This window comes from Conger conger, chromosome 19 (genome assembly GCF_963514075.1).
Source record: "Conger conger chromosome 19, fConCon1.1, whole genome shotgun sequence".
NCBI classification, from domain to species: Eukaryota; Metazoa; Chordata; class Actinopteri; order Anguilliformes; family Congridae; genus Conger; species Conger conger.
This window is the reverse complement of record NC_083778.1, coordinates 21,851,779-21,914,278: the sequence shown is the minus strand read 5'-3', so window position 1 is coordinate 21,914,278 and position 62,500 is coordinate 21,851,779. Positions and strand designations below refer to the sequence as shown.

Here is a 62,500-nt window from a genome sequence, read left to right as displayed (position 1 = left end):
GTCATGGAGCAGAAAAATACTCATCTTTACTCGTCTTTACCTGATGCAGACGTATGTTGGAAACAGCATTACATTTTAAAATGGAACTTTAAGTTGGGTGTGTTAAAAATGATTCACAATTATGGATAAAAACAGGATATCACCTGTGGCCCAGCGGTATCCTGGCCGGAACATCTGTCCTGCTGCTCCACGCTCTCTCAGTTGTGCCTGCTTTCCCTTGAAGGGATGCACCATGATCACATGAAAGAGGAAAACGCATCAGAAAAAAAAGTATATACAAAGTATGTAAGCTATATCGTGTAAAATCCAGGTAAATCCAATGTTAATAATGCTGATTTACTCATAATAAAAAGATAAACCTGAAGCCACTCGTTCGGTATTGTCGCTAGAATAATACATGAGTCATTTGCTATAGAGGCCAACTTACTGTAAAAATTATATATATATATATATATATATATATATATATATATATATATATATATATATATATATATATGTATATAGAATAGTAATCAAAGTTCTCCGCTCCCGTGGCAATTCAGTTTATAGGCATAACCGCTTAAGAAGTATAAATAGTATAGACTTAAAAATACGATAATTTATTTTTTAAATCAGTTTCCGTTGGAAGTTCACGGTATTGAAGTTTGGTATATCCATCAACGGTAGGAGTTACAACCGAGGTAACAACCACAACAATCATGAAATTAGAATGTAGGCTAAATTATGTTAAGTCTATTATGACAGACTACAAGCTCATAGTGTACTTTACGTTTTACTTTGTTGTTTACCGAGCAAAAGATAGATAAAATATAGCTTGCTACCTCCCTCATACACCACAGCTAGCTAGCGACAGAGGTGATAAATACTTGTAGCCAAATAACCTGTCAACCAATCCATCCCGAATACCACCAACAATATTTGTGAACTATACGTGTACAAGTCTATAGATAAATAGGCAAATTGTGTCAAATAAATGGACACAATATTACCATTTTAGCTGATAAACATTTACCCGTCAGCCTCCAAGCAGCCTGAACAGCTGAACGACAACGCGCACGTGCACCTTGCTTCTGTAACGGTCTCAGAGAAAAAGTTTGACAGGTGAACGATTTATTTTGGGAGACTTTGACCATCAAGGGCAAAACTAACACCGCTCACAGAACGGACATCAAGTTCGTTTTCGTTTCGTTTTTTTGTTGTTCCACAATTTCAATCGCAGAATTGTAACGAGCTGTAAAATTACTTGACAGCTCTTATTTACATTACACGTTTTGATTGATTATTTTCTCTCTTAGGCCACACTATGTCAGTACTATGCTATGCATGTCCTGAAGAACGATATCATGAAAATTAATCTTAAACAAGGTCCAAGTCTTGGCGTTTTCAATGTTCAGTGTCAGTCTAATTATAGACAAAATTATTTCACCAGATCCGCTCTTATAGTAGAAACATCATGCACGTTTGATATCACCTTTACATAACATTACTAGAATTTGGCAGACGCTAAGCAGGAGACAATCCTCCCCTGGAGCAATACAGGGTTAAGGGCCTTGCTCAAGGGCCCAGCGGGAGACAAATTACCGATCACAGTTTTCAATCTAATCTCACTGAAATCATTATTCATGAACGCAATCTAATTTCAATTTCTAATTCGTCTAATCTCACCATAATAGCAGTGTCCTTGTTGAAAAGTAATGTGTCACTTTTGGAACGAGGACAAGGCCACTTTCAAGATGGTTTGAGAGGCAAGATAATAACCTTTCAACATGGACAGTATTGCACCTTAACTCATCTTGAGCCGTATTAAATTATCCACACAATACGAAACGAGCATGTCCGCAATCACTCCATACAGATATCTAGTGCTGCAGAAATCTACATTCAATTGCATGTTTACATATTTTACTGCTTATTTGACCATTTTACTCACCAGCACTGTACCGCGATAATCCAATGCCGCGTTTTCCACTTTTCAATCGTTTTCTCTTTCATACACAACAAGTGGCATTCCAGAGTGTAGCGTTAGCTAGTTTGGACCAGTACTGCGCAAATAAATGGTTGACAAAACATCTAGTTATATTTATGGATCCTATGATCCAGCAGTTCAAACTGAAGCGATGGAAATAGACTACCAAAACTGAAGTAGTCAAAGGGCATGTTTTTGTAATCAATATTCTTTTGGGGGGGAAAGTTACTATAATTATATTCAGATTTAAACATTTTGAATTCAAGCCGTTGAATTCCGGTTTTCATAACTTCATTTTAACCTACTTAAAATGTCAAACGAATACCGTGTTGAACAGGAGAAAGTGTTTACTGTTGGCGCTCAACAGCCAGCGTTGATTGCCGATTCACCGCACCTGGTTTTAGTAATTTGAACCCATTGGTCAATTTCGCTGTCACCTGTAATGGAATATTTTCCCCAGCAGAGGGCAAGGTTCCTCAAACATAAAACGGGACCGATGATATTAGATGACCGAGAGCCATCTAAATATCATGGCTTTCATAAATCTGTTCAGTCAATATTGAATAATGTTTAGCAGCAATGATGATATATCCATTTTCCGAATAAAACATGACGAAACGTGATTTTTGTGGCAAGTTAGCAGTTAATTTTTTATTACATCTGCAAAGTCTTACCAAACAGGTTAATATATCAAACCATTAGATTTTTTTTTTCTTTTCACTTAATACATACATACAAAAAACACTATAAAATGTCACTCTTGGCTGCAGTACGATTTCAACTTCCATTTTAACATTCATGTAGCAAACCATTGGTACATCTGTCTGTCTTTCACCGTACAAAACCTTGTCACCAATCACATTCTTTTTGATTTTGGATCATGACACCGCACAGGCACTCTCCCATAATGCAGTTTGTTGGCTTGCCTTCTCAAACAGACACATTTTCTTTCATAAAGAAAATCTCTAAATAAATAAATTCTCCTAACAGTACTGTAGTTGCTGATGGTTTCCTGTGCTTGTACAAAACATGGCACTTTGTGCTTTTGTGTCCTTGGCTGAAAGAAGCTGGTGCGTTTAGCTCATTAAAACATAAAAACTGATGAGATTTGGCCAATTCAAGTTGAAAAGAAAGAACCTGTTTCCAAATTCTACATTCACACTCATCAGGAAACTGTTATTATTAATATTTCCATCAAAGGGAAATGAAACCTGGTTTGTGATGATTGGCATGGAACATGGCTGCGATGATGTCACAAAGGGCATGCTCAAAGGTTAATAAAGATTTGGCACTTTGAATGCTTGAATAGGAAAGTCTTTGCATTTTTTAGTGCGTTTCAGGGATAGGTCCATTGGAGTCGGGGGAGGGGGGAGGGGGGGAGTGGGGGGGGTTCTAGGGCACGGAGACGCGGAAGGGACTCCCGGGGATGTTCTCGTCTCCCCACTTGACGATGACGATGTATTCGCCCTTCTCGCGCACGGTGTACGTCACGTTGTAGACCCTGTTGCCCGTGTGTTTGACGTACACCTCCTCGCAGGGAGTCTTGGGTCCGTGGATGCCCACCATCAGCATGTTCGTCCCTGCAAGAGCACGAGAGACGCCGTCACTCTTCTGTTACTGTTCTCGATGTTTGGATTTAGAGACCACATCTTCCAGAATGCATTGCAATGAAAATTGCTGAATTCCTCAACTGCAGAGCATCGTTGCGTGAAAGAATACCAAGCAAAGCTGAGAACTCGTGTGTGTGTTTGTGCATGTGTGTGTGTGTGTGTGTGCATGTGCGTGTGTGTGTGTGTGTGCGTGTGCATGTGCGTGTGTGCATGTGTGTGTGTGTGTGTGTGCTTGTGTGTGTGTGTGTGCATGTGTGTGTGAGTGTGTGTGCATGTGCGTGTGTGTGTGTGCGTGTGTGTGTGTGTGCGTGTGCATGTGTGTGTGTGTGTGAGTATGTGTGCATGTGCGCGTGTGTGTGTGTGTGCGTGTGTGTGTGTGTGCGCATGTGCGTGTGTGTCTGTTCTCTCTCACCTGCTTTACTGCAGTCCACAGTGAAGAGGTTCTTCTGCCCCATGAAGGACTTGGTGAGACCGGGCCCGCGGGACACCACCTTGCTGGCGTCTGAGGTGAATTTGGGCATGGAGCCGTAGGCTCCGCCCACGGTGGACGTCTTGGTGACGGTTTCCACGAGAACGGATGAGGTTTCATGCAGGCTGTGTCCTCCTGAGAGACGGGTGCCTGGTGGGCGAGAGAGAGAGGGAGAGAGAGAGTGTTACAAAATGGCTGTGAACTTCATCCTGGCTTCAGGAAGTTCCTGTTTCTCTGAGTAAGTTCCGGTTTAAGTTCCTGGCCTTAGTAGCTTAGTCTCACCTGTGACTTTGGCTTTGAAGGGGCTGCCTACGATGTGCTGGGGCCCTCCGTACTTGATGGAGATGAGATAGTTTCCGGGGGCCATGGGGGTGTAGGTGACCTTGTATCCTTCAGGGCACTCGCTGCAGTCCATCTTCACCTTGGAGGGCCCGTCGATGTTGACGGACAGGGCCCCGGGGCCCGCGTTACACGTGTTCACGATGAACTCAGAGGGCACACCTGCAGGGGGCGGCAGAGAGCACAGGGAACAACACAGTCTGCCGTCAGCTCAACAGGGCATACAAGCTCAACTCAAGATACTCAAACAATAAATGGTAAATGGTAAATGGTTGGCATTTATATAGCGCCTTTATCCAAAGCGCTGTACAATTGATGCTTCTCATTCACCCATTCATACACACACTCACACACCAACGGCGATTGGCTGCCATGCAAGGCACCAACCAGCGCGTCAGGAGCATTTGGGGGTTAGGTGTCTTGCTCAGGGACACTTCGACACAGCCCGGGCAGGGGATCGAACCAGCAACCCTCCGACTGCCAGACGACTGCTCTTACGGCCTGAGCCATGTCACCCCCCAATATAAATACAGTACATAGGTCCACAGTTTGATAAACTTCAAGTCAAATAAACACAATTCAATTGATGTGCAAGTGATGTTTTTAATAGTAACAGTAACGGTCCTCCAGGCCAGCAGGTGGCGCCGGAGCGCTGGGGCCGCGGTCCTACCTGTGGTGCCTCCCTCCAGTCCGGGGCCGAAGGCGGACACCATGCCCGGGTCCCCGGCCTGCCCCGGCTCGCCCACGCGGATCTTGAAGGGGCTGCCGGGGATGTGGGCGCCACTGAAACGCACGTCGATGGAGTGAACGCCGTTCTCCCGCGGGATGAAGCGGATCGCGTGCTTGTCTGCGGACGGGAAGGGGAGGAGTTACAGGTTATGTAATTTCCTCTCTTCCGGACAGGAAGGGGAGGAGTTACAGGTTCTGTCAGACAGGAAATGCACCACATGCCTGCATTTGCACGCATTTTGAATACATTCTCTGCAGGCATATGCTTTGTGGTTATGGAAGCTGTGCTACTGCACTAATTAGGGCAAACAAAGTGCTGTTCTACAGGATCTCAATTCTATTAACCAGCACAAATGCCAGATGATAAATGAATGCCTCGTCATTATTGCTGTTGTAGTTTTTGGCTAGGACACACAGTATAAACTGAGCTGTGTATCTGTGGCTTATGCTGGTGTAGTTTATGGCTAGGACACACACAGTATAAACTCAGCTGTGTATCTGTGGCTTATGCTGGTGTAGTTTATGGCTAGGACACACACAGTATAAACTGAGCTGTGGCTGTGGCTTATGCTGGCTAGGACACACACAGTATAAGCTGAGCTCTGGCCGTGGCTAATGCTGGCTAGGACACACACAGTGTGTGGCTGGGCTCACCGCTGTCCAGCTCGGTGATGTAGCACTCCTCCGTCACGCCGGAGGGCGTGTGCACCTTGGCGTCGATCACGCCCCGCGCTCCATTCAGCTGCACCGCAAACGAGGCCTCCTGATTCACCTGCAACCCTGTCTCCTGAGAGAGAGAGAGAGAGGGAGAGAGGGGGAGAGGGGGAGAGAGGGAGGGAGAGAGAGAGGGAGAGAGAGAGGGGGAGAGAGAGGGGGAGAGGGGGAGAGAGAGAGAGGGAGGGGGGAGAGAGAGGGAGGGAGAGGGAGGGGGAGAGAGAGAGGGAGGGAGAGAGGGAGAGAGAGAGAGAGGGAGAGAGAGAGGGGGAGAGAGAGGGGGAGAGAGAGGGGGAGAGAGAGGGGGAGAGAGAGAGAGAGAGAGGGGGAGAGAGAGAGAGGGGGAGAGAGGGGGAGAGAGAGAGAGGGAGGGAGAGAGGGGGAGAGGGGGAGAGAGAGAGGGAGGGAGAGAGATTATCCACTTTGAAAACAAAATGTTAATAAGATACAATACAGTCAGCATTAACAAACATTAATGATATAATTTTTGTAAATTAACCCCACCATTATTACTCTCTGAAGGTCTGTGTGTTTCTACGTGTGTGTATTTTCTGTGTGTGTGTGTGTGCATCTGTCTGTCTGTGTGTGTGTGTGTGTGTGTGTCTGTCTGTCTTTTATTACCACAGGTCAGACCCAAAGAGCAGATTGATCAGGTGTAGAGTAACAGCGCTCATATGAGCTCGGAGACACAGCTAATCCCTGCGATCATCATCACCACCGGCTGCCAGGCCAAGGCACAGATCCAGCTCTGGATATAACGTTTCTCAGAGCAAACAGCGCTATTAATCAGGGGGTGTCCATTCGGCAGACGGGCCCCCTGGGCGTGGCACTGCCCTGGGGTACACTGACGAGGGCCACACTGCACGCTGGATTCCCCAATTACCCTGCCACTGCACACCACTACACACCAGTGTAACTAGCCAGCAGTGCTTCATTAAACCGCCAGCAATGTGGGTGGTATGAAAGCTAAGCTAATGAACACTATGAATGCAAACAAACAGAAACAATTACAGTTACAATAATAATTTGTTATTTAGCTGATGCTTTTATCCAAAGCGACTTACAGTTGATTAGACTAAGCAGTGGACAATCCCCATGGAGTAATGTGGCATTAAGGGCCTTGTGTTAGTGTGGCCCCCCAGGTCCCAGTCAGGTACCTAAGCCAGGAGGCTGCAGGACAAATGAAGAGATGCAGAGGAGCGTGTGCACAGGTGCAGGTGTCAGCGGGCGTACCTGGAGGCTGGTGACGGTCAGTCGTCGGGCGTCGTCCGATACCGTGGCAACGGGCACAACGAACGGGCTGTCTGGGATGTGCTCGTCGTTAAACTTGATTGACACCTCATAATCACCTGCGGGAAGACCAGGGGAAGATCTAACGTCAGATCTCAGATACCTAATACCAGATCACCAGGTGTGTCCAAGCAGAGTTATGTAGGTGTTCAGAGCAGAGTGCTGTAGGTGTTCAGGTTCTGTAGGTTTACCTGGCTCCTGGACCATGTAGGACACCCCACAGGACCCGTCCTTCCTGTCCTCAAAGGAGATCTCAGCCTTGCTGGGGCCCTCCACAGCGATGGACAAACCCCCAGCACCTGCCTCCCGAGTCCAGATACTGAACTCCCCTGTGAGAGAGGGAGGGAGAGAGAGAGAGAGGGAGAGAGAGAGAGAGAGGGGGAGGGAAAAAGGAAAAGAGAGTAACCACACAAGAACGATGGAGCTACTAGATACTGTATTGTACTATCTGTCTTTCATACCAATAATCCTTAAAATTTGAAAAGAGCTAGAGGGAGGCAGGCCCCTCCCCTGTCACTGCACACATTGACACTCAATGGGACAGAACACCCCGTTACCCAAACGCACCTTGGACTCCTGCTACGCCCCTCTCCAGCCCGGTGCCCCCGGCCCGGACCTTGTGGGCCCCTCCCTCCCCCAGGGGCCCCACGGTGAACTGGAAGGGGCTCCCGGGCACGTGCTGGCCCCGGTACTTGACGTTGACGGTGTGGGGCCCCATCTCCAGCGGGACGAAGCGGATGCTGTAGGTGCTGTCCTCGCCCTCGATGATGTCAGCGTCCGCCATCTTGCCCCCGGGGCTGGTCACCTGCGCAGTCATCTCCTGGGTACCTGTCTCACCTGAGGGCAGGGCAGGGGATCACCGTGTCAGAGAGACCCTCCATGGCAGAGTTCACAACTGCAGCCCAAACTAAATGTATACTTCCAAAAATACAGTATACCTCATTAAATAAAGGGTGAGACACACCATATGCCCTTTACCAGAGGTATAAAGAAAGCATTGAAGTACTGTACTGCTTTCTAATAGTCTTATAAGCACACAAATGACAAAGCTACTACCTTCATACAGTGTTATAAGCACTAAAATGAACTAAAATGTATGATGCACGGCTGCACTGTAGGTTATTCACACTCCGGCCAATAGGGGGCACTCTCTGACGCACCCTCTTGTCTCTGCGGGATCCCGCCGAAGCTGGTGAGGCTCTCGCGGCCCAGGAAGTCGCCGAACACGTTGCGGAAGGGGTCTGCGGCGCCCCCGTGCTGCGTGCTCTCCTCCACGCGCACCTCGCGCTTGGTCTCCCCGCCGCGCGTCTTGCTGATCTCCGTGCGCTCCGTGCGCGTGTACGTGTGGCTGCTGCGCGTGAACGTGCGCGTCAGGCGCTCCTGAGCCGACACCATCTGGAACCAGCTCCCTGAGGAGGAGGAGGAGGAGGAGAGGGAGGACAGGGAGGAGGAGGAGGAGGAGAGGGAGGAGGAGGAGGAAGAGGAGGGGAGAGGAGGAGGAACAGAATAAATTATGAAACAGGAAGCTCTGGATGGAGGACACAGGAAGTGGACTGAGACTTGAGCCAAGCCTGATTTTGTGGCCTGATTTGTTTCCGGCTATGAAATGTGCTACAAAAGTTACCAGGAGACTTGCAGGTACATAATCTATTCAGGGGGCATTAAGGGGATTCAACTTTGATTTAATGTCATAAATTATTCAATCAAATTCATTTTAAACTTAACTACTTAAGAACTAAGAAGACTTTACTGGTCGAGCTCTGTCAACATCGCTGAAATCCGTGCGGCATTCCTTTAATGTGGTTTTCAAAAGATGGTGGTGTCTTTTTGACCATGTGGACCGTGTTCTGACTCTCACCTGGGATTCCGAGTGTATGGACCGGGTCGTGACTCACCTGGGATTTTGAGGTTGAGGTCGCAGGTGCTGCCCACGCTGGCGATGGAGGAGGCCTGCCTCTTCCTGGTGATGCTCTCCTTCATCCTCCCTTCTCCCGTCACCTTCACTGTGAACGGACTTCCTGCGGAGCGAACACCGGGCGTCAGGGAGAGCCCCCCACTCAACACCCGCCCTCCCGAAGCCCTCGGGCTGCTAGCCTGTTTCCACAAGGCCTGGCCCCGATTATACTGAGTCCACTTATTCACTGACGTCAGGAGACAGCACGCTCTACACTTAAAGTTCAGTGACTCTCTGTGAGAGGGCTGCGATACCACCCCGTGCCAGTGGGGGCGCTGCGCTCACCTGGCACGTGCTTGTCGGCGAACTTGATGTTGATGACGTAGGTGCCCGGTTCAGTGGGGCAGTAGGTCACCTTGCACGTCCCGTCCTCCACATCTCCACAGTTTATGTCCACTTTACTCGGACCCTCGATGGACAACCCCAGACCTCCGTAACCTGGGGAAACAGCGGGGACAGGGTGTGAGGGTCTCTGAGCCTGAGAGCCTGCACTGGAGTCTAAACGCCCTGGTGTCACCGTGCAAACCTCGTCTAAAAACAGTGAACTCCTGCTTTAAACCTGTACAGTCACGTTTCCAAGGTTACCTGACCTTATTTTTCAGTGTTATGATGAATTTCAATCTGAATATGACTGAGCTCTGGGTTGAATTGCTGAATAGTTTACTATCTTTGAAAAGTACTTCAAGGGGAAAATGCTGGAAGAAGCATCTGCACTACACCTTTATGGTACAACATATCCGATTATTGTTTCATACTGTGTTAATATGTCTCTCTAAAAACAAGGCAACCTAAATAAATACCTAAGCCTGACTCCAGTGTGTGGTAAGTCTGACCCCTGACCCCTGACCCCTCACCTGCGTTCCTGGTGTCCACGATGAACTCGGCCACCTCGAAGGTGTGGCCCTCCACCAGGCCCTTGCCGGAGACCTTGACGCGGCTGGCGTCGCCGATCTCGGACTGGCCCACCATGATCTTAAACGGGCTGTTGGTCACGTGCTTGCCCTGCTTCCTCACGCTCACCACGTGCTCCCCCACCTCCTTCGGCGTGAAGGAGATCCCTGAGGAGATCCCAGAGAGGGGGCGGTTAGACCTCCTCACACGGGCACATACAGGACGGGGTATACACCCCGTAAAGATACAGTATGCTTTATCGAACCCCATGGGGTAATTTTTCCTCTGCACTTGACCCGTCTCAGTTACTGAGGAGCTGTGGGCAGCCATAGTGCAGCGCCTGGGGACCAACTCCAGCTCTGAGGCCAGAGCCTCGGTCAAGGGCAACGGCAGGAGCACACCTAACCTGACATGCATGTCTTTGAGTGAGGGAGGAAACAGGAAGTAAACACACTCTGGATAAATAGACTTTCCTGGTCTTTGAGAGTCATAGATGTGTGTTGGTTTTTGTTGTCACTCAGCACATAATTGCTCAATTAAAGCTTTGTGGCGCCTGGTTTCTTGCTCTGAAATGTCTGTAGATTGTAATGTGAAAACAGAAACCAACAGACCCCATGGCTCTCCAGGACCAGGCTTATGGAGGCTTATGAAGGTCGTGTAGCACACAGCCCATGGTTACAGGACCCCTGACTCCCATTGCTGTGGTTACGGGACCCCTGACTCCTATTGCTGTGGTTACGGGACCCCTGGTTTCCGTTGCCATGGTTACAGGACCCCTGACTCCTGTTGCTATGGTTTCGGGACCCCTGAATCCTGTTTCTGTGGCTACAGGACCCCTGGTTCCCGTTGCTGTGGTTACGGGACCCCTGGATCCCTGGTTCCCGTTGCTGTGGCTACGGGACCCCTGGTTCCCGTTGCTGTGGTTACAGGACGGCGGCTCACCGATGTGGCGGTTGGGCAGCCTCTTCAGCAGACAGGGCTCCTCGTTCCCGGACGGCGCGCGGATGCTGGCGGTCAGAGAGCTCAGGTCCGTCTCCATGATCTTCAGCGACACTTCGGTCGCTGTGCCCACGTTCAGCTGAGACGTCCTCATGGTGTCGTCTCCTGCAGGGCGCAAATTTGGGGCAGTGATGCAGGAGGTCCTACCATGGATTGTCAGGGCTTTTACATTTCAATGACAAACATTCAGTGACTGAATTCAGTACCTGTGATCTTGGCGGTGAAAGGGCTGCCAGGGATGTGCTTGTCGTCGAACTTGACGATGATGTTGTAGTCGCCCGGGGCGGTGGGCAGGTAGGACACGGTGCAGGTGCCGTCTTTGTTGTCCTTGCAGGTGATCTCAGCCTTGGACGGACCCTCGACGGCCAGAGACAGGCCGCCTGGGGGGGGGGGAGGGGGGGGAACTCGGTTACTATGGCGACTGCATAACATTACACAATAGTCCACAACATTACAGCAGCATTACAACATTGCTGTGTTGCAAAAACTATTAAAATCAGTCGATGTACGTATGACGAGACCAGCTCGGGTGTATTGGGCCAGGTGGGACAGTACCTTCCCCGGCGTCCTTGGTGATGATGGTGAAGGTGGTGGGCTTGTTGACCGTGCCGTGGGTCAGCCCGGGGCCGTAGGCCGTCACATGACCACTCAGAATGGCGTCCACGAAGAACTGCAGCGGACTTCCTGTCGGCACCAGGGAAGGGAACGACAAACCCGTCAGAGCCTGGGCGTGTTGTCACGCAGCGTGTGGGGCCCGGTGCATTGTGGGTATGTACCTGGTATGTGGTTGCCCTCGTACTTGATGTCCATCTCGTGCAGTCCCCTCTCAGTGGGGGCGTACTTCACCGTCACCGTGCCGTCCCTGTTGTCCGTGATGTGGGGGCGGCCTTTCTTCCCTGACGGCATGCGCACCTCACCTGTCAATCACACAGCGCATCATCAGCACCGCTTAAACACCAAACTCCAGGTCTGGCACCAGTGCACGGATTGATCGCTGCCTTTATCAGCTCTGGCTCAGAGAAGAGAGGGCGGTGGGGCACAGGCCTCTGCGGGGACACCTGCGGGAGCTCACCTGTGATCTCGCCCTTCTGCACGGTGAAGGGGATGACCAGGTGGAAGGGGCGGAGCGAGGGCTCGCCGGCGCTCACGGGGACGACGGGCTCCTCCGTGGCCTGGAAGCAAACAGAGTGGATCAGTATCCGGCCCCAGGGAGGAGGCAGACCCCAGGGCCCGGGGAGAGGCCCTCGCTCTGGGTGAGGAGGTCAGGCGAGGCCCAGGCTTCGTAGGCCCGACAGGAAGAAGAGCTGGCGGACAAAACAGAGCTGAGCAGAGGAACTCCGTGCACACAAGCGGAGGACTGCGCGTGACACACAGGCGTACTGAGAGTGGCTGAGAGGCAAACCGTGAGCGGAGGAGAGAAGGAGTGAAGAAGGGGTGAAGGAGTAAAGAAGGGGTGGCTGGAGGAATGGAGGGATGAAGCGTGAGGTGAATTGAGACAGATATGCCCCTCAGTGGCGTACGGACACTAAACCAAGTCCTCTCCTTTTTTTAAAAGAAGGGAGAGCTTTTGAAATTTCCACTTGAAGAAAATCCCATCTGCGCAGAGGATACGCGCAGTTAATTTAACTGATCGGTTCACTTATTGGCTCAGGTAATCACTGCGTCTCTCCGTTTGATCACAGATCAGCTGTGAGTCGCTGACTCCTCCTTCACCCTGCCTGGCCGTTTGCCTAGCCACGCCAGAGCGGCAGATTTGTGAAATTAAAGTCATGTTCAGTCATGGAGCCGTCAGCCTCCTGTAACAACACGGCTCTGCTTCAGCGGAGACAGGCTTCAGTGGAGACAGGCTTCAGTGGGAGTAAAACACGAGAGGGCATTTCTGACCGTCGCCGCAGTGAGATAGACAGCAGTGGGATGGTGAGGGAGAGGAAATGATTTCACAAAATGGCAGTGGGTGGGGGGGGGGGGGGGGTAGTGGTTTATACCCAGTGTGGGGGGGGGCCCTGGTAGGGGGAGTAGGGCTGCTGTGCCTGCTGGCTGTCACATGGTTCCTCAGCAACAGGCAGGGATTCACAGGCCTAGTGAGCAAGGTAAGGTCAGGTCAGGTCAGGTCAGGTAAGTCACAAGTCCAGGTAAAAATGTACATGATTGACAGGGATGGTGAGGCTGCGTATCAACCAGAAGTGGGCGGAGCTTCCATATGCTGTCAGAACCAGCGCACTAGTCTACTATTGGGCACAGAAGAGGACTCGCACGCTCAATATTAGACGAGTGCGCTGGTTCGGACGCGGCCCCTCAGTAGTACGGATTACCCACAGTGCCGCGGGGCAGGAGGGACTCACCGCCACGTGGAAGGGGCTCTTGGGAATGTTGACTCCTCCGAAGCGGATGGTGATGACGTACTTCCCGGGCTCCGGGGCGGTGTAGTAGATGTCGAAGGTGCCGTCGTGGTTCTCCACCACGTCCACGTCCAGCTCCGCCCCGTCGGGGGTCGACACCTTGCAGGTGACCTTTCCCTTCCCAGCAGCCTTTGCGTCCACGGTGATGAGTGTCTCCTGTCCGATCTGGATGCTGGGGCCCAGACCAGCGCCTGCGGACAACCAGGTCACATCATGAAACGTCTCCGTGTGAAATGCAAATTAAGCACACTAGTATTGCGTTCTGATACATTTAATCACTGTAACAAAGTAGTGGTTGGCTCACCCAGTCCATGTCCCCCAATAGACACTGTGAATAAAGAAGAATAAATGTTTTGAACGTTTGCAGTGTAATGTGAATGAGAGGGTCGGGCGGTTGGGGCAGGTGAGGTGAGGTGGGGCAGGTGAGTGGGGGGAGGGCAGGTGGGGCAGGTGAGTGGGGGGAGGGCAGGTGGGGCAGGTGAGGTGAGGGGGGCAGGTGGGGCAGGTGAGGTGAGGGGGGGCAGGTGAGTCGGGTGAGGGCAGGTGGGGCAGGTGAGGTGAGGGGGCGGGTGGGGCAGGTGAGGTGAGGGGGGCAGGTGGGGCAGGTGAGGTGAGGGGGGGCAGGTGAGTGGGGGGAGGGCAGGTAGGGCAGGTGAGGTGAGGGGGGCGGGTGGGGCAGGTGAGGTGAGAGGGGGCAGGTGGGGCAGGTGAGTCGGGTGAGGGCAGGTGGGGCAGGTGAGGTGAGGGGGCGGGTGGGGCAAGTGAGGTGAGGGGGGGCAGGTGAGGAGGGGGGCAGGACTCACCTGTGAGCAGGCACTTGCTGGCGTCCCCGGTGGGCAGGGCGTTGATGCGGTAGGGAGAGTAGGGGATCTCGTCTCCGCCGTATTTGATGGTGATGGTGTAGCGGCCGGTCATGTCCGGCACGTAGGACACGGTGTAGGTGCCGTCACCGTTGTCCCTGATGTTCGCCTTCTTGGGCTTCCCCTCCGGGTCCTGAGCAGGGCGGGAGTGACGAATACAGTAACTACTCACATTACTGTAACCAACACTAACTCACGTTACTGTTACTGTACTCTGTGTGTGTGTGTGTGTGCGTGTGTATATGTGTATGTGTGTATGTGTGTGTGAGTGTGTGTACTGCGTGTGTGTGTGTGAGTGTGTGTGTGTGTATGTATGTGTGTGTGAGTGTGTGTGTGTGTGTATGTGTCTGTATACACGTGTGTATGTGTGTGTATGTATGTGTGTGTACGTGTGTGTGTGTGTGTGTGTGTGTGTGTATACGTGTGTGTGTGTGTGTGTACGTGTGTGTGTGTGTGAGTGTGTGTGTGTGCGTGTGTGTGTGTGTGCATGTATGAGTGTGTGTGAGTGTGTGTGTGTGTGTGTGTGTGTGCGTGTGTGTGTGTGTGCATGTATGAGTGTGTGAGTGTGAGTGTGTGTGTGAGTGTGTGTGTGTGTGAGTGTGTGTGTGTGTCTCACCAGGATCTGGACGGTCAGCAGCCCCTCTCCTGCGTCCCGGGCGTCGATGGTGAACTCCACAGGGAGGCTGGCGGGGACCCCGGCGGCGTTGAGCCCCGGCCCGCTGGCCCGCACCTTACTGGCGTCATGAGCCGGCAGAGACCGGATCTTAAACGGGCTGCAGAGGGACACACACCACATTCACATTTTAATGAGACAGATAGAGGGAGAGATAGAGATAGATAGAGTGAGAGATAGAGAGAGAAGGGGAGAGAGTGAGAGGTAGAGAAGGGGAGAGAAGGAGAGAGTGAGAGCGCACAGATGCTCTGGCCTCACCTGCGGGGGACCTCCTGGGCGGCGTATTTCACGGACACGGTGTAGGGACCATCACTGGCCGGGGTGTAGTTCACCGTGTGTGTGCCGTCACTGTTGTCCTTGATGCTGACTGGCTCTGCCGTGCCTGTGCAGAGGAGAAACGGAGCAGCGATCAGCACCTGTCTGTGTGTGTCTGTGTGTGTGTGTGTGTGTCTGTGTGTGTGTGTGTGTCTGTGTGTGTGTGCGTGTGTGTGTGTGTGTGTGTATGTGTGTGTGAGTGTGTGTGTGGTGTGTGTGCGTGTGTGTGTCTGTGTGTGTGTGCGTGTCTCTGTGTGTGTGTGTGGTGTGTGTGTGTGTGTGTGTGTCTGTGTGTGTGTGTGTGTGTCTGTGTGTGTGTGTGTGCGTGTCTCTGTGTGTGTGTGTCTGTGTGTCTCTGTGTGTGTGGTGTGTGTCTGTGTGTGTGTGTGTGTGTGTGTGTGAGTGTGTGTGTGCGTATGTGTGTGAGTGTGTGTGTGTGTGTGTGTGTGTGTGAGTGTGTGTGGTGTGTGCATATGTGTCTGTGTGTGTGTGTGCATGTCTGTGTGTGTGTGTGTGTGTGTGCGTGTCTCTGTGTGTGTGTGTCTGTGTGTCTCTGTGTGTGTTTGTGTGTGTGGTGTGTGTGTGTCTGTGTGTGTGTGTGTGTGTGTGTGTGCGTGTCTGTGTGTGTGTGTGGAGTGTGTGTGTGGTGTCTCCTCACCTGTAGGCCCGAGTATCTGCACCTCCAGAGGGGCGATCCCAGCCTTGCTGGTGTCCACAGTGAAGGTCTGGGGGACGTGGGCCCTGACCCCGCTCCCCAGCCCTGGACCCGAACACTTCACCTTACTGGGGTCCACCACGTCCCGGACAGCCACGCGAAACGGGCTGCCTGCACACACACACACACACACACACACACGATTACTCACACATCCTCTCACATTCATCAGCAATAGGAGAGATACTACATACTATAAACGATATACTATACACTGTATACTGTATACTAAATACTCAGTACTATATACAATATACAGTTGTGGAATCCTAGCTAAACTGTATTTTGTAATGACTATAAATATCCAAAATTCACTGCTCCCCTAGTTTATATTCATAGCTCATTTACTTTAAGTCCTGTATAAGGATTTACAGTATATTAGAGCAGGGCTGCAGAGCTGATGGGTTATTGTCCTTTTGGTCCTTTCCGAAGCAAGAGAGGATTTGTCAGCAGGACCGCAATGCTACCTGGGATAGGGTGTCCTCCGAAGGTGATGTTGACGTCGTAGTCTCCGGGCGTGAAGGGGAGGTACTCCACACTGCAGCTGCCGTCCTTGTTGTCTTTGCAGGACATCTTAGCCTCCGAGCTGCCCTCGATGGCCAGACCCAGGCCCCCGGTGCCAGCGCCCCTGTGGAGGGAGGGAGGAGAGAGGGAGAGGGAGAGAGGGGGAGAGGGAGAGAGGGGGATAGAGAGAGGGAGAGGAGGAGAGAGAGGAGGAGAGAGGGAGAGGGAGAGAGGGGGATAGAGAGATGTTACTGCTGCTGTCACAGTTATGTACAGTGCTCTCTGGTTCATATGTGTCCGCATTACGTTATGGCAAAGCTGTCAATCTCACGAGTTGACCCACAGGATCCTGCCATGTCAATGTTAGTTAGACCTCCAAACAGTAGTTCAGGTGATGAAGAGACCATGTGACAGGGAATGTCTGTGCCCCATTGGAGCTGCTCAGGACATAATCAGTGTGTGTACCTGGTCTCCACGGTGAAGCAGTTGGGCTTGTTGACCAGGCCCCCCTCCAGGCCGGGCCCGTAGGCGCGGACGCGGGTGGGGTCGCACCCCTCCGTCACCGACACCTTGAAGGGGCTCTGAGGGACGGACACCTCGTCGTACAGCACCTCGATCAGGTGCATACCTGAGGAGCAGGACACAGGACTCAACACACCCGCTACATCAACACAGGACAACTCCCTCTCTCATTCTCTTTCCACCTCTCTCTCCCCCTCTCCCTCTCCCCCCCCCTCTCTCTCCCTCTCTCCCTCCCCCCTCTCTCTCTTATGTATTATCATCATCTCACAGGAGGTCTGCATTCTATGGTTTTATAGCTATCGGTTGGTTTTATTGTGGTTTTATTTTGAGGTTCCACTTAAATTATTCTTCTTTTAAAAGATGCTATGAGTTGAAGAGTATTGTTTTTATGTTTCTGTAAATACCTGGCTTTTGCAAAAATAAAACTTTGTTTCAACGAATGGGACTTAATATCTCTCTCTCCCTCTCCCTCCCTCTCTCCTATTTTCTCTCCCTCCCTCTCTCTCCCTCTCCCTCTCTCTCTCTCCCTCTCTCTCCCTCTCCCTCTCTCTCTATCCCTCCCTCTCTCTCTCTCTCCCCCTCCCTCCCTCTCTCTCTTTCTCTCTCCCTCTCCCTCCCTCTCTCTCCCTCTCTCCCTCTCTCTCTCTCTCTCCCTCCCTCCCTCCCTCCCTCTCTCTCTCCCTCCCTCCCTCCCTCTCCCTCTCTCTCTCCCTCCCTCTCTCACCGTCCTCGTAGGCAGTGTACTCCACTCTGTAGGTCCCGTCCCCCTTGTCGGTGATGTAGGCGTCGGTGTTGGCGCTGGAGGGGTTAACGATCCTGATCTTCAGGTGGGCGCCGCCGGTCTTGGTCAGGCCGCGGGCGTCGACGATGAAGTGGGTGGTGACCTCGCGCAGGACTCCTACAGGGACCAACACCAGGGGGCAGCGTTACGGCCTCCGACAAACAGCCGCAAGACAGGAAACCAGAGAACAAGGGCCTCGAAACAGGCACGCGACGATAAGTTCAGCTCATTTAGTGTTATAGAGCTGCTTCCACTGGATCTGAACCAGCTAAGGGTAGTCTTTTTGGATATGAGCCATTCCTACTAAATTATCTATGTGCGAGTTTAGATTTCAACTGCTACACTCAAGCACCAAGTGCCCATTTTGATCTTTCAGAAGCCAGCATTGGCTGTCACAGCGATCGCAGCAGGTCACCAAGCACATTTCCAGAATGTTCTCCATCAGACCCACCTGCACTGCCACCTACTCTGTTTCCTGTTGGCTCTGCTCTCTGAGACTGAAGGGGGTGGGGGGGCACCATTAATAACGGGGGCACCATTAATAACACACCCCCCCCTGCCTGTCAGCAGCCCACCAGGTAACTGTATAACTTTCTGGCAAACTTCTGGAATGTTCCCTAATGATTCACAAGCAGCGGAGCGATGGGGAGACCTGTGGGCTGAGATGCATGACCACTGCTTTCCATGAAGCCCTTATGCAGACCGTTATTCATTTCATATCTATGTGCTGGAAATAGAGCTTCTAACCAATCCTGTTCCCACAGAGGTACCCGTGGGGGTCTATGAGAATAAAACGAATAAATATCCCCTCAGCCACAAAAAACGCTGAGCTGCTCCGGACTGCGGTCGAAAAAGCTGCGCCTTTGGCACAGTTTATTTTCCCTCCGAGACGGAGGAAGGGAATGTGCAATTGGAGAGGAGAGGAGAAGAAGGTGTTCAATCATCGCTGTCGGCCCAAGAGAAGTTTCCTCCTGACAAGATTAATGCTGTATTATCCATGGGAGCACAGCACATTGAATGGCTCAGCTTGGTTTGTTCATTATTTGCCTTAATTATCCTTTGAAAAAGACCAGCTAAGCAGGAAAGCATTTAAAAAAGTACACCCCTTTCTGGCCGAAAACTCACCGACACTCGACACCCTCGAACACCAGACGGAGTACAGCATGTTCACGTGCAGTATCATACACCACATTTATGATCTCTATAAAAACATGTGCACTGCTCTCTACAGCCCTGCATGGAGGGGTGTGTTGCTGCAGAAACAATTCTTCCTTGACCAACACGGAGACTCTACACTCTCCGTACGACACACTCTACTGTACAGAATGAGCTTCTTTAAGGCTGCAGATGTACGCTCTCGCGCCGGTCTCACCTCGAGGCTCCACCCCCGGGCCGTGGACCTTCACGCTGCTGGTGTCCACGGCGGGGTCCACCTGCAGCTTGGCGGGGAACTTGGGCACGGTGTGGCCGCCGTACTTGATGGTGATGGTGTAGGCGCCGGGGAAGGGCGCGGTGTAGGTGATGGCGTAGGTGCCGTCGGCGTTGTTCTGGATGTGCACCTCGGCGGCGGCGCCCGACTCGGACACGATCTCGATGGTGAGCTCCGCCTCGCCGGCCTTGGAGCAGTCGACGGTGAAGCGGCCGGCCTCCCGCGCCGTGCCCCGCTCCAGGCCCGGCCCGCTCGCCGTCACCTTGCTGGGGTCGAAGGCCGGCAGCACGGACGCCTTGTAGGGCGAGCCGGGGATGTGCGCCTCGGCGAACAGGATGTTGATGGAGTACTCGCCCGCCTCCGTGGGCAGGTAGGACACGGAGCACGACCCGTCCCCGTTGTCCTGGCACTCGATCTTGGCCTCGCACGGGCCCTCCACCGTCAGGCCCAGGCCGCCCGTGCCCGCGCCCTTGGTGTCGATGGCGAAGGGCGCCGGCTTCCCCACGATCCCCCCTTTCAGGCCCGGGCCATACGCACGCACCTGCAGCACAGGGGCAGGCCGGGCGGTGAGCTCCAGGACCTTATCGAGGGGAAGTGATCCGGGGCGCGTCTCGATACTCTAAAAAAAATCTATCCTCCACTTCCTCCCCCCTATACCTCCAGATAAGAGAAGAAGAGGAGTTGAGGAAAGGAGTATTGGGACGCACCGCTGATCTTTGTCCTCCATTTTAACCCTGAGCAGAAGTCCTCCCACACTGATGACCTCACTAATGTGTCACTTGTTTTCACTCCAGCTGAAACATTCCTGTAAACCAGGAATCTGAAACTACCCAGTGTGTGCATGTGTGTGCGAGTGAGTGTGAGCCTGAGTATGTCTGTGTCTGTGCTGATGTGCTTTGTCAGTCCCAGGTGTGAGGTCCCCACACTCCGTACCTTAGTGGGGTCGGGGGGCATGACCCCCTCCACAGAGAAGGGGCTCCCAGTGACCGGGTGTCCGTCGTAGGCGATGTCCACCGCATACTGCCCCTCCTCCGGGGGGATGTACTTCACCGAGTGCGTCCCATTGGCTGTGTCCGACTCCACCTTGCACGGGATTGGCCGGCGGGAGGGCGAGGTGATCTTGACGTCCAGCTGACCCTGGCCCCCGGCACCCCGAGTATCGATGGAGAACTCCTGATCCTTCCCCACCTCCACCTCTGCAGGTCACACACACACACACATACACTCTCTCAGAGGGGGCTGCCTTTCAATTTCACAGCATCAATTCAACTCCAACAAGTACATTCGGGTCCAATAGGGAGTTATTTGGCAAAAAAGTCAGCAAGGTTTGTGTATGCTGAAAAAAACCCTGAGTGCTGCTATTGTCCAATTAGTTGGTATAAAAGGCATAATGTCATGCATTTTATTTGATTTGTGTAGTCTGAACTTATTGCTAAAATGACAGATTTCAGTTCACAGGTTTAACTGGAGAAGTGTAGTGGATGTTACCGTACTGTAGGTGACACAGCACTTACTGTTGTTCAGCCCTTGAACTTTGACCTTGTTGAGGTGGAGGGCGGACGCCACGGTGATGTTGAAGGGGCTCTTGGGGATGGGGTCGCCCCCGTGTGTGACCAAGATGGACAGGTTTCCCTGAGAGAGAGAAAGAACGAGAGAAAAGAGAAGAACCTGTTAGCATCTGCAGCCTAAACAGCGCGGCCACTATTCCAGACACACACAGCAGCCACGAACACCTCAGCAGGGCCAACACTGGACAAAAAACATCATGTTTAAAAAAACTTTAAAAAGCTAGTGTCTGGGCTGACATAAAACGCTAAGTTTAGTGCACCTGAGAAGACTAATTAGTGTAAATCAACTCATCTTCTCAAGTTCACTTCACTTACATGTCTAAGGCAGCCCAGACACGAACACTTCTTAAAGTTGAAACAAGAGGTTTCTTTTCAGGGTGCATTCACAGGACGGAGAACAGAAGAGAGGGAGGCCCAGGAGAGGAGAATGAAAGGATCGCCTCTCCTCCTGGTGTTCGTGTCTCCTCCTGGTGTTAGTGTCTCCTCCTGGTGTTAGTGTCTCCTCCTGGTGTTAGTGTCTCCTCCTTGCTTCAGCGCCTCCTCCCGGCTCACCTGCTGCAGGGCGGTGTACTTCACGGTGTAGGAGTAGTCGTGGTTGTCGATGATCTCGAAGTCCCGCACAGCCTCGCCCTTGGCCCCGCCGGTGAACTGCACGCTGGGCTGGGCCTTCCCGGCGCCCTTGGTGTAGATGGTGAAGTGCGTGGGCTTGCCCACCTCCACGCCTGTGACAGGCCACGGGGAACAGCGTTTAACATCGTCTTTAAGGCGTCCGCGTCACGGTGTACAGTACACACACTCCATACGGGAGGTCCGTCAGTGCACACACCTGCACTGTAACCTGCACTGTAACCACCTATAAAACCTGCACTATAACCACCTAACTCTCTTCAATATGTATGCAGTTCATGTTTAGTTCAAGCCTGGAAAACTAAGGTATTGCTACATGGAAAAACAATGTGAAAAAACATAAATACATAACTTTTTTTTTTTTTTCATGCAGACTAATGTGCTATAATGAAAGTATTTTAAATATTACTGGTGCTAATGTTGTCTGGCTAGTCACATGCCTCCATGGGATGGAAACGTGTGTTGCCAGGGTAACGGGGGGTGGGCTGGTGGGCTTACCAGTCTTGTTGAGCCCGGGGCCCTCGGCCCTGACCTTGCCCGCGTCGTGGGAGGGGTCCACTTTGATCTTGAAGGGGCTGGTGGAGATCTCCTGCATTAGCGAGAGAGGCCAGAGAAGGAGTGAGACATGTTTAGATTAAAAAAGCTAAACTGTACAAAATATGGGAGGGAAGACCAGGTTTCTCCAATAGCCTGCATGTGACTGATTAAAGATGGCTGCAGCTGGGGTTTCCCTGAGGGAGTTTGGGCTTCAGCAACCCATGGTCCTCCAGAGACCTGCTGCTTTTCTGCCCTCCCTAGGCATCAGGTGTGAAGCCAGACTGGCCAGTAGCTTTCCCAAACAACAACTCTACTTTCCCATTCCCCAAAAACATGGACTTTAGATGCTAGACCTTAGACTTAGAACTTCACCCAGTGGTTCCTCCCAGCCTGCTGAAAAAAACTGCTCAAGCTAGGTTTTGAAACAGCTGGTAGCTGGTAATATCAAGCTGGTCAGAGGAGTCCCAGGCTCTCACCTTCTCAGCGAACAGCACCATGATGGTGTATCGCCCAGCAGCCGGCGGGGTGTACTTCACGGTGAAGGTGTCGTTGTCGTTCTTGATGATGTCGAAGTCGATGTCCGCTTCCGCCGGGCCCACTACACCGGGAGCGCACTTGATCCCGATGCTGATGTCACCTGTGGGGCGAGGTGTGGTCAGTGAGAGAGAGAGAGAGAGCGGGAGGTGCAAGGCATCATGGGAAGTGTGGGAAAAGGCTGTTCATCGGTCAGGTCGCGCGGCCTCACCCTGCCCGGCCTCACTGCAGTCCACGGTGAAGTAGGTGGGCTCGTTGGCCTTCAGGCCCGTCTTCTCCACCCCTGGGCCGTACACCTTCACCTTCTCCGGGTGACTGCCCTCCCCGATGGCCACCTGTTGGGTTGAGGTCAAAGGTTGAGGTCAAAGGTGACAACTGTTCACTCACAGGGTGGGCCTGTGATGTAAAATACAGAGGGTCATCCAAACCACCCTGAACCATAGAGCTGCCACAGAATCTGTGCTGAAGCCCTCAAAGGTCATCGCCAGGGTGACCAGAACACCGCTAAGGTAAGGAGCTCTCCAATCGCTCACCCTGAAGGGGCTGTTGGGAATGTTGACCTCGCCCCAGGCGATGATGATGGTGTGTTTGATGGGCTTGGTTGGGATGTAGACGCAGATGTAGGTGCCGTCGCCTTTATCCGTGATCTGGATATCGATGGTGATTCCCTCAGCGTCCTGATTCGATGACAAAAAAACAGGTCTGTCAGTCAAACTCACCCTTCACTCAGAAAAGCAGTCCACCAAACTCCGCATTGGGACGTCCCGCCGGGTACCTGAGCGTAGATCTTCAGCTCGCCCTTCCCGGCTCTGCGGGCGTCGATGGTGAATTCGGCGGGTTTGTTCACGATGCAGCCGGTGGGGGCCAGGCCTGGGCCGAAGGCTTTCACCTGCACCAGGTAACACAGAGAGGGTGTGTGTGTTAGCGAGCAGCCAGCGCCAGGTAACACGGAGAGTTTCACGATTTGCCAATGGAATAAGAACATCTCACATCTCAAGCAAAGAGTAACATTTAACTGTTATTACGAGATTAAAACAGTTGTTAAGACGGTCACTGTTTGCAGTGTGGCTTCCCCCATACAGGTGTGGGCGTGGCTCACCTTCTCGGGGAAGCTGTCATTGGCTGCGGGGAGGATGTGGGCGATGAAGGGGCTGTCCTTGATGTCCTGGTCGTCACAGACGACGTGCACGGCGTAGTCGCCGGGCTCCGTGGGCCAGTAGCGCACGTCGCACGAGCCGTCGTCCTTATCGTCACACTCGATCTTCGCCTGGGACGGACCCTCGATGGAGAACCCTGCGGGGCCGAGACACGCCTCGGATCAGAACATGCACTGTGCTGACCGCTAAGCACACTGCATACTGTTTAGTGCATATCTTTTAGAAATGTGATGAGCACTGTCCTCCATACTTCCTACTATCCTCTATATGCACAATATTCAGCAAAACCTGGGAAAAAAAGTATATCCTCCTGGAATTTTAAGTCCACATTAAGATAAAAGTTTTGCCCACTTAACATTGTCACCGAGTGTACTCAACAACCCCACTCAACAGTAGGCAAGCGCACCGAGTCAGCCTTCTACATTCTGGCACATTCCGCTGCCGGCTCTGCATGCTGGGACTAAAGCCAAGAGGGTTTATCCATCACGACCCACAATCCCCCCCCCGGCTCGTGTGACTCACCCAGGGTGCCCACTTCCGTGCCGATGGCCTCCACCACGAAGTCGGCGGACTTCCCCACGCGTCCGGTCACCAGCCCCGGGCCCCAGGCCCGCACCTTCTGCAGCCCCGCCTCGGCGGCCACCTCCACCTCGAACGGGCTGCCGAGCAGCAAGGAGCCGCGTCAGAGAGCATTTCACACGGCCGCGCCACCACCCGCGCGGTGACCCCTCCAACACCCCGGGGGCCAAACCCACCAATAAGAGTCCCCGTGTTAACTGCGAGGTGCGATGTCGGCGTGCGTGCACAGCCTAGGTGTGGAATCTGGAAGCTGTTGTGGTGACCGACCGGTCTGTTGAACCCCCCCCCCCCCCCCCGCGGAATGTGTTGTGAAGTGGTTTGGGCCCATTCTCAGGAGCCCTTGAAATGTGGCAGCACTCATTGTTAGTTTGGAATTTTACCATCCAGTCCATTTTGGAGAATGTTAAAAGGGCAGCTCTTCCTGTGGTTACACCCTGTGGAATGCTGAGGTGGCAGTGGCCATTATATTGAACCCCTGTGGAATGTCGAGGTGGTAGTGGCCATTATATTGAACCCCTGTGGAATGCTGAAGTGGTAGTGGCCATTATATTGAACCCCTGTGGAATGCTGAAGTGGTAGTGGCCATTATATTGAACCCCTGTGGAATGCTGAAGTGGTAGTGGCCATTATATTGAACCCGTGTGTAATGTTGACGTGGTAGTGGCCATTTTACAGAGCCCCAGTGCAGGTGTGATGCCGTCCGTTGGATTCTCACCTGCGTGGAATGGCCTGGCCGCCCCAGGTGATGGAGACGGTGTATTTCCCGGGAGTGACGGGGTAGTAGTCACACTCGAACACGCCGTCTCCCACGTCACGCACCTTCACCGGCTCCTCTCCGCCTTCTGCAGACACAGAGCAGAGACTCTGAGAGAGTGTGTGTGTGTGTGTGTGTGTGTGTGTGAGTGTGTGAGTGTGTGTGTTCAGGTCCAGGTTCGACAGAGTGCTGGAAGCTCTGCAGAAAGTGGATAAACTGTCCAGCCAGCACGGGCTGAAAGACCTGTTATCGCCATCAAGCATTCTTTGGGTCTTATGTTCCACAGCGGTCGGCACCTTCAGTAACAATCACATTCCACGGCAGGGCGGACTCACTTGGGCCTTTCACCGACACTTTGAGCTCCCCGCTGCCCGCCCCCTTGGTGAACACCTTGAAGTCGGCCACCTCCTTCACCCGAACCCCCTTGGGCTGGAGGCCCCGCCCGGTGGCCCTGCAGACACTGGGGTTACAGGCTGGGAGGGAGAGAGAGAGAGAGAGAGAGAGAGGAGGGGGGGTTAGACAGGAGCCCAGCAGTGGAGACAGAAAGCTGGTGGAGCTGGCCGCTAGTCTGGTTGCGCTGCTGAAACCTGCTTCACAAAATAAAATCCTACACCATAAGACTAGAACCAGCCCAAAACATGGAAGGCCTTTCAGCTATGAAACCATCCAGACTGCTCCTACATCACAAACGCGTTACCGTCCAACTGAACAAGTCTGTCTAATACGTGGGTCCATAGATTTATCATCATGCATCTGCAGAATGAAGAATGGACATTGTGCTGGGAGAGAGAGCGGTATACTATATTACACACTGTGATCGCTGTTTGCATCCAACAGAAAACTGAATGATTGGAATCAATCTGTGGAAAGGAGCAGCGAGACCTTGTGAGGGTGAGGACGGGGGTTGGAGGAGCGGGGCTCATGGGTTGGGGTGAGAACGGGGCTCAGAGAGAGGAGTGAGAACGGGGTTCACCTTCTGAGATGTTGACGGTGAAGGGGCTCTTGGGGATCTGCTGGCCGGCGAAGGTGACGTGGATGGTGTGCGCTCCCTCCATCACGGGCCGGTAGGTGCAGCGGAAGGTGCTGTCGCCCTTGTTTTCCAGAACAATCTCCACCGTGTCCCGCTTGCCCTGAGGGTCTACGATGACCACGCTCACGTCCCCTGCTCCAGCACCTGGGAGACACACACGCGTTAGAGACTCACCTACACCCACTACAGAGCAGACCTGCGTCAAATACGTCATTGTTTAGGGATTCAAATACTTTTCTGTGCTCAACTGATCTCGCCTGTTCAATTGAGCCAACCAAGAAGGTGAAAGGATGGGGCTTGCACTCTTTAAGAGTATTTCATAGGTTCCAATAAATCCGACAAGCTCAGGAAGATTTAGAAAAGTATTATTATTTCTTTATTATTTGAATCCAAAACAATTGCGCATTTGACCGAGGTCAGAGGCATGATAGTTAATTGATGTGAGGCACCAGCTTATGGTGGGATGTGCCATACCTGCGGTGTAGATGTCGAAGTAGGTGGGCTTGTTAGCGACGTTGCCGACTGGCTCCAGGCCTGGCCCGCGCGCGGACACCTTGTTGGGGTCTCCCATGGCCTTGGAGATGTTCACCATGAAGGGGCTCTTGTCAATGTCCTGCCCGGCAAAGAGCACCTTCACCTGGGGGAGGAAAGGACATAAGTGTCAAGTCCCACGTCAAAGGTACGAGACAGGATCTGTAAAAAAATCTGTGTTCTTTATTCTGCAGAAGGAGAGTCCGTTCACACAACAAGATGTATGTTGCAAATGTGACTATGGCTATGGAGAGCACTGGGCAGGCATATCCATCCAGGTGTACATTTACATAGCATCCCAGAGTAAGAGTACTGGTCTCGGATCAGCTTTTCTTCTTGGTTATGATGAGAAAGGACAGGATACAGCCTGTAAAGGACAGGGGAATCCTGATCCTAGATCATATCATATATTGGTGTCGCAAAACTACCTTGTGAAGGCCCTCCACTTTGGGCACGTAGGTCACAGAGTAGGTCCGTTTTGGGTCGTTGTTGGGAACAACTTTGGCCTGGAGAGAAAAGAGAACGAAGACAGAGAATTAAATAAAGGTAGAATTCAGAACAGACATATTAAAGGTGCAGGTGTGCCGTAAATATATCTCCTCAGGATCCGAAAGGCCTGGTTCTGGCCTGGTTCTGGTCAGGTTCTGGCCTGGTTCTGACCCGCCTGCACCTTCAACGAGGAACCCACCTCCTCTGTGTGTCCCTCAGGGTCCTCCACATACACGATGACCTCGCCGAGCCCTGCCTCCCACGTCTCCACGGTGAAGTGGGCGGGCTTCAGCACGATGTTGCCATGGGGCTCGATGCCTGTGGGGGTGGGGGGGGGAGGGGCGGGGATAAGCTGCTTTAGTGTCACTGAAGGACGGGACACGCCCACAGGATGTTAGAAAGCACATCACTGCTTTCCACTTGCCAGACAAACCCCTCCGCAGGAGACTTGTAAATGAGACTTCAGTTACTTCAAATATTATTTGGGGTTATGATATTCAATTTGTCACAAGAGACACACATCTGAGGTAGAGTGGTGCATCTTTGACAGGGGTTGACTGACGACTGTGAGCGTATTTTACCTGGTCCGTAAGCTTTGGCCATATTGGGGTGCACTACTTTGGGGCGCAGAGGGGCACCGGGCTTCAGCTTGGCCTTGGGGAACTGGGACAGGTAGGTCATCACAGAGTGGTCGTCCACATTGGGGTCCACAATCTCCTCTGGAGCAATCACCTACAGGAAGTACACAGGCACACCAATGGGAATGCAGGGAGAGACCCAGGTCAAAGGTTACATACAGTAGCACCAATGGGTATGAGGGGAGAGACCAAGGTCAAAGGTTATATAGAGTTGCACCAATGGGAATGCAGGGAGAGGCCAAGGTCAAAGGTTATATACAGTAGCACCAATGGGTTTGCAGGGAGAGACCAAGGTCAAAGGTTATATGTGACCTGCTCACAAATGACTCAGTCCTGGAGGAGGTTAATTATATGAATTATTTACAGGAATAAAATAACTGAAAGCAATTTCCCACCCCCCTGCACAGCTCAATGGGTATTTCTCCTCAAAACCTTTCAAAGCCTTCTCTTCTCCATTAAAACAAATCAAAATGGATGTGTACATAAATACACCAGAACCAAGAGCAGGAAATTAGAGGCAGAACTGTGGGAATGTACAAGGATTTGCAGGGTCTTAACTGAGATCACACTGAGGCGGAGAGAACGCCAAAACAAACCACCGGCCTCAGCCGTGGGACTAACACCTCACACAGGAGAGAGGGAATTATGGAGAGAGGGAGGGATAAACAGACAGATGGAGAGAATTATGAAGGATGAGTGAAAAAGACAGGATGAGGATAAAGAGATAAAATGAAGGGATTCAAAGACAAGAGAGAAGAGAGGGAGGCGGGGCCATGGAGAGAGAGAAGGAGGGAATGAATAAGGAATGGAGAGACTGGAGGAGAGAAGGGAGAAGGGAGAGAGGGAGCGAGAACAGAGAAGGAGAAAAAGAGGGGGGGAGGTAGAGAGACGGAGAGTTGCCACTGCTACAGATTGCTGACAGTAATAAAGAGGAAATAGCTCCCATGATAGCCCATAAATGACAGATGCACTAGCATGTTTCGTGCAGTTAAATCTGTCGGACGTTTGTTCAACTCAACGCAGTCTCTGTAAAACGTGTTCTTGATTAGGCACAGTGTGCCGGGTCCGAACACAAAACCCCGAGCCAACAATGACAGAACCACTGACTCTGATACACGAGCAGCTGCTCCCACTCATAATGAGTCAAATCCTGCGGAATAAATGAAACGAACAAGTGCAAACACACTGCAATTCCAGTCATGAATATGTATATTCAGTGATTTATAACTGTCCTGTTTCTGAGCGTACTTTCCACCTGTCATATGGGATATCTTTCTTAGGGCGCCGGACGCAGTGTTCCGGCACGTTCTGCCAGGCCCAGCGTGGTGCCGCCCGCCTTAACGTCTCTGCCATGTCAGCTCTATACTGAGATAACGCCCCTGCAAACAGCTCACCAATCGGAATCGGCGGGTGAGTCACCCGTCCAATCAGCAGACAGAAGGCCTTTCTCAGTCGGTAAAGGACACACGACGCCCCTCCCAGCAGTGGGTCGCCCCTGGCGACGCACAGTGAGTGAGTGCAGCTGAACGAGGCAGGCGTGACTCTGCGCTCCTGCGATGATGTCATGGCGAACGGAGCCTTGGCTCTATATTTAACCCCCGTGTGGAAGCCGTGAGCTCCGCGCGAAAATAGAGCCCAGGAATTTAACATCTCCACAGGGCGAGCCCCCGGCCCCCAGCACGTCTTTCAGAGGAGACAGGAACATTAAAACCGCCTCATTAGAGAGATTCCTGCGAGAGCTGACTCCAGGCCCTCAGCATGCTGGGAATGTCCCCTCAGCCAAGGAGGACTGGGGGGGGGACTCAACCCTCCAAACATAGGACACCTCACCTGGAATAACAGGCTCTCTGCTCTGCCCTGTCTGATAGCCGCCATTTTGTCTGTCCCCTCGTGCTGAGGTTGTGTTGCAGTACACCATGTGACAGGCTGGACGTCATGTGATCTCAGGCGAGTGGGTGTGGCGCTCAGGCGTGCTTACCTGTGGCACGCCCAGCCAATCGTCGGCTTGCTGCATGGCTTCCCGGGCATTCTCCACGGGCTGGCTGGGGTCCCAGGTCTGCCAGTCAGGGCAGAGACCTGCAGGACAGGGGGAGGGGGGGTTCATTAAAACACACACACACCCAGACACACACTCACACAGCCACCATCACACAACACCGCTGTCACCTGCTCCTCTCTCCGCCCGCCGTCTCAGAGTGCCGCGCTCTCTCTCACACACACGCAGGCGTCCGCGGCTACGGACCGCGCCAGCCCCCAAAGAGGATTAGCACCATGTGACCCCTGCACTGCGTGGGGGGCTAACCCAGCCAGCGCTGGGCCAGACCACAGCCGCAACGCTCGGCTAACGCTCGGCTAACGCTGCGACAGCGCTGAGAGAACGTTCCACACGCCTGTAGAGCGTGGATAGGGGGTTTTTCCGTGTGAGTGACACTTTCTTCACAACGCAACTCTGTCGTAGACCCATATTTTTATTTAAAAACCAGTTGTGTGCACCTTACTCATGGACCAATGCAGGTACGGTCTGCTGACACTGTCTGTTTTTACATATCATATAATACTGTATATATATATATATATATATATACGTGTATAATATATAATATGTGGTATTTAGTATTCAGTTACGATGCGGGAAGCAAAGCAGTCGTCCTCACTCAGTTATACCTGCAGGAACAGCAGATAGGCTAGTCGTGTAATTACAGCTGAAATTAGGTCACTAATCCGCAGGGCAGTCGAGGGTGTGTGTGGAGCGAACGCAGAGGGCCTGGCGTGTGATTGGCCGGGCTCACTCTCACACACAGGGGATTGAGTGTTATCCCCCGTGCTGATCCAGCGGGATGAGTGTGTCTGTGGGCAAGAGCAGCGGTATGGAGCAGGACACAGGAGAGGCTGTGATACCAAAACGTGCCTGAAAAGGTACAAATGCTTGTCACTGGCACATAAAACTGTAGCAACATATAATTAATTTGTACCTTTTTTGCAGGGAAAACTTACTCATTTGTACCCCCAAGAGAACATTACAGTACTTTCGGCGTACATATGGAAAATGTGATTCTTGAAGAAGCAAAAGTGTGCCTCCACCGTCGCTGTATTTCTGAGAGTGTTGAGCCTTCTGTTAGTCCCGTATGTGGCAGGTTTATAGACACATAACTGCCACTCTCTGCACCCACTCCTTGTTGCCCGTTGTACCCAGCTAGCCACAAGTATGAGATTAAAAAAAACTTTTTAAAAGTTGTGAATATATCATTTATCATCATGGGTCATGTTTTATTGTGTGATCAGGATGATTCTAAAGCGTAGCTGGAAAGATGTGATCTTGAGGCGGATAGAAAAACAATAAATAAACCTCTACGACGCTGTTATCGGGTGCGCCTTCACCGCGGTGCTGTAGAACACCGTGATCGGGCCGGAGGCCCCGCTGAAGGCAGGGCACGGCTCCAGGAGACGCATTACTGTGAGCGGGGCCCCGGGCCCTTCAGCTCCGGGGGTTTAACGCACCGATTCATCACCCCCATCGTTACTGCAGTAATCACAGCGCCAGGCTGCGGGCTACAGACCCTGTATGGTCAGGACTGCAGCCCTGCTCTGGCGTGGGCAGTGTCAGCCCCGCTCTGGCGTGTAAACACCGCGGGCCTGGCCCAGCTCCACAGAAGGTACGCGAGACAGAGGCGCCCCGGTCGTGTAAATAAAGGAACGCACACACACCCCCCCACCCACGCATGAATCCGGCCGCGAGTTCACAGAGCCGCGTGGTGTTTCCATCTCGTTTCCCCTGGAAGCATTCCCCCCCGACACGAGCGCCAACGAGATCTACGGTGGGAAATTGTCCCCGTTGTAATATTTGAGATGTTTGATATTTTGATATTGCGCCCTCAAGCCGTGAACAGAGGACAGTTTGACGAGGACCAGTTACGGTCAACGATCCTCTTTCGGGGATTACTCCTGCACGACGGCGGGGTTGTGCTATCGGCGCATGTTGTGGTGAGGAGTGAATTCCGCGGGAGTTAAAGTTTTGGGTCTCCTCCTCCCGATAAGGTCCCGTTCTCCGAATCTCCGCCGGGCAGCTCCTTCATCACCCGGCAGACGCTCTGTCAAAGGGAGGCCTGCCCAAATTTGGAGCTTACGCGGAGAGAAAGGCTAAAAGCGAAACGCAGGCCCGGCCCGGGAGTCATGACGAGCCTGGGCCTGGAGTTATGGCGGGCCCCCCGGGGGGCTGCACTCGATCTGGGGCAGCTGTTGGGGAGCCTCCCATGGGCCGGGGCCTCCGGGTTCTCCTGCCTCTCCGCCAAGTTTAAATATCAGCCCCCTTTAATCTCCCCGTGTCCCCTGCCAGGGGTCGTGTGGAGGAAGCGGCTGCTTTAGATTAGCGCGGGCTGCTATGAATCATGGGAGTTTTGGAGCGGGCCGCTCCTGGATCACGCTCAGCCCAGCGTGTGATCACCCCCAGCCCTTACAAGGCCTGAGATCCCCCTTCTCTGCAACAATGACCTCATGTGTGAACGGCTCGTTCGGTCGCCTCCCGGGAAACAGGGGGATGGAATCTGCACTCTAAACACAGCCCCCTGTCACGCCGAGGTCTGTGACATCACAATGAGGTCACCACTTCCAATCTGCTCATGTCATCGGACAGTGCCGTGACCTTTGCCCTTTGTTCACTGCGGCTTGACAGATCTCTGAACCGGTGGATGTGTAAGAACTTTCACGCCTGAATGGTCAGCAGCAAGGGCTGCTAGCTTTAGCTGACGTACCGTTAATGCCTACTGAACTAGCGCTGGATCAATTTAATTGTGTATCACAGTAGGGGGAGCTGATTCTGGATCAGTGCTTACCGGGGGCGCAGTTGTCTACCAGGGCACCCAGGGCCTTGCCGTCCCTCCAGTCCTTGTTGAAGTTGTTGATGGGCAGCTGCGGGACCTTGTTCTGGATCCAGCCCAGGAGCCTCTGCTTGGGCGTCAGCTTCTTCAGGTCTTCGTCCTCCTCATCGTCCCACATGGGCATGGAGATGGAGTAGTGCAGGATCAGCGTCCAGATCATGCCCAGGATCAGCTTCAGGTTCCCGTCCACAATGGCCTTGGAGTCTGAGGGACAGAGACACAGTGTTACAACTGACCCGCTGTCTGAGGGACAGAGACACAGTGTTACAACTGATCCGCTGTCTGAGGGACAGAGGCACACAGTGTTACAACTGATCCGCTGTCTGAGAGATAGAGACACACATTGTTCCTACTGACCCGCTGTCTGAGGGACAGAGACACACAGGGGCAGTGTTACTATCGACCCGCTGTCTGAGGGACAGAGGCACACAGTGTTACTATCGACCCGCTGTCTGAGGGACAGAGGCACACAGTGTTATGACTGACCCGCTGTCTGAGGCACAGAGCCACACAGGGGCATGATGGATCCAGAGGCCTAAGCCACTGCGAGAATCGGGACTGTGTGAAAATGTTGCTTTTGGTCCCAGTCCAGCACATTTACCAGATACTTTGGGCCAGAGGCCAGAAAGACACTATACGCAGAGAAGTACAGTGGGCAGTTTTTCATAATTATAATACGGTTCTCCTCATCATAGGGAGCGTAACCAATGCAGGGAGCAGGCCGGTGCTTTTAGTGACATTCCCGGGAGGTCTGGCCCCTGAGAAAAGCCAATCCTCCAATCACACGTGTGGACAAGGCTGTCATTGCCTGCCAGTGGTCTGGCTCATATATTCTGTGGGCGATTACAGCAATGAATTACAATCCTGGAATGGTCCGACAGCTTCAAGGAGCAGTATTTTAGCAGGGAGTGGTGTAGCTAAGGGCTGCACAGCGTGGACTAGGAGAGGGCGCTGATCTGCTGGACTGACTGACGGTTCTCTCAGGAATCTCTGAGCTCATCCAGCCGGGATGGGGAAAATCTGGGAACGATAAGTGCACAGCGGGATAGCCGTGACTGTCTGGCATCTCCTCTCGATCAGCAGCAAATTACGGCCTGGAGGAGCAGGCGTGTTTTCACATTAATCGATCAATGAATGATAGAAAACACACCACATACCAGCAGTGCGGCGCTCCAGGAGCGGAGTCTGACAGCCCTAGTTTAGGTGACAGACACACAGAAGCAGGGAGAGGCGTTCTTTCTCACTGAGGTAACAGATAGTGGCCCGAACAAAGAAGTATGAACAAAGAACTCCAGAAGAACTTCCTTCAGGGTTATTAGAATCTATCTGTCCCTCTCTCCCTCCCTCCCTCCCTCTCTCCCTCTCTCCTTCTCTTCCTCTCTCCCTCTCTCCCTCCCTCCCTCTCTCCAGTATTTGTTTGGTCGTCCGGGGCAACCCTGTCGGCCTCTATCTGGAACGAGCACAGACTGTAGCATTTCTCCGAGCGGAGCTGAAGACGACGTGTTCTTCAGACAGCTGTGTGTTATTACATAAAGCGCCACTGGCCCCAGATCACACTTCAGTCCGTTCCTCTCTTCCTCAACCTGACACTCGCAGGAAGAGACAGAACGTTGGCCTGAGCGCGGGGGCCTGGCTGTCCTGTCCTCTCCATGACTCTCCGTACAGCAAATCTGCTTTCGGGGGAACAATGCCCCCAAATGTCCGTGAACGAGCCCACCTGTGGATTCATCTATCCACCGCCCACTGCCCACCCCCTCAGCTGTGCTGACGGGCTCAGCAGCTGCATAAATATTGGGACAGTAACCCAACCTGCCCAGCGCTGACCCCCCAGGGCCGACACAGACCGAGGGGCCGGTTATTTTCAGCACCACATAAATCACTGGCCAGAAGGACGTCACCTGCACCTTTTAAACATTTACAGCCTATTCTACTTTCAAGGACTGGACCGCTCTCTGCACACAAGGCACGCACACACCCTGGCTCCCAGCCAGGCCTGTCATACAGCCTCACAGGCAGACTGGATGGAGCATGTCCACCACCTTTGAGCTTCAGAAGAGCTTTATGAAACGCCTCATAGAGATGAGAGATGAGCGTCTCACTGCAGATGAGCCAGTGTGTCTCTCACACATAATAACATCCTACGGGTCGACTGCATGGGAGAACTACTCATCTCCAACACCCTGAAGGTTGGCGGATGTGGGAACTGAGGGGCTGGGGAGCAGATTTGGGGGTGTGGGGAGATGGTATTTTGGGTGTGGGGGTGAAGGAGCTGGTCTGGGGGTGGAAGTAGGTCGTTTGGGGCTGTGGGGTGTTGGTTTGAGTTGAAGGGAGCTGGTTTGGAGGTTTGGGGTTGAAGGAGCTGGTTTGGGGTATGGGGGTGAAGGAGCTGGTTTGGGGGTATGGGGGTGAAGGAGCTGGTTTGGGGGTATGGGTAGCAGATTTGTTTGGGGCTGATGCCAGAAAAATCTGCTGCGTCAAAGAACAGTTGAGAAACTGGGAGGGGTCTTAGCCACTGAACCCCCCCACCCCATCCGTAGGGCTGGGATACCGATGACATCATCACTCAGCTCCTAACAGCCGGATTCACTTGACACCCCCGGACTGTGAAAACAACCCCACCCCCTAAGGCACTGCCCCCTCGACAGGCTCCGACCTTGAACCCCAGGACCTCACCCTCACCGCTGCGCTCCAGACACCCGATAGCGCAAAACAACCGTCCGCTCAATTAGGGACCGAGCGCAAACAAGCCTCAGATCCCACGGCTGCGCTCTCCTGACTGAGGAACGTGTTTTTCACTCCGCTCACACCAGAGAAGTATGGGAGAGCGGGGAGAGAGCCAGAGATGGGGAGAGATCACCAGGGAAACCAGGAAAACTCAACAACAGTTCAGCCTGTCTGCACTGACCCAGCTGAACTCCAGTGTTCAGCCTGTCTGCTCTGACCCAGCTGAAGAAAAACATTTCTGCAATGTTGAGGAGAGGTTCTGAGGGCGTTATAAGCGAATAGGCGTATCAGCGGTCCCAGGGTGCATCTGGAGCACCCTCCGTGAGCGCTGCAGTTCACACAGAGGCGTCACCCTCCCCTGCTCTCCCCTGTGAACATGACCTCTGACCCTGCCGCCCGGCCAAGCTCAGCGCTACACTGTGAGATTCCCCTGGTCTGAGGTCACCTCTCTCCTCAGCGAGACCGCCAGTGATGTCACCCTAACCCCACACCATCTAAACACTGCGTGTGTGGGTGTGTGCGTGCGTGTGTGTGCGTGAGGTCGTCTCTCTCCTCAGCTGGACAGCCAGTGATGTCACTCTTACCCCACACCCCTGTGTGTGTGTGTGTGTGTGTGTGTGCGTGCACTTATTATACTCTGGGGTGAAACTATTTCATTATCCTCTCAAATGCCGTTTTAAATCACATATTGCAATGTACTGGCTTCAGAATCTCATATGTGGTAATCCGTCACGTGTGAATTAGTTGTCACAGCAAACATAAACTGCATTTTAATGAATGTAGAATTTTTGAATGTTGAATGTCTCCATAATGGCAGGGGATGAACACAAGGCCTCAGATACATCCTCGCAGACTTAGCTGTGACAAATGAAAGTTCTGACAGCAATTACCTCGGGTGAACGGGAGCACAGCTAAGGAACGAAATGTAAACAGGTTCCACGGTCATCCTGTGTGACCGTACGAGTGCCCACAGCCAATAAACATGGCTAATCCACGCCTGCCTGTTTATTTACACTGCAATAACGCAGGCATCAGGGCTATAAAGTAGTAATTACACATGTAGTAGGGTGTTATAAAGTAAAGTAGGGCCCAGCACCCAGACCGGAGGAAATGAAACAGACTGTGAAATCAGAGCTGGGAAACGTCGGCCATTTTGTCACTCCTCCAGCCGGCCTCAGATGACCCGTCCGGCCGCGTCCCGGCCCATAACGCTTCGCGCTCAGCGCCGCGCGGAACGCAAGGCCCGTCCAACGGGACGAGCCCGACTCCACTTTCCAGAACGCGGGCCAGAGCGTTCCCCGGACCCCGGGCGGGGGTGGGGAAATGCGAGCTGGCACCTCCGAGACCCAGAGAATCCAAATAAGAGCGGTTTTAAATCTCGAGAAGCAGGTTCTGTGTCAGTCGTAAAGCGCCGAGCCAAAACCACAATATCAAACACGTCTCAGGACGCAGAAGTGAATCTGCACAGGGTGGATAAAAACCCAACAATGTCTACCTATAAAACATAATATAGCTGCATAAGAGCTGAATTTTAATATCGCACAACTCCTTTGGGGATTCGGAAAGGAAATGAGTTTTTGTTACAGATAGGCTGCCCTGGTCACTTCGTTGGAAGTTTAAAACGTCAGACCACCCTGATCCAGGACCACGTTTGGATGAGACAAACACACATTCCTAACTTGTCTCCGAGGTGTAAGTTGAAAAATATTTGGCATAAAAATGTAAACTGCAGACTGCCTTGTGAGAGGTTGAATACCCTATTAAGGCTGCACTCCTTTCCCTGGTGCTTTTACAGCAGTCCCGCATGAGGGGGTAATCTCATAAGGAGAGACAGAAGGTCCCGCATGAGGGGGTAATTTCATAAGGAGAGACAGAAAGTCCCGCATGAGGGGGTAATCTCATAAGGAGAGACAGAAGGTCCCACATGAGGGGGTAACTTCATAAGGAGAGACAGAAAGTCCCGTATGAGGGGGTAACTTCATGAGGAGAGACAGAAAGTCCCGCATGAGGGGGTAACTTCATGAGGAGAGACAGAAAGTCCCGCATGAGGGGGTAACTTCATTAGGAGAGACAGGGAACGGGGGCTCAGTGATAAGCCACTTGTTGGCTCCCACTCTCTCTGCATCTCTGACATTGCAGGGGGGTGCAGGTCTGGAACATTCCTCCAGGCTGACTGCCTCTAACACACGGTAACAATTACAGACACTGCTGCAGGGGAAACAGAGAGTGAGAGAGACAGGCAGACAGACAGACGGACAGAGACGGAGAGGGCAAAATAAACCCTTCCTTATTTCAGACGGAAGGAAGACTGACGTCCGCTGGATGCTGGGAAACATGTGGATGGCTACATCTCCACAACAGACACAAAACTCACAGCGACACAACTAGCCCCACTGTGCCCATTCCCTAGTATACCTGCTTCAGGGATTGTGGGATTGTGCTGCTACACACCGCACCCCCTCAAGCGAGGATTAATCTGTGTGAACCGCTTCAGTGACAGTTTGTGTAACACCAGGGGGTTAACAGGGCAAAACAGCTGATGCTGCCACCTGTTTGGGCCTTCAAGTCAGACACCATTATGCCCCGCTCCCTCCTCCCCCTCCCTCCTCCCCCTCCCTCTCCCCCCCCCCTCTCTCTCTCTCTCTCTCTCTCTCTCTATTTTTATGGCAAAGGCCATGCAAAAAGCTTTATTTCAAAAGTTTGCCTGCCTGCCAGCCTGTCTAACTGCCAGCCTGTCTGTCTGTCTGTCTGTCTGTCTGTCTGTCTGTCTCAGTCAGAGACCCCTCCAGTGTGCGGCAGTGATTGACAGCCACCATGTGGGCTGAGTGAAGCAGGCAGCTGCAGCAGGGGCCTGTCAATCAGCACAGAGTTCCTCCCCCCTGACCCCGCCCCCTCCTGCCCTCTCACTCTCGTTCTCCCACTCTCTCTCACTCTGTCACCGACACCTGCACATTATCACACCATCATCCAGCACAGCCAAGAACCACAATAGTGCAGGAGCACAGAGCTGAGAGAGGGGAGAGAGGGGGGGAGAGAGAGAGAGAGGGGGAGAGAGAGAGAGAGAGAGGGGGAGAGAGACAGAGAGGAGAAGGGGGAGAGAAGGGGGGAGAGAAGGAGGGAGAGAGGGAGAGAGAGATGAAGAGAGAGAGAGGGAGAGAGAGAGAGGGAGAAGGAGAGAGAGATGAAGAGAGAGAGAGGGGGAGAGAGAGGGAGAAGGAGAGAGAGATGAGAGAGACAGAGAAGAGAAGGAGGGAGGGAGAGAGGGAGAGGGAGAAGCAGAGAGAGATGAAGAGAGAGAGAGGGGGAGAGAGAGGGAGAAGGAGAGAGAGATGAGAGAGACAGAGAAGAGAAGGGGGGAGAGAAGGAGGGAGGGAGAGAGGGAGAGGGAGAAAGAGGGTAAGAAAGGGAGACAGAAAGAGAGACAGAAAGAGAGAAAGAGGGAAAGAGTAAAGGAGGGAGGGGGGAGAGTCAGAGAGAGACAGAGAAGGAGGAGAGAAAGAGATAGAGAGAGAATGCTGTGCAGAGCTACTTCTATGAGGAAGTTCAGGGTTGTCTAAGTTTCACAGGAAATTACTGCCAAGTGAAAGTGTTTGACTGTTTATTACCTCACGGTCAAACGACTGCACACAGGTACGAGCTGATATGAGTGAGTGTGTGTGTGTGTGTGTGTAACTGGACTCGGTTGTTAAAGGTGGCATTTCGAGGACGGTGGCCAGCCGTGGTCAGAGGGTGATGATCGCCCCTCTCCCAAATTTTATTTCCTGACGGGAGTCTCCAGAGAGGGGAGAGGTGGCTTTCCGTTCTGACAACACCCGACACCCGACACCCTGCCCTACACTGGGGTATCCATGGCAGCTGCCCTTCCACAGAGTCACCCGCTGTGTGTGTGTGTGTGTGTGTGTGTGTGTGTGAGTGTGTGTGTGTGCGTGCGTGTGTGTGCGTGCGTGTGAGTGAGTGTGTGCGTGTGTATGCACCTGTGTATCCATGTGTGCTCGTGTGTACGCATGTGTACCCGTGTGAGTGCGTGCGTGTGTGTGTGTGTGTGCGCGTGTGTGTGCATGTGAGTGTGTGTGTGTGCGCACGAGTGTATACATGTCATCCACAATGTCCTTTTACATGCCAGAACACTCACTGACGTGCCACTGCAATTTTATCACGCTGCATTATGGGTAGACACTGAGCACCAGGATCTGAAGGCTGGGAAGCTCCCACCACAAAAACCTCCTCTCGACCCGTGTGTCTCTAACTCCAGTCCTGGAGGGCCGCAGTGTCTGCAGGTTTAACTCCAGTCCTGGAGGGCCGCAGTGTCTGCAGGTTTAACTCCAGTCCTGGAGGGCCGCAGTGTCTGCAGGTTTAACTCCAGTCCTGGAGGGCCGCAGTGTCTGCAGGTTTAACTCCAGTCCTGAAGTGATTTACTTTCAATCCTCAGCCAAATTTGAGAAACAGGTACAATATGTTTCTCATTGCAGATTATACCATCACTGATCCATTAAATTGTTTTATTTTATTTTATTTTGACTGATTGCTTTGCATGCATGACTACGGCTTTCACATAACCAATTCAGCATAAATATCACAGACATCCATCGAGCACCTGTGCACAGTCATACATACTGTCACACACACACACACACACACACACACACACACGCACGCACACACACACACACTCACACACACACACACACACACACACTCGCACGCACGCACGCACACACGCACACTCGCACACACGCACACACGCACACACACACACGCACACACACTCACACACTCACACACACACACACACACGCCCCATGGTTAAACGGAGCTAATCCTCCGCACATTTGTCAGGTTGTGACACAGTTACTGAGGTGTTTGCACACCTGACTGCCTGGGCCGAATCAAACTGCCACAGCAGGCCACAGGGGCAGCTGCAGGGCCCGTCCTGCACTGGGAGGGTCTCCAGGACACCCCAAAACACCCCCCAGCCCCTCCCTGTCCCCTGCCCCCGCAACCCTCAGGCCAACAGTGGGACAGGGACCTGAGATAAAACAGCTGGAGCTCACAGAGCCAGTGTGCTGCCTTCATCAATGCCGAAGAGGAGAACTGAACAGCATCAGTGCATTACAATGCAGCGCCTCAGCATGTGATGAAGATGCTGGTGATGATGATGATGGTGGTGGTGATGACAGCGTGAAAAGATTAATGGGAAGATTATGGTGTCACTAATCACAATCAGATCTGCCTCCTGCACATTCCTTTAACCTCAGTCACACAGGGGCTGTTGTTCGACTCTAATGACAGCTGCCTCCACCAGGACATCAGCGACAGGGCACTTCCCTAAATCACACCCCTGCCGTCCTACAGCAGACACCACATGCTCCAGCAGGACCACGGCCAAGGAGGGGCAGAGGGTCACTGCTCTGACCGTTTCTGGAGCCAGAGGCCTCTGAGATAAATATGTAAATACGTCATATTATTCTACATTTATTAAGACAAATATCTTCCGCGCTATGGCCCTCTTCAAATCATGTCTACACAACACCGCTAAACCTTCAAACCAAAGCAGCAGATTAACTATAATCCGTTAAAATTAACAACATTAAACGGCAGGTAAAGCATAAAATTGTATAAAGCAACGTGTCTATTTAACGCGCTATAGTACATTAAAAAGAATGCAAATGTGCCAAATGAAGTTGGCCCCGTGCGCAATGGCCATGCAGAAACTTTTCACCTTGACCCGTATGAGGCTAATGCGAGGTTTTCATTCTGTGCCATTCGAGCTGGACTGGTTTGCGCTCGACGCGCAATGACTCAAACACGCCCTCTAACACGCTCCGGGGGAACATAACCGCAGTTTCAAATCGCCGAGAAAGAAAAAAAACGAACTTACTCTGAGCTCACAGCGACTTATGAGTAAAACACAACGACACCGTGCGAGGTTTGGAGCCGGACGGCGCTTACCTATGGAGACCAGTTTGATGCGTTCTCGCTCCAGGAATTCCAGCGCCACCGACACATTTTCCAGTTTCATCTGCCTGAAATTGGGTCTCGTGTGGTATTTTCTGTACATTTTCTTCTGACTTAAAACCTCCAGGAGACTGACGAGCTTGAGCCCGTCGCCCAGGTCTTTTTGGAGGTCGTTTATCGTCTTGTTTACGCATTTCAGGTGTTCGTTGCACCACCTGGTGAAGGTGTTTTGCTGGATCTTCTTCCAGGGCGCATCCTCCGCCAGGTCCTTTTCCGTGGCAGGCATCTCGTCTTCCTGGTCGTCCCCGTTATCGGTGCCCTGGTAGTACTCAGGCTGCTGCTGCTGGTCGTAGTACGTGTTATGGCTCATGTTTTACGTTTGTTCGTCCCTTTTTATACCGTAATCCGCGAGACCAGTGTGTGAAATTTACCGCACGAGTGGGAACGCACAACAAAAAAAAAAGTTTTCGCAGGGCAATGCCAGGCGCGCGCTCGCAGTGAAAAGTTCAGAACTTAGAAGAAAAAAAGAGAAGAGCGAGAGTTGGGTGGGGGTCTATTCGGATATACTCGTTAGGAGGGTCCGGGCTTGTCAAACCAAGCACTTCTGTCAGCAAAATGATAAATTAATCCGATTTTTGTTACCAGCCGCAGTCAGTTCCCGTTTTTAATTGACGGTAGCCTGAGAAATGTAGAAGCTTCTTCTTAACAGGCAGTTTATCAGAAGGATAAGTCGTTAGACTTTGAAGAAGGAAGGCTCAGGAGCGACGCGGAGAAAAGACTTGCTGTCACAGAGAGAGAGAGCACCGGAGCGGAGTTGTCCAGCGACTAAATGAAGCGAAGGAGAGAACTGGGGGCTTAAAAAGAAACGAGAACCCCGGTCCACGTCAGAAAAATGGATTCCCTGGAATGGGCTAGTATGCCCATATACAACTAATGATGCGCATTTGTCTCATGCTACGGAGATAAATATGTGCCAAACGATTGGGCAACGAGGAGAACGGGACAGTGATTGGCTGGACCCCCAACAGTTGGGACACCTCGTTTTATTTTTAGGAACACCAAACTGGGCTCCGTGGGGCTGGTGCTTTCGGTAGCTGTAAAAGTGTGCAGGGATTGAGACAATTGATCCTGGAATAGAAAGTGACGCCTGGACTAAGGACTGTAAATCAAGGAAGTAACCGAATGGTTTAATTATTTATGTAGCCTACCTAAGCGTACGTTAATTGAATAAATCCTTTTTGACAGTTTATTTTTATTGATACGGTTATTTCCTGCCTCCACCCGCCTCGTTCACCCCTTATTGGCTATGAGGTCATACATCATCTTTGGAACATGGCTGCGCTACTTATTAAAGTATGACGTCGTCGCAATGCATGAGTTTGGTAGCAATGTGTCGCCTCATAGTGAAATATGTATTTTCAATAAACAACGTGGCGGTGGTAAACAGCGTGTCCCCATGAATCACACCGCTAACTCACCACCGAGAAATGTAAAAAGTCAAAGGTCATGATCACTGCCTTCCTAACGGCTCATGTGCCCTTATATTTAATACAGAGCCTGAGACATAATCCTTAAAAACAACAGCACCCAATGGCTACAGTTATGAGCCTCCTTTTATTCTTAAATATTAAATATTAATAGACTGAAGTGTTTCCACGCAGCGGCTATTTTTTAATAATCCTGAGAGATGGTTGGAGATTTACACGGGGATACTTTACTGAGGATATTCCCTTGTGTTTACAGGACATACATTTTTTGACTGGCTATCCTGATCAATCAGGTCAATTGTTTAATTGATAAATTTGAAAGGTGGAATGGCACCTCCCCATGTGATAACAGCGTCTGACACATTTGGATTTCAGTCAGACAGGAGAGAGACATACTCCATATTTCACCCCGTCACCCACCCAATCCTGTAGCACTTATGAGAGAATATGTTCTTTACTGTCGCACACTAGCATTCCCACCGCACCGTTTATGTGCATGTAGCCATAAGGCCTCGACGTTTGATTGGCACAAGCCGTTGTTCTGCTGGTGGTGTTTGAGTGAGGAAGGAATCCTCAGTTATGAGTGCGTGTTCAGGGGAAGAGCAGGGCCTGGAAGCCGGAGAGTATTTATGCGTAAAGAGGGCGGCATGAATTCCAGTTAATCATCATATCCGTGTGTCACTAAGAGCACTCTTATTGCTGGCGCAGGGTTACGGTAACAGTGAGCTGGGAGATATTAATAACCCTGCCCCCTGACCGCTGGCCGGGGCCTGGGGGGGCCGTTCGCCCTGTCTTTGGGGGTATTTCCAGGCCTGGGGGGGCGGGGGGGGGGGGGGCGTATGCCCTGTCTTTGGGCTTTGGGGGTATTTCCAGGCCTGGGGAGGGCTTCTTTGGGGGATATTTGCGGGTCTGGGGCAGTTTTATGACTCAGCTCACCCTGCGACATCACTGTGACATCACTGTGACATCACTGTGACATCACACACACCGGTGCGTTCACACTTTACTGACACGGGCAAATGCGCTTGTTAACATGAATGAATTGGTGTACGAATGCATTAACTCAGCATGAAATGTTCTTTTTTACTAGTAATAAATGTACTTGTGAACTACTCACCAATGCATTCTCACATCAACATTTATACATAAGCAAACCATTGGATAAAGTTACAATTACCCGTTACGTTAACCAACTTTTTTTATTCCAATATGAATTGGCATTACCGGATGTGGTTGTTAATTAATGCTGTACGGATTAACGGATTAACGTCTCAGTAGTTACTTAATTAATAACTCCATGAATGAATGGCAGCTCATGTAACCTGACTGTAAGGTGCTACCCAGCGGCTGCTGACTGGAGCTCTCCCTGGGGACCACACTCTTCCTCCCTCTTCCTCCCGGGCACAAGGCCACTTCACTGTGATACGACAGCAGAGAGAGGACAGCCAGGGATCAGGCGAAATCGCTGGAAATGTGTTTCTTTATATTGTAATTATTGCCATTATTGTTAACATTATAGACGTTTATGATGATGATGATTATTAGTATTATTGTTATTCCTATGCATTGTTCTTGACCCTTCATACTGCTTTCATGAATAATACTTTTTATATAATTAAACATTATACAATACAGTTACGATCATTATTATGAATATGTATTGCTTTTTCATTAATTGTGTGCTTTGGAAATATGTTCATGGTGTCAGGGAAATGTGGACTTGAATAACTGAGGGAAGCGGAGGTACAGGAACTCGGACACGCTGAGTCTGCACTTTAAAATGGAGGGTTGATGGGCAGGGACACACAGGGCGGTCCGACACGCAGAACGCAGGACGGACTCACTGCATCTCCACAGTCACGTCCATGAGCTGTCAGAGGGGTGAGCTCATACAGAGAGGGTGACCCCTCAGTCCAGGAACACCCCTGTGCCTCACACACACACACACACACACACACACACACACTCACACACCCAGAATAGGACCTGCATATCACCCCTCTCCCCAGGGTAAGTGATGTCACCCACCCTCCCCCTGACAGCTGGTGCCATTTTAACAGTTTAAGAGTTCAGCACTCTGCTGCTGACGAGCTCAACTACTCTACTCACTGAGCTCAGCTACACTACTCACTGAGCTCAACTACTCTACTCACTGAGCTCAACTACACTACTCACTGAGCTCACCTACACTACTCACTGAGCTCACCTACACTACTCACTGAGCTCAGCTACACTACTCACTGAGCTCAGCTACACTACTCACTGAGCTCAGCTACACTACTCACTGAGCTCAGCTACACTACTCACTGAGCTCAACTACACTACTCACTGAGCTCAACTACACTACTCACTGAGCTCAGCTACACTACTCACTGAGCTCAGCTACACTACTCACTGAGCTCACCTACACTACTCACTGAGCTCAGATACACTACTCACTGAGCTCAACTACACTACTCACTGAGCTCAGCTACACTACTCACTGAGCTCAGCTACACTACTCACTGAGCTCACCTACACTACTCACTGAGCTCAACTACACTACTCACTGAGCTCAACTACACTACTCACTGAGCTCAGCTACACTACTCACTGAGCTCACCTACACTACTCACTGAGCTCAGCTACACTACTCACTGCGGTAGAGCTCACTGTGCCACGGCAGTCAAAGTTTTATAAATAAAGTGTTTACTGCTCACTGAGTGTTAGGCTGTGAGAGTACACAGCTCACAGCATATTACGTTACATTAATGGCATTTGGCAGACGCTCTTATCCAGAGCGACGTACAGTTGATTAGACTAAGCAGGAGACAATCCTTCCCTGGAGCAATGCAGGGTTACAGGCCTTGCTCAAGGGCCCAACGTGGCTGTGCGGATCTTATTGTGGCCACACCGGGATTAGAACCACCGACCTTGCGGGTCCCAGTCATTGACCTTAACCACTACGCTACAGGCCATCGTCAGTGTAAGAATGTGAGAGTACACGGCTCACGGTGGTAGTCAGAGTTTAATTCTTAACTGGCAGTGGTAATGAGAGCTCCTGAGAATGTGGGTGGGGCAGAGGGGTAAGGGACGGTCTAAGAGCAGCAGGGCGCTGGAACACCAGGAAGATTTGCTTCTCGGGCCTTCCAGACGTTTCCCGCTGGTCAGCGAGGTCACGGCTCCCCTTCAGCGAGGCTGCCCTCTGAACCATTTCACCGGTGCGGCCGTTGACTCAAAGCCCTATTTTTAAAGCCTCCGTGTTTATAAATGGACACTACTTCATGTCTGTGTAACCCAGCTGACGAGGGCAAACTCGAAAAGGAACAGTGTTCCAGACACAAGCACGGTGACAACGGATTCTCTACGGCTTTGACACTTTATCATGCGCTATCTCAAGTTACTCGTAGTCTATACTCACTACATGTTGTCGTGCGTTTGTTTCTGTTTGCGCTGGATAATTAATGTTTTGCCGTTTTAATTATTCATAAAGGAGAACAGAAGGTGAACAGTAAACAGTAGAAGATTATTGTTCAGTTTGGTCTATAAATACTTCTCTGAATGTTATCTTTCATCTCTGTTGATGGAGCTCAATCAAAGGCAATGAGCGGGATGTAATATACTTTCAGCAGCTTTTTATTAATGGAACCTATTGTCACAGAAACTCCCACACAATTTTATTTCACAGTTGACCCAGAGTAAAAAAACATTTCACATTATACTGGTAGACTGCACCATGTACATTATATGTTGTCCATTTGATCATTAACATTTCACAACTATAAGAAATATTCAATGGCGTGTTATTGATAAGACGTTAAACCAAGCTCCCGATTCATAGAGTACTAGCAAACTAGTTTTTCCAGTTTCTTTTCCCCCTTCTGTTCCTCCGTAAAAATCTTCTGTGAAAAGAGCAATACGAACAAAGTGGAATTGAATTCATGATGATTCATTGTTCATTCCACAGCGGGCTCGTAGTGCGCGGAGTAGTAACACGTTCCGTGAGACGCTGGCCCAGCTCCAGGCCGGCCTTCGGCAGAATGTGTGTTTACGCGCTTGTTTACCTCAGGGAGAACTTATCTTTGATTGACAGGCCACAGTTGAGGAAACGGCAGCAATGTGGAAGGACCACATTCCTCGTGCTGGCCTGGGCTCCCGCCCACCTCAGAGCCTCCTCCACTGGTCCTGCAGGTGCAGCGGCCAATCCCCGGGGGCGGAACCCTGTGATGTCACAACCGCACAGAACAGCGTTACGTAACGCTCCCCTGCCCCTGGACCCCCTGAACACGGAGGATGTGAGCTGTGTAATGCAGGAGGAAGGTGGCAGCTGAGTTTCAGCAGTTCATGTGCGAGTGATTAAAGTGGAGCCCTGCCTCTGATCAGACAACCATCTGGACACAGTAATCAAAGCAAAATTCTGCATGTGTGAGCCGCAATTAAAACTGTGTGTGTGTGTGGGTGTGCATGGGTGTGTGTGTGTGCGCATGTGTGTGTGTGCATGTGTGGGTGTCAGTGCATGTGCGGGGATGTGGTCAGGTCTTTGTGTGTTTGGCTGGTCCAGAATGCTGCAGCCCGCCTGATCACCAGTCAGCCCAGGTCAGCTCATGTCACCCCGCTTCTCATTGGCCTCCACTGGCTTCCTATTGCCGCACGCATCCGATTCAAGGCCCTAGTGTTGGCATTTCAGGCTGCTAAGGGGACTGCCCCACCTTACATACAATCCTTAATCACTCCCTACTCCCCAGCTAGACCATTCCAGTCTGCCAGCTCTGGTCGCCTTACGGTTCCCTCACTACGAGCACCTGGCGGTCGAGCTGCATGTTCACGCCTGTTTTCCGTTCTGGTTCCTCAGTGGTGGAATGATTTGCCTACCACTGTCAGGACAGCAGAATCCCTCCCCCCATTTCGACGCAGACTCAAAACCCACCTCTTCAAACTCTACCTTATTCCTCCCTCCTGATTTCCCCCGCCCCTCCTTTCTGATATCCCGATCCTTGTCTAACCCCTGTGTGTATGATCCTTGTTCTGGATGTGATGCTTTGACTTATGGTAGAACCTATGCACTTGTAAGTCGCTTTGGATTAAAAGCGTCAGCCAAATGACAAAAATGTAAAAAATGTAAATGGCTTCACAGTGACTGGCTCCACGTGCCTCTGTGAGAGTTTGGGAAACACCATCTCAGACTACAATGTCCAATCAGCGCTGCAGAAAATGTCATGTGAGCAGCGACACACAGGAACACAGGTACGTACGGATGGAGTGCAGGAAGGCACAGCTGGGACAGTCCTCCTTTCCTCTCTTCCCTCCATCACAGGATAAAGAGAAATGGATGAAGAGAGAGAAAAACAGCCAAGGACAAGAGAACACAGAGAAACCATTTTCCCAAACTAAGCACTTATACAAAAAAAAAAAGGCCAGAAGTTATCAGTAGCACATATTTGACATTTTATTCACATGTTCCAGAAGACACGAGAACCACAGTGGATCCTCTCCAATCTGCAGAGGATTACAGGCGATATTCAGCTCTACTGTCCGCACAGAGACACACACACGGACCGAGCAGCGTACGCAGGACTGTGACGTGGTTTAATAAAGCACTAGCATCTCTATCGGCTACATCCACTCACAGGTGGGTTTGTTTTTTTGTTTTTCTGAAAACTTATCATGACTCGGTCTGATCACATGCAATGCATACTAATATTCAAGAAAAATAACTGTGCAGTACAGCAGTTACAGATCAGTCAATCAGGGCTCGATGAGAATCTGAAAAACATGCCAAGATAACAGCACTTCACTGCAAGAGATCACCGACATCACACTAACCTGAAACATGACTACAGAGGAACAGACACGCAGGTAAAAAAAATAAAATCACAACTTGAAATCGCGGACCAATAAACACGTATACAGTACATTACACTTGTGAATTTCTTAAATCTCCAAATCAATCCTCTCCAATTGGCCAATGAAAGAAAATCTTTTTTATTTCTGTGGAGAAAAACAGCAATGCTCATGAATGAAATGGCAAGTCGCCAGAACCTCAATATGCATGCACTATTTTTACAAACATACATACGCCAGTCCATTTAGGGGCAGCCTAGCCACACCTTCACACAGCATCACCATCATTAGATTTGGGGTTTTAGAGGTTAACGTGAGGGTACAAAAATAAACATTTATCACAACTCCTATAGTCAGAGGTGGAGTTATTGCCTGTTTGAGCTGGGATTTACTCCTGCGTCGAATGCCCCTGGAGAAATGTGGTCTGATCACTCAGCCATATTCTCCCTGACAGAGCTACACATTTACAAACATGTTTCCAGCCTCATGTTTATATTTCATATTCCTTCCAAAAATTTGGTAAAAGGCATTTTTCAATGTATCATGATGCTACTTCGTGTGTTACTCTAGGCCAGAGGTGTCAAACTCCAGTCCCGGAGGGCCGCAGTGTCTGCTGGTTTTTGGTGTATTTCAGCACGAGAGATACATTTCAAAGTCTTTTATTGGCTAAAGAGTCCACACACGTGGTTCTCAAGGTCTTAACTGGCTGCTGATTGAAAGGAAACTACAAATCCCAGCAGGCACTGCGGCCCTCCAGGACTGGAGTATGACACCCCTGCTCTAGGCCAATGGCCTTCACTTCCTGGTCCTGGAGAGCCGCAGGGCGTGCTGGCTTTCGTTGTTCCTCAGCACTTAATTGATGAATTAAAGCAGTTCATTACACAGTTAACTCTCCTGACCTGGTTTCTTGGATCTAAACTGGTTGCAGATATTAAGCTGAAAGCCAGCAAACACTGCGGCTCTCTCCAGGGCCAGGAAGGAAGATCGCTGCTCAGACATATCTTCACTGGCTAGTATGTTAATAACAATAATAATAAGAAGGAAATATATTGAGTCGAGAGTGTCATATATTCGTGATATGTTTAAAAATAGAAATAAAAAGATAATAAATTCATTGTATAATAAATAATTGCAGTCACTTCATTTGGAAGATTTGTTCCCAAACTCAGGCCAAGATTCCAGACTATTTACAATTCAGCTTAATTCCTAATTGATTTGAGATTTTCGCAGACCACAATGAAGCATCAAACCACCACTGCAAAGTTTCTCTGGAGAAGAAGCAAAACACCTGCAATTGTTTGCTGGTTAAAATTACACCAAGAGTACACGAGGATCTCAATTTACAAAAATAGAGGATTCTAAAGTTTGCTACTACTGTAGGTGTACAGAGAACAATCCCATATTGAGCTTTTCATTTTGAGAAAAATAATGAAAACCGTTATCATCACAGAGAGGCTGGCAGGGACGGCACCCTTCTCTCTGACATCATCAGGCTGGAATGTGGGCCCCACAGAATCAAACTGCAGTCACAAGGATTTATTTCACGATTTCATAATGACGACAATAATCAGGAATTTCATGCGTGCGGGTCTGTAGTGAGAAGACATGCCCAGCGCACGGGGAGTGTCAGTGTGCAGACACACGTGAGGGTCTCAGGCGATTTGACCGACACGTGCACCTTTCTGTGACTGAACAGAGCATGCTCGAGGACGGAGAGTAAAGGTCAGGTTCAGATACCTGCAGCTGGAGTCAGTCTGTTCGTAAAACAAACTTCACACGACACAGAAAAGAAAAGAAACATGCTCTGTGATGCCAAGAGTAAAACTGAAGCGAGTGATTCGTTCTCAGAAAGCCCTGCGTTTGTGCCCTGAACGCCACACAGATCTGTCTGAAGCTCCATCCTGCTGCATCAGAAACACCGTCAGCCTTCTGCATGACGCTGCGTAAGCACTCAGTAAAGGAATAAATAAATGTACAGAGCCCAGCTGTGCGTCATGTGTCAAACACAGCCAGGCAGACCCCACTGTCAGACTACCCCGTCGCCATGGGAGCCAGAACCCTCATGGTAACTACAAAGTTCCGCTGTCGTCGCCATGGGCAACAGGTGGAGAATTCCGTGTGCCGATGCAGAACAGAACAGAACAGACTGGTTCTGCAGACTGCAGGCAGTCACTGTCCCAATCCAACTTCAGGCCAAGCCAAGCTCTGATCACACAGACTTTTGTCTTTATTTGTTTTTGGGGTTTTTTACCCAGAATGCTTCAGGTTACCTCCTTGTTGAACCACGTGAACAAGAGCCTGGTGTACCATCGCTAGTTCCTGCTTCCTGCGTTCCACTTCCTGTGGGATGTTCGATGAGGGTCTCCTCTATGGAGTGGTGGGCGGGCTGTGCTACAGAGGCAGGGAGGGGTCAGGGCCATTGGAGCGGGGGGGTGATGTCACTGTTCGGGCGCACTCAGGACAGAGCTCGGGACAGAGTGGGGACAATCAGCACAATGGCTGCTGCCACGGCAACAACCAGCACAGGGTTCCAGTCTCCTTTACTGACCTGAGGACAGCAGAGAGCAGGGGTCAAAGGTCAGGCACCATGTGACTCAAACACAGGGACACACTCAGACAGCACACACACAGACACACAGACACACAGGCCGGCACGCACACACACACACAAGCATATGCAGGCATGCACGCACACACATATATAGACGCGTACGCAGGCATGCACACACACACACACACACACACAGATGCATACGCAGGCACACACACACACACACACACAGAGCTCTGTGCAGTGTGTAATCCACTCCTGATAGCAGAGGGATTTGGGATATGTGCAACGCCCGCAGGATCTGGGTGTGCTAGTGGATGTCATGGTGATGTAATCCTGGAGGACACCCAGAGAAAATATCTGCTGACAGCTTCCTTCACACACACGCACAAAAACACACACACACACACACACACACACACAGACTTACACACACACACACACAGACTTACACACACACACACGCACAAAAACACACACACACACACAGACTTACACACGCACAAAAAAACACACACACGCACACAGACTGACACACACACACACACACACACACACAGACACAAAAAACACACACACAGACACAAAAACACACACACAAGTGTACACACACAGAAAAACACACACACACACACACACACACTTACTCACACACACAGAAATGTCCGCACACACATGCACACACATGCACACGTACATACACACACACTCAGCATAAAGAGGGCTCCACACTGCACCAGGCCTGGGCCCACTGGAGACCTTTAGCAGGGCACTGGCAGGGATCCCTGCTCACTGCCAGGTGCCACTTGTGTCCCTGCAGTGGTGGTATTGCACCCTCCATTCCGGCTCAAACAGCCATCTTCACAGGTCCCAGAGTCCCAGGATGAGCCACACACAGCAAGCACCACACAACCACAAAGACCAAGATCTTTTTGGGCCACTGTGCATGTGGAACACTCAAAGGTGCCTCTGAAGCCAGGCATGTTCTTCGGCCTCCAAGCGTCCAGTCGTGTGTGTGTGCGTCGTACGGTCATCGCTTGCGTCTTGAACGATACAGCGGTTTCCAGCGCTGTTGTGGAGGACGATCTCCTGAAGTCTCGCCCATGTTACACATTATTCAAATGACTCCCCAGCGTCTGGGCACCATTTTAATAAACGTTTCTTACTCTCTCATTTGGGTGCCAAGGCTTTAGATTAAGAGCCAAGAAGAAATGTAGAACTCATTCATCAAGTGATTACACGCTAACTATGGCATCACTGTGAATGCATCACATCACACACTCTTAACAAGACAGCAGGATGGCGGCTCAGTGACCTCACACCCTAATCTCAAGTCCATGCCTGACTGGCCTTTCACCTGGTCTTTACTTAATACTCCTGTCCTTCGAGGAGTGAGTTCCTGTCCTACAGGGAGTGAGGTCCTGTCCTACAGGAGTGAGGTCCTGTCCTTCGAGGAGTGAGTTCTTGCCCTTCAGGGAGTGAGTTCCTGTCCTACGGGAGTAAGCTCCTGTCCAACAGGAGTGAGTTCCTGTCCTATGGGGAGTGAGTTCCTGTCCTATGGGGAGTGAGTTCCTGTCCTACGGGGAGTGAGTTTCTGTCCTTCAGGAGGATAAAGGAAGCGACTCGTACCTGGTCCCGCCTAGGATGATAGCTCCGCGCACCAGCACCATATCAAGGCCACTATTACAATCATTCCTACAGAGGGGACGGAGAGAACAGGGGACTCAGACAGAGGAGTGCAGGTCTGAGGAGAGACAAGGGATGGAGAGAGGAGGAGGAGGTAAAGATGAGAGAAATAAAAAAAGCAGAGAGAGTGAATGAAAGAAAAAAAAGATACAATTACATATGGGAAGGTAGATACACACAGAAATAGGGTAAAATAAGTAAATAAAATATGATTGGGTCGGGCAGGTAAATGCATGGCATGGGAGGTAGATGGACTGATTCATGATAAACGGATAGATAAGAAATTTAAAAATTTAAAAACCCATCAAATTGTCTGAGAATTTGATCTTATACAACATGGAAACATAAGGAAGAATACTGTAGTGAGATACGTGTAAAAATATAAATACCTATTATATATATTCAAATGAGTATATATAAGCATCTATGAATAAACATGAGCTGGGTGCCTCAGAATTAACCAATGAGAAGCCAGGCAAACAGAAAGACAGCAAGCAGGACAGCAACAGAGATCACTAAAGACAAGATGGAGGTTTCTGATATCCCAAGATGCACTGCTTCGTGTGTCCCAATACTGTAATATACATCCTCCTTTCCTCCACTTGACTCCTCCCCCCACACTTCATAGGAAGATGCATTTTTCAAGTGTTGGGACACAACCCTAATCTGCACGACTTCGCTTGCCATGTTCAGCACCTGAGCTCTGTGTGCATTTGCTCACTGTATATCCAACAATCAAAGTTCTTTCACTTGCCATATGCACCTATAGTAAATGCGGACTTCCTGTCATCACAGGAAGTCCCGCCCCCCGAGAGCGGGTAAGCCAATCAGCTTCATCTTGCCACTGAATAATCTCTGGCCACACTGAACAGGGATACTTTTCCAACAGACATGGCCTGGTAATTGCACGGGAGCGTATTAGTGTGTTGCTTCCTGTGGATTTAATGAGGTATTTGCCAGTTCGTTAGTTGGTAAATTGTTAGTAAATTGCTGCCAATAAACTTGACTTGGTTAAGATCCTGCTCCTCTAGAGAATCTGATGTGAACTCCCATTTCCAAGATTCCTCCCTTGTTTCTAAATCAATGACCAATATAATCTGCAGTGTGACTGTAGTTTATCTGCCATTACTTCACGCCCGGTGTCCTCAACATCCAAATGCAGGTACAGGTGACCAGACAGAGAGGAGCAGCTGGACGTGACACAGTCACACACACACACACACACACACACACACACACACACACACACACACACATACACACACACACACACACACACACACACACACTCACACTCACACAGGCACACACACACACACACACACACACACACACACACACACATACACACACACACACACACACACAGGCACACACACACACACTCACACAGGCACACACACACACACACGCACACACACACACACACACACACACACACACACTCACACAGGCATACACACACACACACACACACACACACACACACACAGCCCTGTAACACAGGCAGGACGAGGTTAGAGAAAGCTGCAGCTCCAGGCAAAGCGGCGGACGGACACGGCGGCGGAGATGGTTGACGCGGAGACGGCATGCTGTAACCGGGGGCGACGCACAGAGCCGGAGCAGAGCAGCTCATGCAGCGTGGAGCAGAAGCAGCGCTCCTGAGGAGCCCCAGAGACGTCAGAGTCACAGAGTCGCTCACAGGAATGCCACCGCACCGGTTCCACAGGACGAGCAGGCTGGAGGGCCCGGCCCCCACGCGCATGAGGAAGCTATCCCAGCATGCTCTAGGAGCCGCACACTCAACACTGCCAAGCAGCAGCTGATGTTTACATTATGGGATGGCCCGGGGCAGCTGCAAATCCATCAGGGATTATCATCACAGTGTCTGCTATCAGCTGACACCCGTACAGCAGGGCAGTACCCCTCCATCCCCCTGTCCAAGCCCCACCGAGCTCCTACCCCATATTACCCACAACCCCCTCTTCTCCTCCCTCCCTGACAGGGTTAGGCGTTGTTGATGCCTCCATCTCCCATGGCAACCTCTTCAGGTGCAGAGAGAGAACAACGCCCACCCCCCCCTGACCTCTGACCTCTGACCCCAGCAACCCCCCTCACCTGGGCCTTCCCCCCCATCAGCTGATCCAGCTCCTCCCTGCAGTGCTGCAGCTCCCTCTCCAGCTGCGCCCGCTCACCCCGGCTGGTGTCATACAGACACTGCATCTGCCCCAGCTCCACCTTCAGCCCCTCACACTGTGGAGAGAGAGAGAGAGAGGGGGAGAGAGAGGGGGGAGGGAGGGAGAGAGGGAGACAGAGAGAGGGCAGTTCATTATTTAAATCTCCAACAGATGCTAAATAATGTCCACAGCTTTTTTTTTTTCAGAACAGTTTGGAACAGAAACTGAAGTGACTTTCTTAAGTGTCACCGAGCCTCCTCATGTCTCTCACAATCCTTGTACAAACATTCCAGGGTTACTTCTTAACTTATTAAGAGTGAAACGGAGAGAGGGGGGAGGAGATGGAGAAAGAGTGAGAGAGGGGGGAGGAGATGGAGACAGACAGAGTGAAAGAGAGTTCTGCTTGGGCAATCCTACACCTCAGTGAGATAAAGGCAGTAACGTCAGTCAGAATGCGCATGGTGGGGAGAGGAGCCGCACCGCGCTCTGGACCTGCAGGGCCCGGGCCTCCGCCTGACTCAGCTGCTCTCTCAGGGCGGAGATCTGGCCCGGCCGGCCCTCCAGTGAGAGGTTCTTCTGGATGGAGGCGTCCACCTGGCGGCCGCCGGGCCTGGGCGTGGCCACGCTGATGTAGCTGTCCGTCTCCGTAGCTCCGCCCCCCACGTCCTCGCTCTCCGCCATTTTGTCCTCCGTCACCGCCAGGTACGCTTCACCTGAGCTGTGGGGGGGAACACACAGACCAGCTCACACACAGACACACAGACCGGCTCACACACAGACCAGCTCACACACAGACACACAGACCAGCTCACACACAGACACACAGACCGGCTCACACACAGACACACAGACCGGCTCACACACAGACACACAGACCGGCTCACAGACAGACAGGCTCACACACAGACACACAGACCAGCTCACACACAGACACACAGACCAGCTCACACACAGACACACAGACCGGCTCACACACAGACACACAGACCGGCTCACAGACACACAGACCGGCTCACAGACAGACAGGCTCACACACAGACACACAGACCGGCTCACACACAGACACACAGACCGGCTCACAGACAGACAGGCCCACAGACAGACAGACAGACAGGCTCACAGACAGATCAACAGACAAACAGGCTCACAGACCAACAGACAGACAGACAGGCTCACAGACAGATAGACAGACAGACAGGCTGACAGACAGATAGATAGACAGACAGACAGGCTGACAGACAGATGAACGGTTGGACAGACGGACAGACGGACAGACAGGCGGACAGCTCTGCCACTCACCCCGCCCTCTGCAGCTGCAGCTGCTGCAGTCGCTCTGACAGCTTCCTGTTCCCCTCCTTCAGGGCCTGGCACTCCTCCCGCAGAACACCACACTCCCCCTCCAGCACACCCACGTCACCTGACCCAGAGAGAGACATGACCCCTGTCACATGACCCAGAGAGACATGACCCCTGTCACATGACCCAGAGAGACATGACCCCTGTCACATGACCCAGAGAGACATGACCCCTGTCACATGACCCAGAGAGACATGACCCCTGTCACATGTCCAAGAGAGACATGACCCCTGTCACATGACCCAGAGAGAGACAAGACCCTGTCACATGACCCAGAGAAAGACATGACCCCGTCACGTGACCCAGAGAGACATGACCCCTGTCACATGACCCAGAGAGAGACATGACCCGTGTCACATGACCCAGAGAGACATGACCCCCATCACATGACCCAGAGAGTGACATGAGCCCTGTCACATGACCCAGAGAGAGACATGACCCGGGACACACAGGAGAGAGAGACAAACCGATGTCACCTGACCCAGGAGACACATTTGTGTGTGTTTGCATGTGTGTGTGTGTGTGTGTGTGTGTGTGTGTGTGAAAGACTGCACCAAAAATAAGGTGTTCTCCAACACATGAAACACAGCCAGGCCATGTGAGTAGAGTGAACCGCAGGGCTATTTTCACACACAACCCTTCCTGTGGAGCCATGCCATCTATTCAGCATTAATCCTGTCTCTACCCCCCACCCCACCCGCCACTCCCCAAACCCCTCGCCAAACCCATAACCCCGCCGGCATCCTGAACACACCGCACCGATCTCCCTGCCAGCAGCACAGTGAGCACTCAGCAAGGGTACAAACAGAACCGTGTTCCTGTAAACACCCTGACAGGGGCACTGTGTCTCAACCAGAAGATCTCTCTGTCCCATGGATCCTGTATCTGAGCCATAACCTCTCTCTGTCCTATAAGACCCTGCATCTAAACCATAACCTCTCTCTGTCCCATAGGATCCTGTATCTAAACCATAACCTCTCTCTGTCCTATAAGATCCTGTATCTGAGCCATAAGATGCTACAAACATAATCTCACAAACCAACACAGCACTGCATTATGTTTCTGCAGAGGATGCTGTATGACTGTGTTCATCACTCCAAGGGTGAGAACAGTCGCACACAGTCACATGTGCTGAGGGCAGCTGTCCCAGCTGGCCAAGCCAAGCCCATCTTCCTTATCTCCAGCGCATCACAGTTACAATCCTCTTTGAAAACATGCTTTTCTAGTTTTTTTGTCTGTTTTTCTGAGATAATTTACTGCTGGTGGAGGGAATTTTTTAGCAGTTTACATATGAGCTTTGAACCTCGACCGAAATCAGTCATGAAGAACCATTAGCATAGCTCTGCAATTCAACTAAATCACAAAGGTTAACGGGCGGTAAATCTCTTAACCAATCAACACAAACACTGAATGAAAGCGCGAGAACATGAGACAGAGGAAGGGACTGCTCTGCAGAGATGTGTGTGTCATGGAGCCATGAGGAGGGTGTGTGTGTGTGTGTGTGTGTGTGCGTGTGCATGCGTGTGTGTGTGTGTGTGTGTATGTGTGTGTGGATGTGTGTGGATGTGTGTGTGTGTGTGTGTGTGAGTGTGTGTGTGCGCATGTGTGTGCGTGTGTGTGTGTGTGTGTGTGTATAGGGCCAGTATTAGTGCCAGCACAGGCCGGTATAGAGCGGGTATAGGGATGGTGTAAATGTCAGTACAGACCGCTACACGCTGGTATAGAGCTGGTATAGATGACAGGCCGGTACAGGCCAGTATAGGGATGGTGTAAATGTCAGTACAGACCGCTACACGCTGGTATAGAGCTGGTATAGATGACAGGCCGGTACAGGCCGGTATAGGGATGGTGTAAATGTCACGCCGGTATAGGGGCAGGCGGTATAGATGACAGGCCGGTTCGGGGGCAGGCGGTATAGACGACAGGCCGGTACAGGCCGGTATAGGGGCAGGTGGTATAGATGACAGGACGGTACAGGCCGGTATAGGGGAAGGTGGTATAGATGACAGGACGGTACAGGCCGGTATAGGGGCAGGTGGTATAGATGACAGGACGGTACAGGCCGGTATAGGGGAAGGTGGTATAGATGACAGGACGGTACAGGCCGGTATAGGGGCAGGTGGTATAGATGACAGGACGGTACAGGCCGGTATAGGGGCAGGTGGTATAGATGACAGGACGGTACAGGCCGGTATAGGGGCAGGTGGTATAAACGACAGGCCGGTACAGGCCGGTACAGGGGCAGGCGGTATAGATGACAGGACGGTATAGGGGCAGGTGGTATAGATGACAGGACGGTACAGGCCGGTTCGGGGGCAGGTGGTATAGATGACAGGCCGGTACAGGCCGGTATAGGGGCAGGTGGTGTAGATGACAGGCCGGTTCGGGGGCAGGCGGTATAGATGACAGGCCGGTACAGGCCGGTATAGGGGCAGGCGGTATAGATGACAGGCCGGTACAGGCCGGTACAGGGGCAGGTGGTATAGATGACAGGACGGTACAGGCCGGTATAGGGGAAGGTGGTATAGATGACAGGACGGTACAGGCCGGTATAGGGGCAGGCGGTATAGATGACAGGCCGGTACAGGCCGGTACAGGGGCAGGTGGTATAGACGACAGGCCGGTTCGGGGCTCACCCTCCTGCTCCTGGGCGCGGCCCGGGCTCTTCATGGCGATCTCGGCGCGCAGGGAGGTGAGCTCCAGCTCGTACTCCTGTGTGGTGGAGCGCAGACGCTGCAGCTCAGCACGCACCCGGCACAGCTCCTCCTGCAGGAGCGCGATGTCGTTCTCCCGCTCGCCTGCCGCCTCCTCGGCCGCCTGCTGCAGCTCCAGCACCTCCTCCTGCACCTCCCGCAGCTCCTGCTGCGCCTCCCACAGCTCGCTCTCCTTCTCCTCCTGCAGGCTCAGCACCTCCTCCTGCACCGCACGCAGCTGGGCTGCAAGATCACAATCCACCTTTCCCTCAATTATTATTATTATTATTTTTTTTTTTTTTTTTGATTTTTCCCTTTTTCTCCCAATTTAGTAGCCGATTGTACCCTCCTCTAATCCAATTGGAGTTAGTGTTAGATACACCGTCCACACCCCGCCCCCTGGCGGGCCGAGGAACAGCGACACGCCTTCTTCTCATCTCTCTAATCATGTCCGTGGTTCCCAGGCACTTATTGTACGGCGATAAGCTAACCCGCCAGGACCCTCCCTCTGGACCGGCGAGCCAATTTATGCTGCTCCACATGAGCCAGCCAAACTCGGCTTTTGGCAGGACCGGGAATCGACCCCCGGTCCCCGGTGTGCCACTGCAGCGACTGCCACCGCGGCCCCCCTTTTCCTCCAAATCACATCACTGTGTCCTGGTCTCAGTGCCACAGAGCCAATCACATCACTGTGTCCTGGTCTCAGTGCCACAGAGCCAATCACATCACTGTGTCCTGGTCTCAGTGCCACAGAGCCAATCACATCACTGTGTCCTGGTCTCAGTGCCACAGAGCCAATCACATCACTGTGTCCTGGTCTCAGTGCCACAGAGCCAATCACATCACTGTGTCCTGGTCTCAGTGCCACAGAGCCAATCACATCACTGTGTCCTGGTCTCAGTGCCACAGAGCCAATCACATCACTGTGTCCTGGTCTCAGTGCCACAGAGCCAATCACATCACTGTGTCCTGGTCTCAGTGCCACAGAGCCAATCACATCACTGTGTCCTGGTCTCAGTGCCACAGAGCCAATCACATCACTGTGTCCTGGTCTTAGTGCCACAGAGCCAATCACATCACTGTGTCACTTTCTTCGCGGCGGGTATCCAATCCCGTGGCTGTTCTCTGACATCACGCTGTGACCCTGGTGCTATCTGTCCTCACACGCTCAGCGCCCCCCTCCCAGCCTCACATTCATTAAAGCAGCTGTGTGAGGAGATTAACTCACAAGACAAACGACCCAATTTATTACCCCCCTGCCCCAAACCCACCACCTCCACCAGACCCAGTGCACCAGGGGTCAGCCATGGCCTCTTAATCTAGGAGAGGGACACTCTGTCACTTCCTCATCTCTCTCTCGCTCTCTCTCTCCCTCTCCCTCTCTCCCCCCCGCTCTCTCTCTCTCCCTCCCTCTCTCCCCCCGCTCTCTCTCTCTCCCTCTCCCTCTCTCCCTCTCTCGCTCCCTCTCTCTCCCCCCGCCCTCTCTCTCCCTCTCCCTCTCTCCCTCTCTCTCCCCCCCGCCTCTCTCTCTCCCCGCTCTCTTTCCCTCTCTCTCTCTCCCCCCACTCTCTCTCGCTCCCTCTCTCCCTCTCCCCCCCGCCTCTCTCTCCCCCCCGCCTCTCTCTCTCTCCCCGCTCTCTCTCCATCTCTCTCTCTCTCCCCCCACTCTCTCTCTCTCTCCCTCTCTCCCCCCCGCCTCTCTCTCCCCCCACTCTCTCTCTCTCCCTCGCTCTCTCCACTCTAACATCTCTCCGTCTCTCACATTTAAGACACCGAGACTTATTCACCTCAAACTGACTTTCACAAAGCCCGTGGTGTCCACAGCGGAGAGGATATTAACACTATTCATTCCATTAGGATTTTAAACTATTTTAATGTGACGGAGAGCAAACTACCGTCGATCAAAACCATTTCGGCACAACCTGCGCGATTATTTCTCCAGTGACAGGACACGGTATATGTATTTAAAGAAGACTGAAGGCAGTTTTTTGGCAGGGGTTCTCTCTCAGATACAGCGCAGCTCTGGAGGAGAGCGCGCCTTCCAGTTAATCTGCAGTCCGTCACACCTCAGCAGGGCGGGACAGTAATATCATATCTGCGTGTATCATATCTGCGTTTCATTAGTTTAATATGTCACAGCGGGGGCACAGGAGCGATATAATAGGACACACAGCGGCTATCAGAGACGAGCTATAAACGGTGGGCAGTCGCCATGGTTTCTCTCCGATATTAATAGTGCCGTACAGCCGTGGCCCAGGAGGAATTTAAACAGCGCATAATGACCACGGTTCAGCGCGTGTAAACGAGAGAGGAGCATTTAAGGTTTAATGGCGACATAAATGTCATAAAGAAGCCATGGTTTATTGAAGACATGAGTGTTGCGCAGTAGTTATAGATATTATAGACAGCGTATTAAACGCACTCGCGGTTCAGGACGGCGATTAGTTATGGTTCAGTGCTGTGGAGATATGAATGCAGTGCAGCAGTTATAAATATAGAGGGTGCATTATGTATTATACGCAGTTGGAGTTCAGGACAGATATAAATGGATGGGGATCGGTTAAGGTTCAGTGCTGCAGAGATATAGATGTAGTGCAGTAGTTACAGATATAGATGGTGTATGGGGTTGGGGTTGGTGTTGGCTCAGTGCTGATATATACAGGCTATGTACACTGCAGTGGTGTGATATACAGGCTATGTACACTGCAGTGCTGTGATATACAGGCTATGTACACTGCAGTGGTGTGATATACAGGCTATGTACGCTGCAGTGGTGTGATATACAGGATGTGTACACTGCAGTGGTGTGATATACAGGATGTGTACACTGCAGTGCTGTGATATACAGGCTATGTACACTGCAGTGGTGTGATATACAGGATGTGTACACTGCAGTGCTGTGATATACAGGATGTGTACACTGCAGTGGTGTGATATACAGGCTATGTACACTGCAGTGCTGTGATATACAGAATGTGTACACTGCAGTGCTGTGACATACAGGATGTGTACACTGCAGTGCTGTGATATACAGGATGTGTACACTGCAGTGCTGTGATATACAGGATGTGTACACTGCAGTGCTGTGATATACAGGATGTGTACACTGCAGTGGTGTGATATACAGAATGTGTACACTGCAGTGCTGTGATATACAGGATGTGTACACTGCAGTGCTGTGATATACAGGATGTGTACACTGCAGTGCTGTGATATACAGGATGTGTACACTGCAGTGGTGTGATATACAGGCTATGTACACTGCAGTGCTGTGATATACAGAATGTGTACACTGCTGTGCTGTGACATACAGGATGTGTACACTGCAGTGCTGTGATATACAGGATGTGTACACTGCAGTGCTGTGATATACAGGATGTGTACACTGCAGTGCTGTGATATACAGGATGTGTACACTGCAGTGGTGTGATATACAGAATGTGTACACTGCAGTGCTGTGATATACAGGATGTGTACACTGCAGTGCTGTGATATACAGGATGTGTACACTGCAGTGGGTGTGATATACAGGATGTGTACACTGCAGTATTGGGGATGTTGAGATACTCTA

The 62,500-nt window shown here is 51.6% G+C and overlaps 2 protein-coding genes across 4 annotated transcripts in view; both read right to left on the bottom strand.

The window, feature by feature from the left end:
- Positions 1-2,592: 2,592 nt before the first annotated feature.
- On the bottom strand, positions 2,593-42,002 carry LOC133119411 (filamin-C-like). Its single transcript, XM_061230002.1, has 47 exons — positions 41,154-42,002; positions 32,436-32,684; positions 29,585-29,682; positions 27,550-27,700; positions 27,168-27,286; positions 26,908-26,985; positions 26,423-26,585; positions 25,892-26,092; positions 25,254-25,391; positions 24,880-25,006; positions 24,108-24,244; positions 23,528-23,721; positions 23,204-23,317; positions 22,962-23,105; positions 22,640-22,763; positions 22,371-22,531; positions 21,856-21,946; positions 21,283-21,452; positions 20,677-20,794; positions 20,096-20,358; positions 19,106-19,703; positions 17,677-17,850; positions 16,896-17,058; positions 16,394-16,554; positions 15,870-16,037; positions 15,155-15,278; positions 14,840-14,996; positions 14,167-14,356; positions 13,668-13,691; positions 13,307-13,554; positions 12,037-12,136; positions 11,741-11,881; positions 11,520-11,648; positions 11,171-11,344; positions 10,908-11,069; positions 9,929-10,132; positions 9,360-9,512; positions 9,016-9,138; positions 8,281-8,529; positions 7,688-7,957; positions 7,312-7,449; positions 7,064-7,179; positions 5,771-5,903; positions 5,058-5,234; positions 4,331-4,549; positions 3,992-4,198; positions 2,593-3,549 (listed from the first exon to the last, which is right to left on the bottom strand). Exons 1-47 carry the CDS (start codon positions 41,527-41,529, stop codon positions 3,362-3,364), a joined length of 8,106 nt encoding a protein of 2,701 aa, XP_061085986.1. The 5' UTR covers positions 41,530-42,002; the 3' UTR covers positions 2,593-3,361.
- A 6,044-nt stretch (positions 42,003-48,046) lies between these two features.
- Positions 48,047-62,500, bottom strand: part of LOC133119154 (TRAF3-interacting JNK-activating modulator-like) — a 16,475-nt gene continuing 2,021 nt past the window's right edge. Inside the window, exons 3-8 of one of the 3 annotated variants that reach the window (XM_061229599.1) lie at positions 58,873-59,172; positions 56,180-56,297; positions 55,361-55,598; positions 54,822-54,956; positions 52,647-52,761; positions 50,904-51,014 (exon numbers count right to left, since the gene is read on the bottom strand). In XM_061229599.1, the coding sequence (XP_061085583.1) occupies positions 52,657-52,761; positions 54,822-54,956; positions 55,361-55,598; positions 56,180-56,297; positions 58,873-58,906 (630 nt within the window). In that variant the 5' untranslated portion in view covers positions 58,907-59,172 and the 3' untranslated portion in view covers positions 50,904-51,014; positions 52,647-52,656. Of the gene's footprint in view, positions 51,015-52,646; positions 52,762-54,821; positions 54,957-55,360; positions 55,599-56,179; positions 56,298-58,872; positions 59,173-62,500 lie in introns of all 3 variants that reach the window. The other 2 variants (XR_009706493.1, XM_061229600.1) reach the window with 2 other exon arrangements.

Coding starts and splice junctions, on each gene's coding strand:
- LOC133119411 (XM_061230002.1), bottom strand. CDS start 41,529: ATGAGCCATAACACGTACTACGACCAGCAGCAGCAGCCTGAGTACTAC. Junction 16,555..16,895: donor TGCTTCACCGTGGAGACCAG/GTACACACACTG, acceptor CTCCCTCCACAG/GGGCGCTGGCACCGGGGGCC. Junction 14,997..15,154: donor GCCCAGGAGGTCCCCCGCAG/GTGAGGCCAGAG, acceptor GTCCCTCTGCAG/CCCGTTTAAGATCCGGTCTC.